The following is a 72,089-nucleotide window of genomic DNA, read 5'->3' as shown; positions in this document are numbered from 1 at the left end:
CGCTCGACTCAATTGTTAAAACCTGAATCCTTAGTTTCAACAATTTCACTAGGAGAAAATTTTTCATCTGAAGCTAATATCGAATGAAGGTGTGGTAAATATTAATGAGACCATAACCGGCAAATCCAAATTAAGTTCGTGAAGTTACAAACAACTTCCACACTTGAAGTACTGGATTCACTACTGACGTAATATTTTAAACTTATAATGCATTAAGAAACTTAATACGATTTTTTGTTATTACGAACCAAAGTATTGAAAATGTGTGTTGAAATTTCTAGGTCTTTGGGGTATTTATTGACTGTTTTTCCTTCTTCAAGGTGTAGACTTGAGAAAAAAATAAGAGAAATTTCACTTTTTCTTTACACGTCCCCATCTCTAATGAACGAAAATTACCATAATTATTACTTATTTATTTATTTTAACATTTCGATGTATTGTTATCCGAAAGAGATTTCTACTTATGTAGCTTTCGTTTTTGACTGGTAACCGATTTAATAGAGTGCAAAATAACATTCCTTATCGCTTGTTATAAATTTATTTCTTCAATGAATACTCATAAAAATATTTGGTTAGATCACAGCTAGATTAATAATATATAATTTAGATCACTAGTGAGTCTACAATATAATAGTTATTACGGTGAGGTTGAATTCCCGAACTTTTGACAGAAAAAAAAAATCTCTGTAGATAAACATTAACTTCAGGTACAGATATGATTTTTTGAAGTGCTTGTGACCATCAACAAAATTTGCGGTCATCCGATGATTAGAACTTCACTACTTTGATTATATATGTTCTTGTCTATACCAGTTTTCAAGAAAAGGTTTCTCTATAGATAAGTTATCAAGATAATAGCCAATAAAACAACATAACTCTGAAAAGCCAAAATTGTCCAAAAAGGACCTTTACTATAGAGTATAATCAGACACATTGTATTTATTTTTTTTAAATCTATCATACATAGTTTCCTGAATAAACGCAAAATATTAAAAGCCGTTGCCGTAAATCTACACTTTGAAAAATTCAAAACACAACTCTCTTTCTGGAAGAGAACAACAGGTCTCAGTAAACAATAAATAAATGCAGTATGTTTAAGTTCATTTAGACACCAATTTGATTGAATTACAGGTATTGTGTGTTCAGGCTTTGCTTATGCCGATCTGAAAACGCTCAATTCAAGACCATTGGGATTCTCTGTTTTTGTCGGATTCATCCACACACCTTCAAAATTATGAAGGCTGAAATTCTATCGGCTTATGTTATTTTAACCAGGACAGAAAGTAAAACGAAGTCTTGTCAGATCCTTGTAACCAAAGGTTAGACAGATGATCTGTACATTATATATTAATCATTTGTTAGACTGTAGTGTGGGTAGGAGCACGTGTATTTTCTTAATGGACTTTAAGTGGAAAACAAATTATTTCGCTTCGCCTCACTTCCCCCACCTCTTCAAACAATAATGAGCGACCTGCCACAAAACCTTTTATATTGCGGGTTACTGCATGTGGTGGTGCTTTCGTAGTAGCATGTTCGCAAAGAGTGGGAGAGGTCATTGGTATGACCCCCGGTCGGGTCATATCCAAAAACTTTCAAATTTATATTTGCTGCTTCCCTGCTATGCACGCGAAATAAGTATAAGAGCAAACGCTGGTCGGCTCGGAATCAGAAGAATTTGTCCGGGTAAGGTGAAATGTCTCCCTTCGAAAAATTACCTTGTGAGCTAGCATGTTAAAAATGTCGGTCTAGTACAAAACAGGGTTAATATTCATATCACATTACAGCTATTTTCCTAAAGCATGTAGTTCAAAGATTGGATTTTCTTTGTTTCTATTACTGTTTGCTCATGCATTCAAATTAAGTTTTACAATTCTTATCAACAGATAGGCTGGGTTTCACTTTTTATGATGTTATTGAATGCTTGAACAAACATTTATACAAACAAAGCAAGCGAGCCAACCAAACCTTTAAACTACATACATTAGGAAAATAGCTGTAACATGTTCTTATACGAATACGCATATCAATTTGCGGCTGCATATCAAGCATCCATAGATATAGGAAGATGTGGTGTGAGTGCCAATGAGACAACTCTCCATCCAAATAACAATTTGAAAATTAAACCATTATAGGTTAAAGTACGGCCTTCAACACGGAGCCTTGGCTCACACCGAACAACAAGCTATAAAGGGCCCCATAGTTATCTATATTGAAGTTGTGAAATATATGCTTGCTGATCGTGTGGTGTGAATAGTCGAACTACTGTATCACTAGTCTGTCGACATTTAGGAGTTTGAGTTGGAATACCGCATGTGGCAGGTAAGCTCGACGCCTATCTTAATTGACCAGAATTGTCAGTTTTCCAAACGAAGGTCGGTGGTCTCTTTGGGAAATTCTGCTTCCCCCACTAATATAAACTCACCGCCACGAAATAGCATGAAACCGTTGAAAGTGGCGTTTAATATTTATCAATCAACAAATTAATCAATCAATCATAATTATGGCCTCTAAATCTATATCTTTATTCTCATAAAGTCAAAGTATGACATCATTACAGAGATAACAATAACTTTACAATATACTAGTATACAAAACAAGAGAGAGAGGTTTCAAAGTCTTTAGGCTGGAGGACAAACGCATGTGTTGATATATATATATTTTTATAAATGAACAAAGCATCTTCAAGACTGGTTTTCGAGTACTCGACACAATATATTAAAAAAAATAAGATATATTTCTAATTCTCTTTCCAGATCTTCTGGTATAGTTCTGTTAAGTCCTGTAATATTTTACTCACTAAGGCATTTTTTTAGTCTATCAAAAGTAAAGAAAATAGAAAAGGTGACAAGTTTTCTCCTTGTCGAACACCATTGTCGCAAGCAAGCAAAGTATTCCGAATTATAGTTACTAGAAGATACCAGCGAAATCGCGGAACAATTGGGCAAGTGTTTAAACAAAGAGTGTGGACACAGTTATAAGAATTACACATTAAGGATTTGGACACGTTTAATGCATTTAATTCTTCTTCGTTAAAGAGACGAAAACGAGGAACATAATGCAAAAGACGGGCATCACCCCATTCATCTCTGTTGAAAAATAAAAATATTAAATACCCTAAATTGATAAAGTGTGGCAAAGTGTGATTTTCAGTGTGTCTTTTCCCCCTTTTAACTAAATAACCGTATGACTACGTAAAATCATTTGACATTACCGAAAACAATCAAAATGAGTACACAATGAAAAAAATCCCATCTATCGGATGAAATATAAAATCCAAAACACTTTACCAGGAATCAACCCCTCTGTATCTCAGAAACCGTTGACGCCACTCCAAATCTGTTGACATACTCAAGCTGCAGAATATTATTAGCAATTAAAAAAATCTTCAGTACAATAAACAATCTGTATATACAATTATGTGAACATTATGTGGATATTTTGGCTTTTTCTGTGGAAAAAAGATTGTTTCAAAGACAAATAAAGGAAGTACAAAACACTACATGTATACGTCATATCACAAATATTTCCGACTTTTTATGGTTTTGGAGGAGTAATACTACATTATATATCTTACCATTTATATTATTCAATAACATTTTATAAAAAAAAAAAACATCTCGCCATATTATGCACGAGTAGATGATTTTAAAGCTATTGTTGTGAAATATTTTTAAAACTGACTCTGCCGAGTGTAATGGTGTATTTTGCAATGAATAGAAATAAGAAGATGTGGTATGAGAGGCAATGAGAAACTCTCTATCCAAGTCATAAAATATGAAGCATGGTAAGAGTAAACAATCATAGGTCAAAGTAAGACCTTCAACACGTAGCCTTTGCTTAAACCAAATAGCAAGCTAAAAAGAGTCTCAAAATTTGCTTTATCATATTTTCGCCACAGCCGCATTTTTTTCCAATTAGCTCCTGTATTAATTAATCTTAATCTCCCTCTGAAATGTTTGAAACGTTGATTTTGTTAAATTGCATTGTCTCATTTTCCCTATTAATTGCACTCTCGCTAGCGATAGACAGTCATATTTGACCCGGGTTAATAGTTTACAGAAGCAGATCGGAATCAGTTATGACGTAGACGGTAATTATTCTTATCGTAATCATGTTCATTGACCATAACGACGATGAAAGCACATCATATAATGACGTTTCGGCGTGACGCTTATACCCAAATGCGACCAACTATTTTACTCTGTTTTGACTCATATTAAGCCCATTATAAATATATTAAAAAAGTAGCGTAGATTTTTTTATCCCTTTTTATCCCGTCTCGTTTCGTTTTTGAGCCATATGTGACAATGAGACAACTCTCCATCCGAGTCACAATTTATAAAAGTAGACCATTATACGTCAAAATACGGTCTTCAACATGGAGTCTTGGCTCACACCGAACAGCAAGTTATAAAGGGCTCCAGTGTAAAACCTTTTAAACGGGAAAACAAAGGTGCAATCTATATCAAGCTGTACGTAATTAGTGGTGAAGTGTCATGGAAATGGATAAAAAAAAATAAGGATAAAGATCCCTATACGCTTTATAAGAAACTAAATCAAATACATTTGAAATAAATGTTATTTCTATTGAATTTCTTAGAGTGTTTTAAAACCAAACTTTCCTCCGTAAGTTAAATTTTATCAAATCTTTCTCTTACTTTATCTATTGTTTGAGCAAGTCGGCTAAATTAAGGCTTTACAGCTAATTTTCTAATGCATGTAAAGCAAAACTTTGGTTGGCTTGCTTACTTTGTTTGTATAATTGTTTATACAAACTTTGTAAATAAGATTGACATTTTTAAACAATATGAATAGGCATAGTTTAACCTGTATTTTTAATATTTGAATTAAATTGGGTGTTATCATAATGGTTATCCAATAAAAAAAAAGCAAACAAATCAACTAAAGTCTTGCTCTACATGCTTAAAGAAATGAGCTGTAATAGATATAAAAAAAAATATACAGTGAAAATGCACCGCATATACAATAATAATGATTCGCTCCACAGTTAAAATGAAAGAATAGTATCATTATTCGACAGTAAACATGACTAGCATTACGAAATCATCATAGAGGAATTTAGTTAAATATGCTGAAACTGAATGACAAAACATATTCTACGTTATACAACTTTAATAATTGTATTAAAATGAATATTTTTTACTGCAACAACATCTAACCTGTTAGATATAAAGCACCTGCACGATCTGTTCGTAAAATGTCCTAAATATTCACCTATTTTGGTATATATTTCACAGCTGAATGGCTTTAGGCGCGATAAAACCCCGCTCGCATCTCTTACTTTGTTTTATTAGTATTATGTATTTCTGAACATATACATTTTAACTAATTTTCTTGATTTTCTTCAAAAATTAAAAAAAGTTCGTCTGTTTATTTATCATTCTACATTAGACATTTATGGCATATACAGTAAAAATGATATTTTAGGATCCGCACTTTACATACACTGAGAATTGAAATTTTGTACGAAACGCGCGCGTTTCATCTACAAAATGTTCATAAGTAACGCTCGAATCAAATAAAGTATGACGTCGAAGATCAAAAGGGAAGTAATTGTAAATACTTGCAGTAAAGTTTGAAACTGTTGAAGTCACTCCTTCAATTTCCTGGAGGTATTTATCCCAATCAGCCATTAAGTATGTCCCAAGGTAGAAATAGACCAATTTTGAGCCAAACATAGACTTGCTAGCAACATTATCTATACATATGGTATATATACCTGCAAAATATATATAAACTTCAGTGGCAAAATACGTATTTGAATATAATTGTAACTTTTTTCGTTCTTTCTTTTCAATTTCTCGTTAAAAGTTTTTGTTTATTTTTTTAAAATATATATCACTATGATATGTCTGCCTGTGTGTAGTGACAACTGAAAATTACACCATGTCCATTGGATTTCTTATCATTATGATACATGTACATTCACAACGGCTGCCACATCCGTAGTTTGTCAACATTTTTAATAGGTTCGTGATGCCCATTTTTGTTTGTTATAGTGTAGTCCGTTTATTTTAGTTTTATGGTTGTGACTCCCCATTTTTTTCAGTGTATTGCAATGAAATCAAAAGTAAAGAAGAACAAAATTAATAGCATGCTTCGCATTTCTGTCCAATTCCACAAGCTGTCTCAAATATTTGTTTTTGTTAGTTGTTGTAGTGTAAATCCCGCAATTGTGTTTCTCTGTTTAAATTTCTTTCACATTTAGTCGTAGCTAATTTTATCTCATTGTTGAAGGTCGTGACATGTAATTTGTCACATCTTTGTTCTTTGGCTGATTGATACTTATCTCAAATGGCAATCATATCACATATTCTTCTTTTTTTTAATCAAAAATGCTGTAAAGAAATTACATACAGTATTTAGAAACTACACTTGGACCTCGTTGTGTCGTAGGGAGCGGAGGGACCGGACCACAGTATTATCGTAGGTTCGACTTATCCTAGTTCGTTGTTGTGGTCATTAAAATATTTGCTGGGCTAGTGTCTCAATGGCGTATAACACGGTGTTTTTATAATACATTTTTTTTAAATCGATTTTTACCTTCAACAGTTAAAACTTTTTCAAATAGACCCTGAGACACGGAGTACTTGGAGTCCAGAATATTTCTGGTGGGTTCCCATATTAAAACATCAACTAGTCTGTCAGATCCACGCAGTACCTGTTAATACAAAAACATTTGATCAAAATACAATGAAAGGTGGTCTTTTATACAGGTTCAATCAATATGAAATGGACTACAGAGGGACTTTTAATTGATGGTATTTTTTGCTAAATACTGGTGGTCTCTTGAGCGGGTTTGTCTGTGTATACTTTTTTATACGAAATAAACTGTATATATTGAATGTATATATGAAGTATAAGTAAGTAAGTAAGGAAAGTAAGGTAAGTAAGAAAGAAAGAAAGGAAGGAAGGAAGGAAGGAAGGAAGGAAGGAAGAGTAAGTAAGTAAGTAAGTAAGTAAGTAAGTAAGTAAGTAAGTCGTACATTTCATGTTGGTAGTAAGTAAGTAGTAAGCAAAAGGCAAATCACTCTTTAAGTTACATGAATTTGTCTTAGTAGATATACTTGACTTTTACGTGATGTCCGCGGTGTACTTTTGAAACACGAAAATTCGATACGTAAAATTCAAACGTATTAAAATTTCGTCTTATATTTGTTTGTGCAAGATAAACATTTGCAACAAATATAAATTTCTTATATAAAATAGTTTACCTTGCCATGTTTTCAAATAAAAACTAAGTATTTTGATAGGCATACTGTGTATAGTTTGAAAACTTCCTGAATATACAAAATATAAGTGAGCACAAGGTAACCTTAAGTAAGTTCTCCCCTTTTGATAAGTAATTAAAGCTGAAGAGAAATTTACATTCTTAGTTTTTATTCGGTTACTATTATATTCCATTTGAAAGAAAACATGTTTTTACACATTAGAATAATTGTAAATACTGTGCAGTAGTTCCAATGTGAATTAAATATGCGAACGGTATTTGTTTACGTGTACTCTATGCCGCATGAAACTTTTGAAAGAGTCAACACTGAAACGTATAGATGTTATCTGCCATGCTTTACCTCAAATGATAGATGCAAAGTCGCTCCACTGGCAATTTTTTGGTAAAAACATTGTTCTCGTCCCGAATAAACTTCTACTTTAAATTCATACGTCACTCCTGGTAGTCCATCAAAGTCAAAATCATCATTTTGTTTGTCTAAAATCTGTTCGGCATCCAAACACACAAGCAACAAGAAAATCAAATAAACAAATAGGACACAATAGATAGGACCCATATTGTACACGTATCATTCGTGTATTTAGTAAGCCTAAAGATAATAATTCATACAAGTATTATAACTAAAATCAATATATGACATTTGTAAAAATTCACATAGAGATATTATAAGCTTAATTTACGACAATTTGTCGCATTAGCCCATAGCTGCTGTACTGATATGTTCGTCGGAAATTTAATTCACTAAACAAATGTATTTTCCATTCTTCAACAGTTACTCAAAACCCTTGAGATACTTCTTGCTCTATAAAAAAGAACTCGAGTTTACTTCTTCAAATTTCCAATTCTTATTGCAGACATTTAAAATTGAATGCTCAAAACTGATTTGGCCAATAGATATAAATAATACAACGTGAAACTTCTTCAGAAGAAAAGACGTAAACCGCGCGTTTTTTACTGTCGTTATTATTTGCTTGATGATACATGTACATGCGGAGACGTCCAGATAACCATATTTCAACACCCCTAAAAATTTTGGGTCGTTCCAGATTGAACGGATTTGACAATTATTTTAGGTACTTATTCGCTATTTTTTACAGATCGTATTTTAATAACTCATGCATTTTTAATATAAACCCTGAATCCATTTTAACCGCGCGTACCATGCACTAGGATCCTAGGTGCGGGCCTTAATCTAGACAATCTAGAAAGTCGCCATGTTTCAATATTAACTTAACGTATCTTGTATTTACACGACATTTGACCCCCTTCCGATACATATATTTCATTTGATCTTTGACGCAATAATTCTAAATAATAAAGGATATTGTTGCACTACATACATTACAACATGTACAAGAAGGTGCCGGATCAGTAACAAGTTAAATCAATCATGATTTAATGGCTTGCATTATAAATCAAAGCATATTTAGCAGCTAAAAATAAAGCAAGTCTGTCCACTTAAAAATATTAAAAGTGCAAAGGTAGACCATACGATCTTGAAAAATTAGAATAACGTTACTTTTTGAATTGAGCTATAACACGGGTTTTCGTCGTTCCTGTTATATTAAGAATTCGGGGTTTAGTCAACAAAACTAAGTGAGGCTTTACGATGATTTATATATAACTTCTTCGATTGTGTAAAACAATTACAATTAAAGTTCAACGGTAAATATTCCGAAAAGATAATACAAATGGTAATTCAAATAAATGTTCTGTACTAAATGCAATAAATATCACTGCAAATGCACGGAATCCGTACAGCTTGATAGCTAATGTTAATACATATGTTTTTTTCCCCAGGGAAATGGTTGTGAATCGTTTTAAACCTGAATACAGATTTTACTAAACCAGATGTGCATTAGTTTTCTCGTTTGAATTGATTTACATTGTCTTATCGGGGCCTTTTATAGCTGACTATGCGGTATGGGCTTTGCTCAATGTTGAAGGCCGTACGGTGACCTATAGTTGTTAATGTTTGGTTCATTTTGGTCTTTTGTGGATAGTTGTCTCATTGGCAATCATACCACATCTTCTTTTTTATATGTTCGATAATTGATGTCTCTTCAGTGATGCTAGAAGATAATATGATTGCAAACGTACTGAGACAGCAAGCCATGCCCATCATCACAAGTAACTTATGAGTACTTGAAATTGTTTTCTATGAGAGTATGGCAAAACAATTAAAAATAACCGACACTTTAGCATATAAGTCTGTTCGGGGATATATTGAGAGTATAACCCATATACCCCCACACACGCACACACTCTCATCCCGATGAAACCAAAAATCTTGGTATTTCATCAGTCCTTTCAACTTTTGACGTTTTAGGTCTTTTAAAGTTGATAACAGAAACGAGTTCTCTACTTCAATAAAAATCAAACTTTATAATTCGGATTTCTCCGAAATGCTTTAATTGATTCCCCTTCATCGTGAACGATCAAACAAAACACTTGAAGGCCCCGTATTCACAAAACTATCGTAACTCTACGACTGTCGTAAGGTAAGGTTTACGATATCGTAAGTTGTAACTTGTATTCATGAAAGAAAATTACGATACGAGATGTTGTAAATATTGTTATAGACTTACGACTGCTCGAGGCCTGTCGTAAGTTGCAAAGTTACTATCGCAAATATGGCGACAGCGCTAATATTGAGAGAAAATGATAGATTTTTTAGACGGGAACGAGTATTTCTAGATATATCTAACCCCCTAAATAGGCCTGATGACTTTTTATTGAGGGCATACAGATTTCCGAGGCATAAAATAATTGAGCCGCCACTGTTCATATGAAAAAAAGGGATATGGATATGCGATTATTTGAAACACTTAGCTTTTGTTAGAGATCTTTCTTTGTAAGAATAATATGTTTAATATAGATTTAATAGGTTAATAAATTGGTTTTTTTTTTTAGATGTAAAACCTTACTGATACCTTCACGGCCGACACTCGGCTAACCGAGAGATTGGTCGGTTAATCTATATTGAGTATGCGGCTATATCGGCGGTTGGTCTGTTTATCGGGTTGGCTAAAGTCTGTTAATCAGGTGTTATCGAGAAAATCATTGCAAGTTCAGTATGTTTCATTGTATAACTTTTTAACTTTTTTTATCATAAAAATATTTCATGTCTAACAAAAAAATTCAACGTACTGAATCCAGTGGTGTAATTATTATTTTTCTAGCTTCGATGTACGATCTATAAAATGAAAAGGCGGGTTACTCATCAATAAATTTATACACATTTTACACACACAAAATGTACACAAAATGACACGTTGGTTGAATTTACTTGCAGGCAATTTTTTGAACATCGAACAAAGACAGGCATTATGCTTGTTAACCATATTGATATCAGTGTGTAAAAAATCTACACGAAAATCTGTCTTTTGGTGACATAAATCAGTCTTTATTTAAAACCTGGTCTGTTAATGAGTCGGATGTATAAAACCCGGTCTGTTAATTGGTCTGTTAGAGTTATGAATGGTAATAAAAGAATAATTTTACTGCTATCGGATCAAATGAGTAGGCTCAAGACGAGCGGCTAAAATATACGGAAACAACACATAAGCAATGAAAGATAAAATATACGGAAACAACACATGAACAATTATGAACAATTTAGACAATGGAAATTGAAAATTATTGATAAAACTTGTTTCAAAAAGTGTATTATTAAATAAAAGTAATATTAATTTCATCCAAGAATTGTGGATTCTGTTTAATTGTCATGAATGACACCAATTTGTCATCTACATTGGTAACCAGGATATAAATCAGAGATAAACGTCGTATTTGGATGCTAAAATATTAAGAATAGAGAAAGAATAATGAGTAAGATAAATTAAAATATAGAGAAAAGTGACATAACCATCTAAAGAATGCAGGAATAAACAACACCCCGAATCCGGACCCTCATGGTATACACGTGAATCTGGCTGGAGACGCAGAATATAGAATAATAGATAAAGACAGTAGAGAGTGATGCATTGCTTAAAAAGAGAGAGAAAAAATAAATGTTTAAGAATACAGACATGAAACATCCCTGGATGTTGAAACAGTAACGGACTGTGGTATACTCATATTGGTGACAAATGCTAGAAGTTTACATGCGGACAACTGCAGTTTTCCTCTGCACTTATGAAGAAAGGAAATAAAAGGAATAAAATGAATTAAAACTTTAGATAACCAAATGTAGCTGCATTCGCTCCTTTCCATTTAGTTCTTTAGAATGATATGTAAAAACATATGATTAAGTAATAGAAGAAAAGAACCAATTGGATGATGCTGACGAAAAAGGGTTTAACGTCCAGTGACAAATATCATGTGTATATGAGCACGCCAACATGTTATGTGTACCCTGTGTTGTATTAGAAAGACACTCTCAGTAGGATTTGAGAACGTGCTACTTTGGACAGACACAAACATTAAGGCTGATTGAAAACTTTAATAATAAATTCATGCGTATTCCAGCGGTCAATCCATTTCACGCTATATTGAAGTGACACATCCTCCAATAAAATGCAGAGAAAGTCAAAATTATAATGCTCTTACTAGAAGGATACTGTTGCACCGTATGTATTGTCATTTTTTACTCAAGAACATCGCATTCTTAACTTTTTCAATGGGAAAATATAAAGGTAGCAAAACTATTGTCGTGGCTAAATAACTCTTAACTGAAACAATTTCAATTGTCCAACCCATTAACAGACTTTATTCCCATAATTTTCACTAAAACTTGGTATTATTCACGTTATATCACAATTATGAAATATTTATTAATGTAAAAACGTTAGGTGGTCATGGTCGTAAAATTTTCAATCCTTCTGGATGCCTCAATAAAGTAAATTACATAAAATGCATCGTTTTACACATTTTATTTAATTTAAGACTTTTCAATCATCGTAAAGTATGTAGTTAAGCTTTGTAAAACAATGTTTTGCAAGATTTAAAAAAAATTTAAATTGATGATAATTAATTTAAATGTCTCTACGTGCAATATGAATGCCCGACCCACCACTATAAAGGACAAAACACAGACTACTGGTCAGCATACCATCATAGTATAATGAAGGGGTTAGTCCTTGGAATTATCATAGTACTGTTTGTCCAAGGTAAGATTAACACTGTTACTTTTGCGTTATTCTACTATACATGGGAATTGCTGATTCATTGTGTTGGTTTTTTAACATCCAGTGGCAAATATATCAGCCATGACTAACGCTCGAAATTGAAGGCATATTTGACAGGGACAGAAACAAAACTTGAATTTACTTTGCGACTAAAATTCTTCATTGAAGCTCATTCTGTTTACATAGATATAAGAAGATGTGGTATGAATGTTAATCAGACAGCTCTCAGGGTGTCTTTGTGTCCTTACAGTCAATTCAGTACCGTTAAGTAAATTTTTAGACAATTTAGTATGCTGTTGATGTGTACAGGGAAATAACAACAACTGCACATAACAGTCTGAACATAAACTGAACTGAACAGATCTTAGATGACTGCAAGCGAAATGTCTGAACATTACCGAATTTACCGCAGTGGATAAGTCAAAACAAAATTACTGAAAGACTTAAAATGACTTAATAATCTATAGTTCAGTCTTTTAAGAGTTGTTCAGATCAAATAACCGTTACATATAAAAAAAAAATTACTTTTGAATTGATGAGAGATCAATTGTCCGTTTATCAATCATACATACAGAATTCTCCTGTTTCTTTGGTAAACTGTTCTTCTCTGCGATATGGAAATCGGTTAATGTACTTTCTTTTGTCTTTAATACTGCTTGTATTAAATTCAGATGATGTGACATGATTGCCATTGAGACCACCATTCACCGGTATTCAACGATTAGCAAAACATATACAGTATAGTTACAGTTTTAGTTGTGAAAGTTTATAATAGGTCAGAATAGGTAAAGCTATAAAAGAACGTTACTTCTTATAAATTGGAATTTTCATAAGATATATGCTTGATCTAGTAACGTTATTTGTAGAAGATTTCTTTAATCATTGTCAATTTGATTACTAATAAACCGTAAAAAAATTTGAAAGAACCGACTTGGAATTACCAACAAGATGGGATTTTGAAAATCGCGAAAATGTTGTCTTTTATTTGATACAAATGGCACAAGAGTGCCAACATAAATTAAAGATTTAACTTATTTCCATCCAGAAGTAAACTTGTCAAACCAAAATAATAACCTTTTGGTAAGTCTTTGGGAACGACCATTTCGCTTTCAGAGCGTTGTGAGGATATGATTTTTTTTCATCTGAAATTGTTTTCCGTACCATATAAGCATCGAACTATTTATTTGCTTGCCTCGAAATATTGTTTAAGAATTAACATTTAATTTATTAGCCAAAATATTCGCATTCTTTTTCATTCTCCTTGATTTGAATATGTATTCTTTTTAGTTTGAAACCAGAACATATTGTTTGGCAATAAAAACCAGAACCACCCTCTTCCTTCCCCTTCAGAGTTAAATGGTTGTTCCCTTACCATTGATCATAGTTAAAAAATAATTAAGTTTTTTTAATTTGAAAATATTACTTTGAAGATTTCGATAAAATAAAACAAATGTTCCTCCATCCAGTGTAGTTACATTCTATGAGTTCACAATTTGTGAGTTAGGTTTATGTAGACGGTTAAATTGTCAAGCATACTTAAAAAAGCATTAGCCAGCTGATGAGGAATGCAGTCATTGTCATATGATTTTTTCACTATTTCTTTTAAGGTATTGCATCTTTAGACAAGGGAACCAGTAAAGCATCGAACAAACAATCCAGGGGAAATATCAAGTTCAGAGCCACTGGATATGAAGATGTAATTAAAAATCATAACCTTCTAGCATCCAGCAAAAGCGGTTCTAAAAAAGACCGGTACAAACCTACTGGATATGAAGATAATAATGTCCAAACTAAAAGATACCAGCCCAATGTTTTAAGCATTACTGGATCTAAAAGTTCTAACAGAATTGGGTATGATAGCTACGAAACGAATAAGTATGACACTAACCAGCAAGGATATGATATCTTAAATTATGGATATGATGACTCTAGCAGTAAAGGATATGAGACATACACACCAGGATATGACGGTTCTAACAATATCAAATATGGGAGAGATAACCAGGGATACGATGTTTCCAATAAGATAAGATATGATACCTACCCGTCAAAACATATCAGTTCAAGCAAGATCGCATATGGAAGCAACACTCAAGGATATGATGATTCCAGTAAGAAAGGGTATGCTACCATGTCTACACCATATGACAGTCCTAGTAAGATCGCTTATGGTAGCAACAGTCAGGAATACGATGTTTCAAGTCAGAAAGGGTATGATACCTACCCGTCAAAACATACCAGTTTAAGCAAGATCGCATATGGAAGCAACACTCAAGGATATGATGATTCCAGTAAGAAAGGGTATGCTACCATGTCTACACCATATGACAGTCCTAGTAAGATCGCTTATGGTAGCAACAGTCAGGAATACGATGTTTCAAGTCAGAAAGGGTATGATACCTACCCGTCAAAACATACCAGTTTAAGCAAGATCGCATATGGAAGCAACACTCAAGGATATGATGATTCCAGTAAGAAAGGGTATGCTACCATGTCTACACCATATGACAGTCCTAGTAAGATCGTGTATGGTAGCAACACTCAGGAATACGATGTTTCCAGTCAGAAAGGGTATAATACATACCCGTCAAAACATATCAGTATAAGCAAGATCGCATATGGAAGCAACACTCAAGGATATGATGATTCCAGTAAGAACAGGTATGAAACCGTTACTAAATCATATGACAGTTCTAGCAAGATCGCATATGGTAGCAACACTCATGAATACGATGTTTCCAGTCAGAAAGGATATAACACCTTCCCTTCATCGTATGTCAGTTCTAGCAAGACAACATATGAGAGTAACAATCAGAGACATGATGATTCCAGTAAGAAAGGATATGGAATTTTCCCTGTGAGCTATAATAATCCCACAAAGAACAAGAAATATGACGCTACTAGAAATAAAGATTATGCCACAAACCCTACACAATATAACAGTCAGAAGGGTTACGACACCTTAAGTAAGGAATATGACAGTTCTAGCAAGATACCATATGTGATCAACAATCAGGGATATGACAAGCCTAGCAAGATTGCATATGGAAGCAGTAATCAGGGATATGATGATTCCAGTAAAAAAGGATATGGTACCAACCCTGTGAGCTATGATAGTTCTATAAATACCGAGAAATATGATGTTTCCAGTAATAAAGGATATGCTACATCCCTTACCCAATATGACAGTCAGAAGGGATATGACACCTTAAGTAAGGGATATGACAGGCCTAGCAAGATTGCATATGGAAGCAACTATCAGGAATATGATGATTCAAGTAAAAAAGGACATGTGACCTACCCTGCCACTAGCTATGCTAAATCTATAAACACCGAGAAATATGATGTTTCCAGTATTAAAGGGTATGACACATACCCTACACAATATGACAGTTCTAGCAAGATAGTATATCTGAGCAACAATCCGGGGTATGATGATTCGAGTAAGAATAGTTATGGTACATACCCTGCGACCTATAGTAATTCTAAAAACACCAAGAACTATGATGTTACCAGTGATAAAGGGTATGACACATACCCTACACAATATGACAGTTCTAGCAAGATAGTGTATCTGAGCAATAATTCGGGGTATGATGATTCGAGTAAGAATAGTTATGGTACATATCCTGCGACATATGATAATTCTAAAAACACCAAGAACTATGATGTTACCAGTGATAAAGGGTATGACACATACCCTACACAATATGACAGTTCTAGCAGGATAGTATATGTGAGCAGCAATCCGGGATATGATGATTCGAGTCGGAAGCTGGGGTATGAAAAATACCCTGCGACCGATGATTATTCAACAAACACTCAGAACTATGATGTTTCCGGTAATAAAGGGTTTGACACATACCCTAAACAACATGACAGTCAGAAGGGATATGTCAGTTCTAGCAAGAAAGTATTTGTGGGCAGCAATCAGGTGTATGATGCTGCCAGTCAGAAGGGATATGATGTTTCCAGTCAGAAGGGATATGATACCTTAAGCCAGGGATATACCAGTTCTGGCAAGAACTCATATGGAAGCAACAACCAGGGATATAATGCGTCTAAAAAGAAAGTGTATGATACCTCAATTCAAAAGTATGACGGTTATAGTAAGAACCAGGGGTACGATATCATGTTTGGGTACGACGGGTCTAGAAAGAAAACTTACGAAAGCAATAGTAAAGGAAACGATGTTTCAAGTAAAAGGTATGATACATATAATCAAGGATATGACGCATATATCAATACCGCATATGAGAGCAATCCAAAGAGATATGATGACGATCATGTCGGATATGACAGCTCTAACCAAACCCAATATAGAAACAACAAACAGGGATATGCTGTATCAAGTAAGAAAGGAATTGATACACCCAGCAAAGAATATGTCGACTCTGGCAAAAACAAACCAACAGGGTACGAAGTTTCTAGTAAAAAAGGATATGTCAGCTCTATCAAAAATAAACCAACAGGATACGTTAGCTCTAGCAAAAACAAACCAACAGGATACGAAGTTTCCAGTAAAAACAAACCAACAGGATACGTCAGCTCTAGCAAAAACAAACCAACAGGATACGTCAGCTCTAGTAAAGACAAACCAACAGGATACGTCAGCTCTAGCAAAAACAAACCAACAGGATACGTTAGCTCTAGCAAAAACAAACCAACAGGATACGAAGTTTCCAGTAAAAAAGGATATGATCCCGTCAGTCAAGGATACAAAAGTCCTAGCAATAACGAATACAACAGTTACAATCAAAAAGTATATGAAAGCAAACCTAAGGGATATGATGACTCCACTAAAAAAGGATACGATAGTTATAGCCTAGAATATGAAAGGTCCAGTCCACAAGTATATGATAGCTTTAAACCGAACTATAAAGGCTCTAATCAGCACGATTATAACAGCTACAGACAGAGAGATGGTGGTTCCACCAAGAAGGGATCTATAAGCTTCAGTCAAGGATATAACTCCAATAAAAAGAAAAATGACGGATATAGCACTGTCATTGACAGTTACAAAGGGAAAGATAAAACAGATTATGATCATGCCACGTATGGAAAAAACGATAATCTGGATTTCGGACTAAACAGTTATGCTATTTATGACATGCGCAGTATTGATAATCAGATCCAAAGCAGTTATGGTAAATACAGCAAAAACAGTTATAACAGGGACGGTGAAAATAACCAGTTTCAAGATACAGGGTACGATACTTATGATAGTTATTTGAACAATGACTATAATAGCTATGGTACCGTTGTAAACGATAAGTATGGGAAAGAAAGTCCGAGGAGATCAGATAGCCGTGATGGCGAATATGACGTAAAACATAATGTACGCCGTGAAAACAGCAATAGAAGATATAGGCCGAGTTCAAGAGGTGCTGAAAGGAAACGAGGATCAACTATCACGAACTATTAGGACTGTGTGTACTAGTTTAACTTAATAAATGGCAAATGTGTGTATATATATGTATGTAAATAAACTAGGCAAACAGATTTTTTATGAGTATCGATATGAGTTTAACATTTCGAAAGTGTGGTCTAAAAAAAACATAGAAACCACATGAAAAATCTTACATATATTCTTATATATAAGCATACAATGTATATACATATAAATATATAGAAATAAGAAAAATTGGCCATAGGGCAACTTTCCACCGAAGACCAAATGACTTAGAAGTTACCAACTATAAGCCACCGCACGGTCTATAACAATGATCAAAAACCATATCGCATATATAGTGAGCTATAAAGACCCTGATATCACAAATGTAAAACAATTCTAACGAAAAAAAGAACGACCTAATTTATTTAAAAACAATAAACTAAATACAATTATGATGTACAACAACAAACTGCAACCACTGAAATACAGGACCCTGACCTGGGATAAACATCTTTAGAATGTGGTGGTGTTTATACACAGTTGCTCGTACCAATGTTACAAGGAGTCAAAAACAATGGCAGCTAAAACAACAAAATTAGGATTCAACAGTTTAGGGTTTCCGACTTATAATAGCTCAACACAAATCATGATAGTCTAACCGTCTTTACTGTTAAACTACAGTTCATAAAATAAAAGAGGCTTCAGAGGTTGCATACGGAAAAAAATCTCCGTCAAACTCAAAGCAACATAATGTTCTATAGGCAAAACATTATTCTGAGAAGAGTATTTTTGTTAATTGGATATAGGAAGATGTGGTGTGAGTGCCAATGAGACAACTCTCCATCCAAATAACAATTTATAAACTGAGTAAACCATTATAGGTCAATGTACGGTCTTCAACACGGAGCCTTGGCTCACACCGATCAACAAGCTATAAAGGGCCCCGAACCATTTAAACGGGAAAACCAATTGACTTTTTAAAAAACCCTGAGGTACTGCAGATTATTCATCTTGTGAAAAGAGTTAGTTTTCATTTTTGATAAAACCGGCTATGCCACTAAGTTACAAAAGAATGCAAGTTTGATTGGATTAAATATCAACATCAAGAAATCAGAAGTCATGCCTCTTTTAAAACACCTCAGAGCTTCCTTTAATAGATTTAAATGGGACACCCCTAGACTGCACTTCATCTTTCACCTACTTGGGCAGCATAGTAACATCTGCAGGAGGAGCAGACAAAGACATCAGAGCCAGAATAGGAAAAACAAGAACTGCATTTTTAAACCTTAGACACATCTGGAAGACAAGCAACATCAGTAAGAACACTAAAATTAGATTATATAACAGTTATGTACTAGCAGTGCTACTATACGGGGCGGAATGCTGGAGAATGACAGAAAAAGACATCAACAAGCTCTCCAGTTTTCACAACGGTTGCTTTAGAAAGATATTAAGGATATTCTGGCCGTGTAACATGTAAGATCTCCAACAAAGACCTCCATGAAACAACAGGACCCAACAACATGGAGACTTTATTGAAGCAGAAAAGATGGAGATGGATTGGCCATGTTCTTAGAAGACCAGCAGAGGACTTGACCAGAGTAGCCCTAAGATGGATCGACACCTTAGGGGAAAAGGAAGAAAGGGCGCCCCAAAACAACTTGGAGAAGAACAGTTGAAGCTGAAATGAAAGAACATGGAATCAGCTGGGATGTAATAGAAAAGAAAGCACAGAACAGAGATGAGTGGAAATAACTAGTCTTTGCCCTATGTGCCCCGAGCATAATAATGACTAGGTAGGTAGGTAGGTGCCATGTGATGCGATGTTTGAGAATGGAATGGTAACCATATCTATGAATATCTGTGAAACAGTGAATCTGACAGGAGACTAATGAGAATATTTTTGAACAAATTGCTGTCTTAATAGACAACAGGTGAATATTTTTTATTGAATATAAATATTTAGTGCAGTTTCAGCCTTTTTTCATATTTTATGCACAACGTGGACAAAACTTATAACTTTTTCTTTACAACAATCAAATGTGTGAATGAAAAATATTAAAGAAGCATTAAAGAAAGTGCTTTAAACGTAAAAAAAATAATGCAAAGGATGGTTCAGAAAACTTGAAACAAAAGATTGAATCCCACCACGTCGTCCATTTAGTACATGTACTAGTCCGTAGTATATATGGTAGTAAAAGTTAAAGGCACGTGATCATGTATGCATGTTAAACCTTAAAATAAGGTAAATATTACAGTAAAACCTGGCTAAACAGAATCATGCATAAACCAAAAACCTGTATAAACCAAACATGTGCATAAGCACCGTCATTTCAAATTGTATGCGTTGTGAACCTGATAAAACCAAACATGCATCTGCAAAAACGGAAAAAAATCTGCAGTCCCAAAGAGGAACGGTTTAGATCGGTTTTAATGTAATTCATTTTGCAAGAGGGTTAAAGGATTTTACGGTCTGTGTTTTTGTTTGATGTCTTCTGCTGTGTATCGATCTGATGGTTTAAGCCTTTTTTCAATTAACTGAGGTTTATATTGTGTTGCTATGTTACACCCCTGTCCCAGGTTAGGGGAAGGCTTATTTAAACATGAATACATAACCCCGCCACATTTTTTATTTTTCTATTCCAATTCAAGAGCCTGTAGTTTAGTGGTAGTCGTTGGTTTATGTCTGTGATATTTGTTTTTGTAAATTGTTTTGTTATAATATAGGCGGTCAGTTTTCTCAATTCAATTGTTTCAATTTTTCATGTCGGGGCCTTTTATCAGTTACAGCCGACTATACGGCTTGTTTATTTTTCTCATTGTTGAAGGCAGAACGGTTGCTTATATTTGCTTATATCGCATCCTTATTTGAACTGTTGTGGATAGTTGTCGTATTGGCAATCAGTAACACATTTCCTCAATTTTCTTTTATATTAACCCAAATACACTGACCGTCACTTAGTCTATAACAATGAAGACTCAAGACAAATTAAAAATGTTCAATGAAATAAAAAAAAAAGAGTTACCATTCAATATAAGAGGGTCTGGATTTGGTTTTCAGAACTGAGAATTATGACAAAAACAGCCTATAAATAGTTTTAAAACCTTAAGATTAGAGAAAAATTTTGTGCAAAAGTATAAATAGTAAAAACATTAAGGTAACATATATATACATTACTGATAACAGAAAAGAACGTGTACAGAATAATTTGACAAATGATATGATTATAGATAAACTGTAAATATCTAAAATCTAACTTGAAAAAAACAACTTGTTACGAATTAACACGATGAACAAGCATGCGCCGACAAATTATCAACATGCTGAATTTTTTCCGTATACACGGACTAAGACGAAACGGGAAATTATTGCAGAAATGTGTGTAGAGAGTTAAAAAAAAAGAAGATTTTTTACATACTGCCACTTCCTGGATAATCTTTGACTTAGTTTTCATATAAGTAAGATTCAATATGTGTATATTAATAAATATGTGCGGTATTTGGTTGCCAATACCCTCAATGGAAGTCAATGTCGTTAAAAATCATTGCCAACCTCGTCGTTTTGTTGCCAATAAAACAACCATCCATCATAATTCAAAGAGAGAATGTAAAAACAAACAACGGGTACCGCGATCGGGGCTGAATGATGAGCAGAAAACTCATGTTCATCTTTAATAAAATTTAAAAAAAAACGTAAATGAGACAGGTATATGCCTGTATAATCACCTTCTGTTGAATTCCCAACATTACTTATATTTCAAAATTGATTTTATTTACATTTACACCCGAACCTCTCTGGTATAATAGATTTATATTGATCGATATTGTTTATTTTTTAATGCTTGTAACAAGCTTAAGCATAGCAAGTTGTAATAAAAAAAAACAGGCATGGAGAGTTGTATCATATGCATTCATACCACATCTTCCTATATCTATAAGATAAGAAAGTCACAATAAAAAAACATCATGTGTCAAAATTACAGACCATGCAGCAAAAAAAAAACACAAAAAAACAAACCAACCACGATGATGAAAAGACAAAAAATATATTGTCTTCATTAAACAACATAGAAAACTATAACAACTGACCATCTCAAAAGTCATACAAAAACTAGTAAACACAGACGATTCATTGGTGGTGGTTTTAAAACAATCAATGTGTGGTCCAATTATGTTCGAAAAGATTTGGAAATTACTTTTGTTCAGGTGAAAATAAGAGACAAAAGTTGTTTACAGACATTTAATACTTGCTATTCCATTTTGAATATATAGATCTAGACCAAGTGTAAAAGATCGAGGGATTGAATGAACTTCGGACATAGCGATACCGTGTTGGCGAAAACTTGGACTGCAATGAAGATATGAAACTTAAAGATATACTTCAAGATTCGGTTGTAATTTTAGTGTCAACGTCAACGAGTTCACTAGAATATATCAGATCAAATTCATAAAATGATGGTAATGATTTATCTAGTGGAAGGACATCATACAATGACTGTGAAGTTACATAACATGCATAACAAGATTGAGAAAAATAAAATTCGATACATTATAAACCTATAATACAAGCTCTGTGTAGCCTTTTTAACAACAAACAAACTAATGGCGTATACAATTCATGTAAGCAATTTAAGACATGCAAATAAAAAATAAATGCATACAAGCAAGATGTCACAGTACCCATGATAGCAACTTTAAAAGTACATTTAAGTTAAGCACAGAGTCAAGATAACTGAAACTAAGCAAAGGATAAAATTATAAAGTACCGATGATAAAAGTACGTATGTAGTATTAGTGGCGCTTCCAGTCATGCCCATTGTAGAATGATAAGATTTTTGCGCAAAAAAAAACATAATCAGTTTAGTTTAAAATAAGCAGTATTATTACCACATACTATAAAGGACTGGAACGTCTTACCACCAGACACCACACAGTCACACTAGGTGCCTTCAAGGCCATAGTGTCAAACCTCTAGAGCCTTGGAGGCTCCTACTGTTTTTAGCCAGTTTTTAAAGTTTAATTCAAATTCACTGTATTTAGTTAGTTCCACGGTTTTACTTAAATAGTTAATTTACTTGGATGTCAGAATGTCTTCTCCGCAAACGGAACTCGTCAGAAACATTTATAGCAGAATCTTCAGTTTGTTGAAGGAGACTATTATCCGACAGAAATAGTGTTTTCACAGGGTTTAGCTGAGACTACTATAACTCTGTGTTATAGTAGTCTCAGGGTTTAGTAATAATTTATTTAGGTTTTTCTTTCAAATAATCATAACAGATATAGGGTTTAAGAATGTTATATTTTACGAACACAGATGTTAAATTATAAAACTGTTTAATAATAATAGTTTCCTCAAATATAAATACCTTCCTCAAAATGGGTATCAAAGGGAGCAACTGGCGTACCTATGTTTATTAAACAAAAACAACCGGAAGTAAGGTTGTTGTCGTGATTTTTCTTCCCAACTCGTCCAAAGTGCAATATTGTTGTGTGATTCTACTTTATTCACGTGCTTTAGATAGATGACAACCCAATTTACTATCAAGATAGATAAACATTAATTATTTTTTAAGTTTCTTCGTGTAATCTTTTACTAGGTTTAACGAGTGTTGACAAGTATATAACTCCATCTGTCAACTCCGTAACACGGATGTTATAGTCGCCGTCAGCTGAAATTCGTAGCGGTTATCAATTAAAATAATCTAAACTATCAACCACTTTCACTCGAGATATAGTTTTTCTCATTCCATTCATAAATCGCAAAAAGAAAAACCACTACTGACCTACCTTTTAAGTGATTGCACTGTGATAATCCTGACCTTCACATTTTCCAAGACTATTTTCAATGGTGGAATCCGCCATTGTTTTTTCCGGAAGTGTTCCCCTGGAGTTCAATTTCATAACATTTGCATAAAGCGCGGGAAACCGTATCACATCAATGAAAAGAACATTTCAGGAAACTGCGTAAATGACGAATTTCACATGTAAACAAATGATCCTCATAGAAACAAAGATGGCGGAATTACAATGGAAAACATTCTGGAAAATGTGAAGGTCAGGATTATTACAGTGCGATCACTTAAAAGGTAGGTCAGTAGTGGTTTTTCTTTTTGCGATTTATGAATGGAATGAGAAAAACTATATCTCGAGAGAACGCGGTTGATAGTTTAGATTATTTTTACCGATAACCGCTACGAATTTTAGCTGACGGCGACTATAGTATACAAACATTTCCAAGAAAAAATAGTTGCAAGAACAAGGTAAAACATAACTGATTGTGATTATTATGTTAAATCAAATTTAATTCATTTACAAAGTATTTATGTAATATGATTATTCTGGCCGAAAGTATACCCACAGAGCATGTAATTCAGTGGTTGTCATTTGTGTTACATATTTGTTTATGTTCATTTTTTGTACATAAATTAGGCGGAACAAATGAATCAGGGTCCGTCTGCCCTGATTCTGGTTCGCCCTAGTTTTCTGTTCGCCCTAATACCTGTTTGCCCCGAGTCCGTTCGCCCTGATTTTATTTTTCAGTATATTGTTCATGTTGTTGCGTTGTGTGTATATAATTGAATGTGTTGAAGTCAGTCTACAATTTTGCCGAATACGACGTATCATGTTAACTTGTCTAAAGCTAGCTGCTATACTATAATTTTTAACAAGCCAGGAAAAATTTTAAAATGCTGTTTACATTTTGGAGGTATAGAGATTGAAAGTGCAAAATTATATAGATACATGTATCTTGGAATCACATTTACATCTAGTGGTATTTTTAAGCAGTGTAAAGATGAATTATACAACAAATCTTTAAAAGCATGTTTCAAGCTACAGAGATGCTTTTTATTTGATGCATTAAATATGTTGTAAACAGTTACATAGCTCTAATGTAAATACATGGTATTCTAGTATCGATTATATTCAGAGAGAGATTGAATTACCAAATTTTGACCAATTTTATTTAATTAATATAAATTTGGCAAATATTCTGTATTTAACTTTTAATAGATAGACATGAATTTTAATATATATATATTTCGTTCATTGATGTAACATATACATATCATAAATGAGAGGGTGAACAAACCCAGGGCGAACAGGCTATCAGGGCAAACAAACTCAGTGCGAACGAACCAAGGTTGGCAAAAAAGCGGTCAATACTAGTATTGACCATGCCAGTGGTAAATACTGGTATTTACCGGGAAATACTGGCAAATACTGGGAAATACCGGCAAATACTGGTCGATTGAAATTTTCAGTGGTCATTACTATAAAAAACACTATCTACTTGGTCAATTATAATTACAATTAATATAATTAATTTATAATATAGAAAGTGTTCAAATCAATTTAAATGCTTTCATTTCTAATTTTATTGTAAATTCAAACAGGGATCTACATTGATTATTAATGTGTACATAATATAATAGTAAAAGAAAAAATGCTTTTTGTCCCTGCTTCAAATTTTCAATTTCAGCATGAAGAAGGTTTTTATCTCAGTTATATAGCTATAGACAGGAAATAATTTATTGTTTAAGGGAGCCTTCATATATCAATTTTATTACCTTCAATCCATGTACTGTCAACTTTTATTGGAGGCTGTTGTTTTAGTAATTAAATTTTCACACCTAGCAATGCCAGGTGATAGGTAAAAAGACCCATGTAACTTCATTTACCTGTAGTTTTATTTACCTTTAATTTTAATTATCTGTTAAATCATACATTTTGAATAAAAATATATTGTCAGATTTAAACATGTTGAAATAAAATATAAATTTGTATATACATGTATATCTTAAGTATGCAATATCATAATTCATAAAAACTAAATCAGTAAGAATAAGTGTTATAAATGAATAAAACCTATCAAATTCATTAATTTTATAAGCTGACACATTATATTTGACTTTTATCAAGATTTTACTTCAATTAATAGTAGAAATAACCATGAAAATTTCAATTGACCAGTATTTGCCAGTATTGACCACTTGGGGAGTACTGTCCGGGGCGGTAAATACCGGTAAATACCACTGGTAAATACCGGTGGTGGTATTTACCGCCCAACCTTGGAACGAACCTAGGGCAAACATGTAATCAGGGCGAACGATCCCCATACCGGAACAAATGACTTGTTATACAATGTTAGTATGGTGCCTATTATAGCTGACTATGCAGTATAGGCTTTGCTCACTGTTGAAGGCCGTACGGTGCCCTATATACTAAGTTGTCAATTTTGTCTTTTTGGTCTCTTGTTGAGAGTTGTTATTCATTGGAAATCATACCTCATCTTTTTTTATATTCACAGCTACTGACAGCTAGTTCAAAGCCAATATAACATTACTAATGACAAAATCATGTACTTTTTTCAAGTACGAAGTACTGTACCAAAAAGACACACTTAACAACTCACTGATATACATATATGTATCATATATTGATTGACCAATCATTAAATATCAACTTGTATTATACAGTAAATTTGAGAATTAAAATCATGTCACAGATCTTATAAACAACGGCCTCCATAATAGACAAATGATAGAAGTTATGATGTGACAAGTATTATAGTAGTTATAGTCCCTTAATATTTACAAAGGAGTAGGTCTGGTAAAAGCTGATTTTAGGCTCAAATTTCAGGTTTCTCTGACGAAAGATTTCAGTCACTTTTTAAACACTTAATTGTCTATTTCAGTTGATACAATTAGTTCATGTGAAAGATTTTATCTGATAAAGTCATTAAAAAACGCTCTGTTTCAAGCTTAAATATAAAAAATCTATCAAATATGCCAAAAAAAGTCACTTTTCAGATGTTTTTTTTTGGGAAAAATGCAAGTGACCGCATATCATCAAAGACAACTTAAATTTTAATATTAAGAATGAACACAAATGAGGCCACTTTCATTTAAGACAGAAATCGTCTAGAATTTAACTAAAATGTTAAAATTGTGAAGATTTCAGTAATTTAGCATGACTCAATGATGCTAGTACCCAATATATGTGCATTGTATTGTAAAAAACAGCCTTTATATATTTTAGTAGCAGAGGCATTATACTTTCCAATAAATATTATATATTGTCATTGAAGTTTGACTATCAAAGTCAGGGCATCATAACTATGCCCCTTTAGAAACGTCTTGACTACGGGCCTGCAAATTTTATATTTCATACCTATAAGGAAATCACTTGAATTTTATCAAGTTTATCTGTTTTTCGTTCAATGAATATTAAAAAAGTACAAAAATGTACCGGTATATGGTAAGATAAGAAGTTGATTTTATGTATGTATCTAACATTTTATTACCTTATCATAATTAGTTTATGATAGTCTTTTATCAGCAAAGTACAAACTTTGCTTTTAATTGAGTAACTGACTAATATACTTAATTCACTTGAGAGACACAAATTATTGAATTATGGATACAATTTTTGTATATTGGTACTATAAACATATTTTATAATATTTTTGCGTTACAAAGTTCTATGATTTTGGATATATAAATATATATGTGTAGCATAATATATATATGTGAAGATTAAAGAATGATTAAAGGTTTGTCAATGTACAATGTACAAAAATGTACATGATGTACCAGTCATGTTAGTAAATTGGACATTTGTGAATATTGTCTTGTGCCAATTATATCTTTATATTTCTGTTTTTGGAGAATGTTTGATGGTCTCTGTTTAATTAGTTCTCAGCTTGTATAGTCTACAGGGAATTAAATCAAAGTATAGTAGCTTTTATTGGCATGTGGTACAAATTGGTACAGGCCAGGTTTAATTTTACAATGAAAACAACAAAAAAACACAAAAAAAACAAAATCAAACTGTGGCAAACAACAAAAAGACTACAGACAAAAATAGAACAGGAAAGGCACAGCAAAGTACCAATCTCAGAGAACTTGTAGGAAAGTGAGATCAAAACCAATAAAATAAATTATGTACAAATGTATCTTAAATAAGACTTAAAAATCAATCAGTGCACATCCAATGGATTTAAGTGAAAATGTTAAAGACGCCATGCATAAACCATCAGAGAAAAAATGCGAGCCTGAAGCCTGGGTTAGCGCCGTGGTGACCAAGGCAAAAAAGAAATTTAATAATGTATCTTATTTAAGACTTAGAAATGAATCAGTACACATCCAATGGATTTAGTTTGAAAATGTTAAAGACGCCATAAACAGTCAGAGAAAAAAATGTGAGCTTGAAGCCTGGGTTAACGTCCTGGTGACAAAGGACAAAGAGTGCAGTCATACAAATGAAAAAGCAAAATAATTACATGAAGATACTTTTTTATTACTTTTGATATAATAACATAACAGTTATCTTTATTTTTCAGCTTTCATAAACACTGATAAAGAAAAATGAGTGGTTTTATTGGAAAACTGGTACGAAAGAAGTACATAGACATATCAACAGTTACAGATACTAAGTTAAACAGAGTTCTAAATACATTTGACTTAACAGCTTTAGGTTAGTATCCTGAAATCAATGAGGCATGACTTGAATTATAGTTTTAATGAGTGCATCTAGTAGAGCAGAAATGCTATACCCTCTTTAACTTCTACAACATAGAAAACCAAAGACTTAGCAACTAAAATTAGAAATTGGGGTGATCTCTGACTCTGGTGCTCCTGAAGGGTAAGTAGATCCTGTTCCTCATATGACAACCAAAAAGATTGTTGAACTGTTTATTTCTTTCGTATTGCTTGTTGTTGTCATTTCAGAAACTTTAATATTTTTATATTTCCCTTTTGTATACTGAAAACCTACTAATTTTTGCAAGCAAAGTATATTTGTGAATTACTCAAATATAGAAAACAAAAATGTTTTAAAAATGTAAATTGATGTCTTCCTTTGAATAATTACATCAATTAAATAATACATATATCTATATGAGAAGATTTCAAAAATAAATCACTGCACAGTCGACTAGAAAGAACTTAACTAATATAAATTAATGTATTCCCAAATTAAAGTTATTTATGTTTTTTAAACCCCATGATTACATACAATAATCGAACTTAACTAACGGATAAAAATGCATTATAAAAATCTTAATAAACTTGTTTCCTTTTTTACATAACATAGGTATTGGGAGTACTTTGGGAGCTGGTATATATGTAGTTGCTGGACAGGTAGCCAAAGAGAAAGCAGGACCTGCTGTTGTCTTGTCATTTTTCATAGCTGCTGTGGCATCAGTTTTGGCAGGTACGTGAAACCATTTTTATTCAAAAAAAGCTTTGTGACAAAGGAGGCTGTCTGTTTTATGTTTTAACGTCAAGTGAAGTTAGCAGTATGAGTAAAAGTTATATTATTTTGATGATGCAAATTAGACCAGTGAAACTATTAATAGTAAAATATTGAACGCAAGAATTTGAAGAAAAAAATATTTCTGTAACATGTTTAAGGAAAAACTGAATAGAACAGATTTTCAAAATATTCAAATTTGGTCAGTCCTATGGAAAAAAAAAATGATGGCTGACTAGTTAAAACTGAAGAGGCTAGCCAGACATGACAGGTTTTTGCTCAAGATAAAACTAACTTTTAGAGAGTCTCCTGCTATGCACACATTATGCAAGCATTAACCCTCAATGTGAATCCACCTCAGTAAAAACATCACAATCGAGAAAGGGACACAATTTCACATTGTTTAAACCATGATATTGAAAACCCTAGTAAATATGTACCTTATTTTTTCCTTTTCAGGGCTTTGCTATGCAGAGTTTGGTGCAAGAGTACCTAAAACAGGATCTGCATATGTATATAGTTATGTTACAGTTGGGGAATTCATAGCTTTTATCATTGGATGGAATCTTATATTAGAATATGTTATAGGTATAGTTTAATTTTATGCCCTGCTTAAAAAAGTAGTTCCATTATGTTTACCTGTTGGTTGAATTGTTGGCAAATCAACTTGAAACTTAATACACATTTTTATTTTGATATTTAAACTTTTAATAATATATAAAATTAGGTTTTGACCTTGATTTCACTGTTCACCAATTAGGTCAAAGATTTTGTGAAAAGAAGTTTACTCTATTGGTTTTATTAAGATAAAGTTTTGGTCACACCAACTTGAACTTGGTGTTCAATATGAAATGAAATTTTCAAAATTTATATCAAACTTATAATGGACCAAGATTTTAAGGTTTACTAAACACAAAGTGTTATAGTGCAAACAGGGCAAGCTTTCCTGTTACTACATACTCTTGCTTTAAATTTTAAAATTTTTAAGCACTTTGATGAAAACTAAATTATAATTGCTACTAAATATCCATTTGACTGCCCTGCCTCTTATCAAAATATGTCTATACTAATCAGGGTTTCCCCTGGGTCAATTATTTTTTTCGCCACCTCTTTCGCCAAAACAATATATTTTTCGCCACTTTAATAATTTTTCGCCAAGTATCACAAATATATATACTTTTTAAATTTTCCCTTTTTTCCAGCCCCCACCCCTAAATAAGAAGGTGTAGGGTGTAGTCATTACATTGAAGGGTAACTCTCATGCCAAACTTTTGAATAGATTTCTTCATAACGACAGTTTTCTTTTCTAGACCATTGTAAATAAGTAAAACTATAAAATTATGCTTAAAACACGTGTGTTACTGAAACGACTTTGAAGTACCCACTCAAATCAATGATCTATATGTAGTTAAATGACAAAGTTTTGCATTAGAGACCTTTCTTGCTTTTGAACATTTTTCGTCATAACAACAATTTTCTTTTCTGGACTATCATTAAAAGAAGGAGAGGAAGCGTAAAGATTTTGCTTCAAACACGTGCGTCGCAAAGTGGTTAATAAATCCCTTTTGTGACATGTGACAGAAGCCATTTAATCATATCATTTTGTCATATCATACAATCAACACCTTTATTAATTAGTCCTTTGATGTCGATAGCTATGAATGCAATCAGCTGATTATTGATTTTCTGTCAAAATCTTAACGAGTTAAAGGTGAATTCCGAGTATTGTCTGATCGGTAAAATCAGAGAAACCCGAAAAAGTAAATAAACAAAATGGCTGAAAATAAATAGTATGTATATTTCTTTCGCCAAATTCTTTCGCCAATGACGAATTCTAATCTCCACAATTATTATTTTTTCGCAAATTGCGAAAATGGCGACCGCCAGCAGAAACCCTGATACTAATTCCACCAAAGAGTTTGTTCAATGTTTAGTCTTTCCATAATTCCAGGAAACATGTATTTTATAGGTACAGCCAGTGTTGCCAGAGCATGGAGTTCTTACTTTGATTCGCTCATCAATAAAACCATCCAGCATTTCTTCGAGGACAACATGCCGATGAATGTTGGAGGGCTGTCACCTTATCCTGATTTCTTTGCTTTTGGTATAACTTTACTGCTAACATGTAGGTACATTATTTCTGTCTTAGTTTGAAATTAAGAATGGAAATCAGAAATATATATCATAGAGACAACAATCTGACCAAAGAGCAAAAAAACAATAGAAGGCCACCATGCAATCAGTCTTCAACACCTCACACCTGAACACATGCTTCAATTGGCCCCTAAACAAAAATGTGTACTAGTTCAATGATAATGGAGTCAGAAGCCATACTATAACTCAAAAACATATAAATGAACTAAAATTGAAATCATACAAGACTACCCCCCTATACGTCTAACCAATGTACCTTTTAATCTCAAGATCTAGATAAAATCCAAATATTTTTTTAATAATATGAATATAATATAAAAAAAAAAGATGTGGTATAATTGTCAATGAGACAACTATCCACAAAAGACCAAAATGACTCAAACATTAACAACTATAGGTCACCGTACGGCCTTCAATAATGAGAAAAGCCCATACCACATAGTCAGCTATAAAAGGCCCCGATAAGACAATGTAAAACAATTCAAACATGAAAACTTACGACCTTATTTATGTAAAAAAAAATGAACGAAAAAAAACAAATATGTAACACATAAACAAAAGACAATAAGGTGATAAAGAGGAAGAAATCAAACCACAATGAACAAAAAATGATCAACCATCATCTAATTATCAAGTATGTTGAGAAAAAAAACACCAAAAGAATTATAGGCATTTTTTTTTTTTTTTGGTTTTCCAGGTATTTTAGCAATTGGTGTTAAAGAATCGTCTACATTCAACAACATATTTACTGGAGTCAATTTATTAGTTGTTATCTATGTCATTGTTTGTGGAGCATTTAAGGCTGATACACATAACTGGAGTCTTACCAGAAATGAGGTATGTTCTTATGTTAAGGCGAAGTGTACGTAATTGCACGCCCCTAGCGGAATACGGGATTAATCACGTTCGACGTTAGTTACGCAAGTTATCTCCCTTACTCCAAGAAAGGACACACGAAAGATAAAATACTTCGTGCGGTCTATCATAAATCCAACAAGCACGCCCGTGCTGTCTTAAAAAACCTAATCATGAGAAATTATCTGAATTACTCCATTTAGAAATCAAAGCATTCTATTGTTTCGTGCAGCCTGACTTTAATACTAGTTGATTTTTTTTTTGTTTCAGACGCATGGGACATGAAAGGCATTTCGTGTAAAAACTTATGATATCAACAGATTGTAAAAAGGCCTCACAACAGAATTATGAATAAATAAACATGTGACCATTCTACTTCTATTATTAATTATTTAATTATTAAAATCAAACCTGAATTAACCCAACAATATCGTTTTAAAAGCCGTAGTTTTGAACAAAAACACACAGTACTCAACATAAAGTTTTAGGTTACCGAACAATTAATGAATGACATGTGAAATTAATTATTAGATTAAAAAAACGTTGACATGTTCGTATTTTGTGCTAAAGAAAATTTTAGGACACTTTTATATTAATTTAGAAAATAGGACGATACCAAGAGAATATAATTTGACGACTAGTCTAGGGCAACACTGTTACAAGTCGGAAGAACAAAGACGAAAGTTAAAAAATTAGACCCCAAAAATATACTCAAAGTAAACTAAAAAGTGATCACTCTAAACATTTATCTTAGAATAAATAAAACTATGTCATTCAACTTCCAGTTTTCAACTTTTTATACATGTGCAGAAAATAAACAGGTGTCTTCTATTCCGTCCGAAATTTATTGGAAAACTGAATCTAAATATAGAACCAAATTGAAATTGAAAGTACAAATACACATGATTCATGTATGATAAAAATATAACACGTCATTTCTTCTTTTTCAAATTCCAATTTCGAAGAGATAGCAAAATTTGTTTTCTTTTATTGTGCCTGTGTGCATCATTTCAAATTAAAGAAAAAAATGTAATTTTGACTGAGTAACGTGTTATTCCTAATAGGTCTCAATTCAAGGTTATGAATGAGTAGAAAATATCATTACGGTTAAAGAAAAGAGGCCAGGAAAGTTTTGTGGCACTTGTAACTGTAATTTGATGTTTAGTGGAATGAGAGGTGAAATAAGTTCAGACTTTTTATACATTTCGATAGCATTTTAAAGATTTTTTTTTAATTCAACGGAAGTCTACTGCAAGGAATGCATATAAACGACCTCAATGATTATCCAGGAAGATCTCGCACTCAGTCAGCTCTATGCTTTCACTAAGTTCATGATAATAGATCATAATACAAGAATTGAGAAGCCCGTGGTGTACTAGCAGGGGCGGATCCAGCCATTCAAAAAGAGGGGTTCCAACTATATGTCCCCATTCAAATGCATTGGTCGGCCCAAAAAGGGGGGTCCAACTCCCGTAGGGATCTGCCAATTACTTGTCCAATAATGTAAGAATTTGGAGTTTCATATCATTTACATTCAACATTTTTTTGTATAGGATATTACTTTTCTTATTATCAACATTGACCCCCCCCCCCCCCAAAAAAAAAAATGTATCCGATAAAAATCGTTGAATATAAATCATTTCAAACTCCAAAGATTTGTATTATTGGACTAATAGTTTACTGGTTGTTATTCACTTTGGTTTAAGTCTTTTACTTCACAACATGGTATTTGTTTTTCGTAACTATTTTTTTCATGAATAAGGCTGTTGATTTTCTCGTTGGATTTTTTTTGCATTTTTCATATCGGGGTTTTTGTGGCCTACACATTATGTTTTTGTCCCTTTAATTGTTGAAAAGAGTTTGGTTGTTAATAGTTATTGCTTACATCGACTTCATTTAACCAGTGGCGGGTAGTTGACTCATTGTATGTCATACCACATCTCCTTATTGTTTTATATGAAATAAATAGGAAAGCCGTGCATTTGCATTATGCAGAGGCTATATTCGTACGGCACTTTGCTAGGTAAACCCGTGTAGCAATACAGTATGAATAATCTCCGTGCATTACACTGAGTACATTCTTGTAACATTTTATTAGGTAAATTTTTAAAGCATCGAACATGATAATTTTCATAAGGTCGCATTCTTATATAATTAATTTTACACCAGTTAATTTAAAGCGTTACTCTATATTCATCGCTATTTAAAGCATTCCCCTACACAAATTGTATTTCATAACACTGCATGGGTATGTTACGGTCGTTATTGCACTGACTAAGTACGTCCATCTCAAAAGAATCACATAAGGTGTAAGGTTTTCATTTTGAATATACATGTATGAAATATCTGCGACTGGTAGTTATTCCAAATACTCTGATCTTTTCTATTTTTTTTAAAATGTATATATAAGCGAGTCCTTCTTTTTAACCTCATTGCGGTCTAAAAAAATCTGAAGATAAAATGAAATGAAGCGCTTTTCTGGATTAACCTAGATAAGGGACACTACAGGCAGAACATTTTAAAGCCACGGATGTATAAGAACTAAAATAGTTGAAGAACCATAGTATGCATTATGCTTATTGTTTAAATCCGTGTTACCCCAAGGGTGACTGCATGGGAAAACGAAATATGGTCGCTTGGTCTTCTCCCGACCGGCAGTAAAACATTTGCCGAAGAGGAGCGTCCGTTTGGCTGTGCAGGATTTATTAAGCTCGAAGTCACGTCCGCGGTCAGAATGGGAACGCTAAATCTGCTGCCTTGTGTAAAGAGAGTGACACACTCTATGCCTGTTAAAAACCATTGCAACAACTATAATTTAAGGGTTGAATATGTGGACTGTTGCACGCGGCAAAATTTCTGTCCCTATCCTATATACATGTACTCTCATTTTCTATTGGCACTCCAAATTTCCCAGACCATCATCCCGGATGGCCTCTGTTATGAACAAAACTTCTTATTGTATTTATTATTAACTTGTTCTCGTCCTGAACATGCATGACATATTTGCCACTGGACGTTAAGCAACCAACAATCAATCAATCAATTTAAATCCTTAAATGTGGATTTTTAACAAATAATGCATGGAACAAACAAATATTTTCTTATGTTACTGAAACTTCATTCAGCAAACACTACATCATTCTTTGTCATTTAGTTAAAGAAAAGGGAAAGTGATCGAGATTGGAAATTTTGTAAAATAATATATGTTTTGGCAGAGATGCGTCTTTAGCATGTGTGTAAACATGACTAATGAAATAGGTTTATGATGTAGACTATATTGTGTGCAAATCCTCAGATTAACAACATGCAGAAATGACGAACATGAAAATATGCAGAAAATAGGTCTACTTTTTTAAATACAAACATACAGAAGTAAGATTGAAAACGAGGTGTATACCCGATCTTAGTATTATAAAGCCGATCAATTCATTCTGACAACACTGTGTTAACCGGGAAAAATTCAAACTCGATATTTGATTCATAAAAGAATTAAACAATCCATGCCAGCATTGAAAAAGGTTCGGAAATCACTCTAATATAGAAAAGATGAAATTAGAGTCTACGGCAAATTTCTTTCATTTGCGGTAAATTAATTTACAAACTTGCAATTTCTTTTGCGACAGAAATATTCTTTTAAAATTAGTTAGTTTATTTCCTTATCAAATTATAGCGTAAGTTATTTGTAATACATAGGAAGATGGGTAATACACACGAACGCCATTGCTACGGCATTGTAAGGTATAATAGAGTTTCGATGTAGAAGCTGGGCAACGTTACTGCAGACAATGACGTCGCCAGATAATTTCAATGTTCCGGCCAAAAACTAAACTTCAACAGAGAGTAGCGTAAAAACTAATACGGTTGCTAAGGACTTTCTTTGCACCGATGGATTCGTCTTTCATTTTAAAATCGTATATCAATTTTAGAAAAAAATCCATTGTCCAACAAAAATGAAAATCTTGATAGTGTAAAAATATCTGCTAATTTTGATGATTTCCCCTATATATCCTTTGTAATTTTGGTGTATCGTGTAGTTAATTTCAACGGCTCGTATCTCAAAAACGAAAACGGTTACCCCCTTTTTTTATTTCATTTTCTGGTGTAATTTTACAAGCAGAATTTGTATGTGAAATTTAAAAAAAATCCATTGTGAAGTTTAATCACGTACACTTCGCCTTAAATGATTTTAATGTGGATTTTAATATCAGGGCTTTCCATAATTAATTGTAAAGGGGTGGAGGAGGTGTCCAAAGGCACTTTTATTAAAATTTGGTGGGTTAATTTGTGGTTATCTTGATTGAATATTCAAAGGAAATGTCTAATGTAAATGATATATGCATGGTTGGGTCATATAAAAATTGCCCCCCAATATTTTGTTTGGGAACAGCCCTTACTAAATAGGGCACCAATTTTCATGGATTTGTAGGGTACAAGCTGACACTGGTAAACCATTATTTAAATTTTCAATGAGGAACTGTTTATTGCTTGGTTTTACAAAATCCTGCAGTTACAAAAAAAAATTGTTCGGAACATTTTTTTGTTTGTTACTGCAGGATTTTGTAAAACCAAGCAATAAAATAAACATGAATATACAATTAAAGTTATTAGCCAAAAAAAATCACCATTATTTGTCATAAAGGTACCCTCTATTATAATTCCCAAAACAAAAATTTATCAAATCTTATACTACTAGATTTTTTAAAATTATCTAATTGACTATACCTATGAGGATCTCACACTGTCAGTAACAGAATTACTATAGACACTAATATAATAATACTGACCAATTAATAAACCTCCTATATGTACAGACTTTCATATTCATTCATCAGGATCTTTTATTAAAATAATTTGCAAAATGAGTTATCTTCCCTGAATTTGTGGATTTTTATAATTTATATATGAATGCAATTGTATATTTTTATAAATGAAAGGTGTATTTGATAGAATTAAAAAAACATATTTTAACAGCTATTTTGGACAGTTTGATATGTTCCAGAAAATGATTACACTGCTTTTGTAAATAGCTTTATAAAATTTAACCAGCCTGTGAGTTTGTGTAGCAATAGTTCTTAAATTTTCAAAATAGGCTTGTTGGTTACAATAAGCAGGCTAGTTAGCCATTTGGCTTTTCTAGCAAAATATTTGGCCTGTCTGTATAGACAGTATATATGAAAATGAGTTATAGGTATGATTAGTGGATTAAATGACCAATGATAAAGTGCTAATTAACCAATGTCTAGTATTGGATGAGATGACCAATGACAATGATAAATTGCTAATTTACCAATGACAAAGGACGCAATCAATTTCATTAGCAACGCTTGGTCTTAGTTTCTAGCTATAATTTTCCATCTCAAGCGAGTAGCTTGATATGAAAAAAATATCACAAAAATGTAGGGAGAATTCCCGCACCCGTAGGTGTCCTTCAGCTGGCCCCTAAAAATATGTATACTAGTACAGTGATAATGGACGTCATAGGAAACTCCGAGTTATACACAAGAAACTAAAATTAAAAGTCATACAAGACTAACAAAGGTCAGAGGCTCCTGACTTGGGACAGGTGCAAAATTGCGGCGGGGTTAAACATGTTTATCCGATCTCAACCCTCCCCAATACCTCTAGCCAGTGAATGCACAAAATAGCGATAATAAATATTACATAGGTCATGTGATGGACATAGATATTGATTAAGGTCTGTAAACACTTCAAAACTCACCATTTTATCATCAATTTCAGAAAAATAACATATCAATGGATTGAAATAGTGACCACTGGAATTTCTTTTGTGATTTGCAAATACATGTTCAAAATTTCACATCTAATTCTCCTTAATCTATATTCAAGAAGATTTTATTTCATAAAAACATCTTTTTAGTTTATTCTTGTCAAACTAATCAAGTCTTGTCTCACAGCTTGTTGAGAAACAACATCCATGATTTAGCTTGCCATTAAAAGTTTTTAAGAATGCCTGATTATTTAAATCATGCCGAATGTCACACAGCAGTAAATGTATTATAACATGTATAATGAGGAGCTGAACAGACAAAAAGTTATAAAGAATTTCCTAATGCATTTTTATGCCCCACCTACGTTAGTAGAGGGTCATTATGTTTTCTGGTCAGTCGGTTGTTCGTTCACTCGTTTGTTTGTCTCGCTTCAGGATAAAGTTTTTGGTCAAGGAAGTTTCTGATGAAGCTGAAGTTCAATCAATTTTGAAACTTAGTACACATGTTCTTTGTGATATGATCTTTCTAATTTTAACGCCAAATTAGACTTTTGACCCAACTTTTACAGTCCACTGAACATGGAGAATGAAAAAGTGAGTTTCAGATTAAAGTTTTTGGTCAATGTAGGTTTTGATGAAGTTGAAGTTCAATCAACTTGAAACTTAGAACACATGTTCCCTATGATATGATCTTTCTAATTATATATGGTAAGTTGTCGTCGTCTGAGTCGTCCTCGTCCAAAGACACATTTTTTTTCCGGATAATGTGTTTAGTTTAAGCGAAAAGATCTTCATGAAATTTTTTCACAAGGTTCAATACCACAAAAGGAATGTAAATGGGATTGATTTTGGGGATGATGGTCCCAACCAATTAGGAATTAGGGGCCCAAAAGAAGCATTTTTCTAGTTACAGGATAATGACTTGGTAGAAGTATTTCAATTGCTCTGAAATCATACCGCAATGTTTAAAACCACAAGTAGAAGGTTTGGATTCATTTTAGGGGTTATGGGGCCAAAGTTTAGGAATGAATGGCCAAAAAAGGGTCAAAACAAGCATTTTTCTAGTTTCAAGGCAATAACTTTATATGTTTAATTGTATTGTTCTCTCTGAAATTGTACCACAATGTACCAAATAACAAAGGGGAGGCTGGGATTAAATTTTGGGTTAATTGCCGAAAATATGAAGGAATTAGGGGCCAAAAAGGGCCTAAAAGAAGCATGTTTCTAGTTTGCAAACAATCATGACAAAAACTGGTGTTTAAATAATGGATCTCTCTGAAATTGTACTTCAATGTTCAATACTGCAATGAAAAGCATGAGATTTAGTTTAAGGGTTATTGCTCCAAGAGGGTTTCAAAAAGTTGGGGGCAGGGGGGAAGTATTTTTTGTTCACCATTTTTTGAAGGGCTTCTTTTTTACAAAATTTTTCAAATTTCGAATTTTGAAAAGTTTCAAAAAGAAATCTTCAATTGCACAGTATTGTGTAATAGATTTGTTAGATCTTTGACCACATTAATTTTGTGACAAAAACCTATATTATGTCAAAAATTTGATCACAATCCAAATTCAGACAGAATCAAGCTTGAATATTGTGACCAAATTTTCCCCAACTGTTCAGGGTTTAACCACTTGGGTCGTATAGAGCTGCATCCTGCAGAGCACCTGGTTTTTAAAAAATTAAAAGAAATTAGGGTATATTTATCGTCATGCACCAAAATTTTTTTAATTTATTTGGCAAGAATATTCACCCTTATTTATGTGACAAGAATATTCACCATTATTCGTCATAAAGTTACCCTCTTTTATAATTCCCAAAACAAAAATTTATCAAATCTTATACTACTAGATTTTTTTGAATTATCTAATTGACTATACCTATGAGGATCTCACACAGTCAGTAACAGGATTACTATAGACACTTATATTATAATATTGACCAATCAATAAACCTCCTTTATGTACAGACTTTCATATTCATTCATCAGGATCTTTTATTGAAATAATTTGCAAAATGAGTTATCTTCCCTGAATTTGTGTATATTTATAATTTATAAATGAATGCAATTGTATATTTTTATAAATGAAAGGTGTATGTTATAGAATTAAAAAACATATTTTAACAGCTATTTTGGACAATTTGATATGTTCCAGAAAATGATTACACTGCTTTTGTAAATAGCTTTATAAAATTTAACCAGCCTGTGAGTTTGTGTACCAATAGATTTTAAATTCTCAAAATAAGCAACCCATTTACAATAAGCGGGCTCGAATAGCCCTTTGGTTTTTCTAAAAAATATTTGGCCTGTCTCTAAAAGACAGTTTTTATCAAACATAATGAGGAACTGATTAGAGGTGTGGATAATCTTAATGAGATACATTTTCATGGTGGGGATGGCGAAAGCAGAAAAGCAATTGAGTTAAGATGACCAATAATAATTTGTCTATTGCTATATATATTACCTATGATGATGTTGTCAATTTCATTAGCAATACCACATGACTTCTTAGTTTCTAGTGATAATTTTCAATATCTATTAAGCATGATATGAAAAATTATCACAAAAAAAGATTAAAGGAAAAATGCACAAATTAACGTTTATAAATATTACTAGGTGAGGGACATAGATATTGTTTAAGGATGTTCGCTGCTCAGTTTCAAAATAAATAACTTTTCATTAAACTGGTATGTATTGATAGGGAATACATTGAGGAACCAAAAAAGCAAAAAAAATATAGGGGTCAATGTGCTTGTTTTTGAGATATCAGCCATTAGAATTTTGGCGGGAAAATTTTCTCTCTTGATTTTTCATAGCTTTATCATTGATCAGTTAAAGTCATAAGAAACCTTAAATCAAAAAAAATAATGCATATGTTTTTTATAACCCAATGGATAGTTTTCATTATAAAACTTATGTACATATACTTTTTTCTGAAGAAAATTCTTTAATTTATTCATATTAAGAAGAAGTTTACTTTATTTTAATTGCTTGCTTCCAGCAACCAATTCCCCGACATATTTTCCGTATGCAAAGTGACCTCAGTGTAACCCATCTCGTAAAACTCCGGTGATCACAATACGCATGGATGTCCTTAAAATAAACTATTATCTGAATACACATGTTAAACACGTGCTCTCTTTCCATGCTTTTTTGTTTATTTTTTGTCGATTGTTGACAAACAGGTGACCATCGTTAAACTTCGGCTTCAAAACACGAACTTTAATTACCTGCCATATTTTCACAACAACACTGACCAATTGAAAAAAAATTGACGATTATACGAAATTTACACGAAAAAAATGATAAATTCGTGCACAGAAGACTAATTTTATGATGTGTGTATGCATTGGTTCAAGAATTGGAAGAACATAATTTTTCACCGGTCACTCGTTTCTTATGACTTTAAACTTATCTAATACTATTGAAAAATAAATAAAATTTTATAAGACTTTTACAAATGACTTATAATCATACAAGTAAAAGATTTATAAAAAGAAAAATGGGGGTTCATGAGGATTTTTTTTAAGGCATTCAAATGGATAAAACCAGAGGATTCCGAAAATCTGACAAATATTCCAAAACATGACAAGCAGACATCCTTAAGGTCAGGCGCAAAATTGCGGCGGGGTTAAACATGTTTATCCGATCTCAACCCTCCCCAATACCTCAAGCCAGTGAATGCACAAAATAAAAAGGTCTGTAAACACTTCAATACTCACCATTTTATCATAAATTTCAGAAAAATAAACAAATTAATGGATTGAAATAGTGACCACATTGGAATTCTGTTGTGATTTGCACATACATGTTCAAAATTTCACATCTAATTCTCCTTAATCTATATTCATGAAGATTTTATTTCATAAAAATATCATTGTAGTTTATTCTTGTCAAACTAATCAAGTTTTGTCTTACAGTTTGTTGAGAAACAACATCCATGATTTAGCTGCCCATTCAAAGTTTTTAAGAATGCCAGTTTATTTAAATCATCCTGAATGTCACACAGCAGTAAATGCATTACAATGAGGAGCTGAACAGACAAAAACTTATAAGGGAATTTACCTAATGCATTTTTCTGTCCTGATTTCATAGAAAAAAATAGTGACCCAAAATTGAATCAACCAAAGATCAGAATAAAAATCAAAATTTTTAATTACTGACTGATAATTTCCTTTCTCAGCACAATAGATCAAGAGATATGAAAAATTATCGCTAGAATCTAAGGGGGCACATGCCATTGTCAATGAAAAAGCGGTAACACAAAGGTTAATCCAGGAAATGATAATACCAGATTTTCAAAACTTTTTGTGAAATAAAATTATTGATCAATACAAATAATTTAGAAATAATTTAATTTTGGATGTAACATGTCTTTTGATTGGCTGACGTCATTTGTTTATCATATAATAGACACAATTTTGTCATGTGTCCATGACGTCAAAACTTTTATTCAGGATTTACACCAGTTTAAAATGGAATTTAGAATTAAATTATAAGAAATAACATGCACAGGCACTTGTCTCAGATTTCCCCCCCCCCCCCCCCCCCCCCCCCCCCTATATACCTTTATATAAAGGAATAAATGAATTTTTTTTTTTAGACGAGTGCCTCTGGAAATAACTAATATTTTTTCAGTCTATTTTCAAAATTACATAAAAAATGTGGTGCACACGTTATTCTGTGTGCCCCACATTTTTAGCTCACCTGGCATAGCCATGTGAGCTTATGCCATCACTTGGCGTCCGGCGTCGTCCGTCGTCCGTCGTCGTCGTAAACTATTTCAAGAATCTTCTCCTCTGAAACTACTAGGCCAAATATTTCCAAACTTAAACACAATGTTCCTTAGTGTATCTAGTTTATAAATTGTATCCAAAGTTTTGATCTATCAACAAACATGGTCGCCATTGCTAAAAATAGAACATAGGGGTCTATTAGCCCTGAAATTTTCAGATGAATCAAACAACCCATTGTTGGATTGCTGCCACTTAATTGGTAATTTTAAGGATATTTTGCAGTTTTTGGTCATTATCTTGAATATTATTATAGATAAAGATAAACTGTAAACAGAAAAAATGATCAGCAAAGTAAGATCTACAAATAAGTTAATATGACCAAAATTGTCAATTGACCCCTTAAGGGGTTATTGTCCTTTAATGACAATTTTTCACAATTTGTTCATCATATTTGCTAACTTTAAAAAATCTTCTCCTCTAAAACTACTCAACCAAATTCAACCAAACTTCAACTGAATGGTCAGTAGGGTGTATAACATAAAGTTTGTGTTTTATTTTCTATTTCGTCAAAAAACATGGCCGTCATGGCTAAAAATAGAACACAAGTTAAAATGCAGTTTTTGGCTTATATCTCAAAAACTCAAGCATTTAGAGCAAATAAGACAAGAAGTTAAAGTATTTATTAGGTCAAGGTCTACCTGTCCTGAAATTTTCAGCTGAATCGGGTAACTGGTTTTGCAGGTATAATGCCCCTGAATTGATGATTTAAAAGAAATTTTGCAGTTTTTGGTTATTATCTTGAATATTATTATAGATACAGATAAACTATTAATAGCAAAAATGTTAAGCAAAGTAAGATCTACAAATAAGTTAATATGACCAAAATTTTCAATTGACCCCTTAAGGAGTTATTGCCCTTTAAAGAATTTTTTCACATTTTGTTCATCATGTTGACTTACTTTAAAAAATCTTCTCCTTTGAAACAGCTGTATCAATTTCAGCCAAACTTAGGCTAAATGAGTTTCAGAGTATCTAGTATAAATTTTATATTTTATTTCCTTGTATGTCAAGAAACATAGAGCTCCTATGGCTAAAATAGAACATAGGAGAAAATGATTTTTTTTTTGCTTTGAAGAAAATAGGACAATTCAAAGAACATTTAAATAAATTGAAAAGCCAAAATAATCATTGATGAGAGATTTAACCAAAAAAATTCAGGTCTTGAGAGCCTCTTGTTTATTTTATTAATCTTCATAGACAGAAAAAATATTACAGTCATTCCTTAATTGAATATTATTTTTTTATGAAAATATATCCTTAAGTGATTCAGTTTGATAACTTTTAAAATTAAACATATTTGATTTTGACATACATTCACAATATAGAATCAAAATATGTATAAAAAGAACTTAAGAATTTTTAATTTTTGCTCTTTTTTTTTCTTTTTTTTTTTTTTTTTTTTAAAGTTATCTGATTTTGCATGCACGTACAGTGCAGCTTATCTAGTTTCCAAAAGACCACTTTCCAGTTTGTCCTTAACTGGAAAAATCTCGTCAATTATGCATGCCTTTTCCTGATAAAGGGGATAGCCTGTTCCCTTGCTCTATTAATGTTCATTAAGCGTCTTAGTGATTGTCATTGTGCAAGATCAACTAGATTAATGGTTGTTCTGTAGGTACTTTTATAATCACAATTTACTAAAGACAGCAGTGCTGGATGTCAATTTTGATAATTCATTTGCCTAATAAGACCTGCATTATAGCATTATAGTTTTCCATAGTTTTCCTACCACTTAATCAACATTTGAATGGAAGTGACGATGCCCCCAATCGACAAATGACACTTTTACTAAAACCTAAAACAAAAACCAAAGTTTTAGAAAATAAAATGCATCAGGTCCATTGGTTGTCTATTACTTATATTTACTTTACATGTGCTGTCTTATATTGACAGGTCAAAAATGTTTCTATTTGGAAAATATCCGCGCGATTTTTGGTCAATCTAAAAAAATTTGGATGTTCAATGTATCCTTTTAAAACCTTGTGTATAATACAACCTGGTTTAATTATATAAAATCCTTTACAAAAGCAGTATATTCTATTATTAAGATATATATCAAACTGTCAACATAGATTTAAAAACATGTTTTCTTTCTCTTTAAAATATTTTTTTTATCAATAAATACAGCATTGCTTCTTTAAAAAAAAAATACAATCTGACTCAAATTCAGGGGAGATAATTCATTATATTTGAAATTGTACTGCAATTATCATCAATAAAGCTGCATTAGGGCTTAAACCTCTTACATTAATTTAACTTATTTGTTTAAAATACAGTAAAAACTTAACTTTTGAGTGAATATTTATTCCAAGATTAAAACAACCTATCAGATAGGTCTATCATAAAATTTTACGGTCAACTCGACTTTTAGAAATAGATGAGCCATGTCGTTTAAATTCTTGTTGATTTCATATCTTCATATTAATATTGTTTATGATGTTTAAATGATTATTATGTATTTCATTTTTGTTCGGTTATTTATTATTTGTATGTAAAGGAGAAGACATTCTAAGTTGCAAATCTTGTGTCTATAATCCTATTGTCAATGTTTTTGGACAATAAAATATGTTTAAACTAATACATTCTAATGATTGCTTTTACATATTACCAAGAACTTATATATGTTAGTCTGTTTGTCTTCTCATTTTTAGCCATGGCATTGTCAGTTTATTTTCTATGAGTTTGTCCTCTCCCTCAGGTATCTTTCGTCCCCCTTTAAGTGATACCTACTAGATATTACTAAACATTTTAAAGTCATAACTCTTAGTCCAATGATTTCAAAACTACAAAAAAGAGTAAAAACAACTAAATAAACAACAACAAATGTATGCTGCTATAAATGTAGGTATACTGGATGTATAAGTTTAAATAAATGTTTCATTTACTGTTCATCAAAAGTAACTGAAAAATATAGACATATTTATACCACAAAAGTTACTCTTACTACATACAAACCAATGCATTATGGAAAGTTTTAAGGACTCAGCCCAGCCTGTCTGGACAATGAGTTGTATAAAATTAAGTTATTATAATATATGCACTAGTTTAATTATGTTCCAGAATATGAAAAAAAAATGCCTAGATTTTGATTTGCTGTATTAAATACAACTGTATATGCTAAGGACCTTAATCAGTGTATTGAAAGTTTAAAAGAAAAATGTTTACTTCATAAAGTAGAAAGTATATCAAAATTTAGGGGGGGAGGGATAATTTATTAATTTAGAATAAAGGATTTGTTAGGGAGAAATAAGGTTTATTCATTTTGTACTTAGCCCTTAATTTTATAACAATAGGTTTTTGGTGGGGTTCATGTTGCTGAACTTTAAGTTTAAACAGGGACTTTCTATACTATACTATGCTACCTGATATTAATTTGCAGATTTGGAGCTTAACAGTTTAAGGGAAATGAGAATTTAAGCTTTATTGATTCTCTAAATTTAATAATACTTTTAGATATTTGGATGATATTTTGGCTCTCAATAATGACAACTTCAGTATGTATACTAAAGAAATTTATCCTGTTGAACTTACCTTAAATAAAGCTTAAACTAACAATGACCACTGCCCTTTCCTCGATCTTGATATCTGTATCATTAACGGAAAGCTTAATACTAAAATTTATGATAAAAGATATGATTTCTCATTTCCTATTGTTAATTATCCATTTTTCCCCTTGTCACCATCTTACGGTATTTACATATCTCAACTTGTATGATTTGCTTGTGTATGTAACAATGTTTTAGATTTTAACGAGAGAAATTTATGTATTACGGAAAAATTATTACAGCAGGTTTTTCGATATCACAACTAGCTATAGTCAAAACATTTACTAAATTTTATCATTGGTATAAGGACGTCATTCTTAGATATAGCACAACATGCAGACTTCTTATACGTTCAGGTATTTCACATCCAATATTTTATGGAAATATTCTTTATAAAGCACAAAGTTGTCAGTATTCACCTCAGAAGCTAACAAAACCTTAAAATAGACTTATTAAGAAGGGATATAGTTGCGATACTGTTGTCAGGTCAATAAAGATTGCATATTTTGGTGTTAATATTGATTCACTTATAGGGTCTTTGCATCGGAACTAACAACATTTATTTAAAAACCAGTTGTTGGCATGACAAGGGTTATGTTCTTCTCATATATGTTATGATGGTATAATACTAAACCCCTCACAGGGAGGATTGTGCCTGATGTTCATATAATGAAGACATAATTTTTCAATCAGTTCAATTGAAGTATGGAGCTGGCATGTCAGTTAACTACTAGTAGTTTAATGTTATTTATGTATTATTGTCATTTTGTTTATTTTCTTTGGTTACATCTTCTGACGTCAGACTCAGACTTTTTTTGAACTGTATTTTGATGTGTGTATTGCTATGCGTTTACTTTTCTACATTGGCTAGAGGTATAGGGGGAGGGTTGAGATCTCACAAACATGTTTAACCACGCCTCAAGGTGCAGGAATTTTTCGCTGCATTGAAGACCTGTTGGTGACCTTCTGCTGTTGTCTGCTCTATGGTTGGGTTGTTGTCTCTTTGACGCATTCCCCATTTACATTCTCAATTTTATCTTGAATGGCTTTAATTTTTAAGACAACTTTTAATTATATTATATCCCTGTTTTGCCCTACCTTTGCAGATTGGTAACTCAACAGTTTATGGGAAAGGGTAATGTTTAAAGCTTTTTTGATTCTCTATTAGATATTTCTTGCTATTGCACAATACTGTGCAATTGAAAATACTTGCTATTGCACAATACTGTGCAATTGAAGATTTCTTGCTATTGTGCAATACTGTGCAATTGAAAATTTTGTACTATTGCATTATATTATTAAATATATCCTTGTTTTTGCTCTATCTTTGTAGATTGGTAACACTACAGTTTATGGGAAAGGAGGATTTATGCCTTATGGGTTCTCTGGTATGATGGCAGGGGCGGCTACCTGTTTTTATGCCTTTGTAGGGTTTGATTGTATAGCAACAACAGGTTAGTTTAAAAGGAGGAATTTTCAATTTGACATCGACACACAAGACATTTGAAATCTCAATGTTAAGTATAGACTGTTCCCAATGAATTTGGTTGAATAAGTTATACTTTTGAATGACTGATATATTGTGTTTGCACTATGTTTTACTGTTCATTTAAACGCAAAGATTGATTGCCACTTAAAAAGCATGATCTGCTTTTCCCCACTTCATGAATTTAGAATAATAATAAAAAACTTATATTGAATAAATCAGAAGTCAAGGTAAAACAATGCCATAAGTTTTTGCCAAAAAGAATAAAATTACAGCCTTCAATAAGACAAACACAAATAAAATTGAGAATGGAAATGGGAAATGTGTCAAAGAGACAACAACCCAACCATAGAGCAGAAAACATGTCTACAAAACTAAAAACTAAGAACCCCAGGGATATTTTTAGGTGTTCTGGAAGGTAAAACAGATTATGCTTTTCTAGGGGCATCGCAATCAACAATAAAGCCAATGTAACAATTTAATAATACCACATCTTCTTATTTTATATTGAGAGTAATTTTTAATTTACAGGAGAGGAAGCCAAGAATCCACAGAAAGCTATACCAATCAGTATTGTTGTGTCTTTATTTACTATATTCCTGGCATATACTGGAATGTCTATAATATTGACCTTGATGTGGCCCTATTATGACCTTGACAGTGATGCACCATTACCGGAGGTGTTCCATAATGTAGGATGGGATGTGGCTAAATATGTCATTGCTGTTGGTGCTGTCTGTGGACTTTCTACAAGGTTAGTGTGAAGATATTAGATGTGTTATGTTTATCTTTTTAATACTGGTTAATGAAATCATCACAGTGTGTACTGTCTGGTCATTATCGCGTATGATACGATTTTGACACGCCTACATTAAGCTAATGAATATGCATGAATATAGATAAGAACAGCACGTGTAGCCATAAACTAGGAGAACTTTGTAGATTTGTAGCATAACTGTACATATGTAGTTTTAAAGAATATAGAATAGATACATTTGTTTAGGGGCCAGCTGTAGTACGCCTCCAGCTGTGGGAATTTCTCGCTACATTGAAGACCTGTTGGTGACCTTCTGCTGTTGTTTTTTTATTTGGTCGGGTTTTGTCTCTTTGACACATTCCCCATTTCCATTCTCAATTTTAAAAATATGTGTTTTTAATATTAGTATCTGAGCAAGTAAAACACGGATCTATCAAATCACAATAGGTAAATAAGAAGATGTGGTATGATTACCAGTAACTTTCCATCAGAGACCAAATATGATTTACAGGCTGAGGACCAACTCTGGGTGCAGTATTTTCTCACTGTGTTGAAGACACGTTGATGGCCTCTGGCTGTTTTTTGCTCAGGTTGTTGTCTCTCTGACATATTCCTCATTTCTATTCTCAATTTCAACTATAGGTAAACATTTCCTTCAACAATGAGCAAAACCCATACTGCATAGAAAGCTATAAAAAAAACATATGACAAATGTCAAACAATTCAAACAAGAAAAGTACCTGTCTGATTTATGTACGAAACAATATTGAATAATGAAAAAAATATTTATAAATGACGACCACTGAATTACAGGCTTCTGACTTGGGACAGGTACATACAGAATGTGATGGGGTTACTGCAATTGGCCTATTTACAGTGAAATCTAACCATTTTATATCATGTCACATATTACCAAATAATACTGTAAATTCAGATATTATTGCATTCATTTTATTATTGCAATAATTTGTCATTTTACTTTTTAGACTAAAATGCAGTTTAAAAATTGCAATGTTAAGAAAAATCCTGTTGAATTCATATACTTTTTTTTTAAATGAGAGTTAAAATTATTCCAATTTTAACCCTGTTGCATTTTTCGCAATAATAAAAAAATTGCAATTATTTCTGAATTTACAATACACATTTCCAATTGAACAAAATTTGATACGCTACATCAATCTATTTTGTAGTTTACTTGGAGCCATGTTTCCGTTGCCGAGAGTTATATATGCCATGGCATCAGATGGATTAGTATTTAGATTTTTATCTAATGTCAACAAGAGATTTCAGACGCCATTAATAGCAACGTTCATCTCAGGATTACTGGCAGGTACGATGTAATATAAAAGGAAGAAATGGTATGATAGGCAAAGAGACAACTCTCAACAATAGACCAAATGACACAGAAATTTGGTTACTGTACGGCCTTCAACAATGAGCAACTGTACAGCTTCCAACAATGAACATAGCCCATACCGCATAGCCAGCTATAAAAATCCTGAAATGTTGGATGTAAAACAATTCAAACTAGAAAACTTATGGCCTAATTTATTTACAAAATAATGAATGAAAACCAAATATGTAACACAGCAACAAAGGACAACCTCTGAATTACAGGTTCTTGACTTAGGACAGGCACATACATAATGTGGTCGGGTTAATTCTGTTTGATATTATATGACATTATAAATTCCATCTTAGTGTTCTCATCGAAAGGTGATTAAATGAATAAATATTTATGCAAGTTATGCATTCAAACCCAGACGGGGTCAAACCTAAAACTTTAAAATTGGTATTTATGCTTCCCTGCCTGAGTAGAGTGATTATAATGTCTTCCTATGAACGGTCAGGAAATAGCATGTTATAAATCAAACTCAGTATTTTGGTCTAGTGCAAAACAGGGTTCCTATTTCTGTCGTACTTATATGGTCTAGGCCTGAAAATTCATTCAATAAAATGCTACATGTACAAAAATGTTCATAGCCATCAACCCTCATTAAAGTTTTCATTAGTGGCTTTTGACTGTTTAATGCTCTTTGTTAGCTAGGGTTTTTGTTTCTTTGACACATTCCCTGTTTCCACTTTAATTTCATTGTTATGCCTGTTGATGTAAAGCTGTGTTTTAGCTTTTAGCTTGTACAATTGTGTTTATACATATAGAATCTTAATATTTTTTTGTTTTGATGCCTTTCTTTGTATTGACTAGTTTAAAAATTGTAATGTCTCATCTATTTTGCAAATTTATTTTCTTTTTCGCTGTAATCATACGAACATAAAAATTGTCTTAATTATACATAAATAAAATAAAAAGCAATTTGGGATGAGAAATTGTACTGATCAGTTTAATAGAAATAAATTGTGACAACTCTGGTCATGTTTATCGTGGTCTCTGGATCTCCGAATAATGGTAGGAAATCTACAAGTATAAAAATGTTAAATCAGAAAAAGAGATAACTGCAATTACATATCATGAATGCAAAATATACGTGTCGATCTGATCAGTAAAATCTAGAAAATCAGGCGCGAAATCTAGATATATATGTGTGAAACCGAATTACTGCGGATTTAAGCGTATGCTAATATTTATACGCCAAATTAAGAAATGAATTTATTTTCAGGTATTATGGCAATGTTATTTGACTTACAAGAGCTGGTAGATATGATGTCTATAGGAACCCTACTGGCTTATACACTAGTAGCTGTTTGTGTGCTAATTTTAAGGTATGCACTGGTCTGTTTAATGTTTTTTTATTGTTTAAGAATCAATTCACATTTTATTCAATAATGAGATTTATTGTACGTGTATATAGCAATATGATATTTCCTACAGAAAGTAACCAAAAGTTAGAGTGCAATAAATTCTTTTATTGTATAGCAATATAATATTCCCCACAGAAAGTAAACAAAAGTTAGCGTGCAATAAATTCTATTATTGCACTAGTGCAATAAATCTTCAAAATTCATGACGTCATCAACGACAAAACCTCAGTTTAAACCATGATTTACTTTCAAATATTATATTGCTATACAATAAAAGGGTTATTGCATGAATATTGGGGAATATTGTCCCTCGTAGAACATATATTGCACTCGCTAGCTCGTGCAATATAAAATTCTACTCGGGACAATATTCCCCAATATTCATGCAATAACCCTATAATATTGCACTAGTGCAATAAATCTTCAAAATTCATGACGTCATCAACAACAAAATCTTAATTTAACCAATTTTTACTTTCAAATATTATATTGCTATACAATAAAAGGGTTATTGCATGAATATGGGGAATCCCATATTGTCCTTTGTAGAATATATATTGCACTCGCAAGCTCGTGCAATATAAAATTCTACTTGGGACAATATTCCTCAACATTTATGCAATAACCCTATAATATAAAGATAATCTCTTGAATAAAATCGTTTGTTTATTTCTTATTGGTTGATTAGCTTCCCTTTATTATTACAAATAGGGCAGAATTTTAATCAAATGAAACCATTATAGAGTATGTGATACTTTAAACATGGATTGGAAACATAAAAGATTGCTTATACAATGTATCATTTAGAAATAAAACAAGCTCAGTTTAACATGTTTAACAAAATAAATTGTACTAGCTGTTAAAAAATTGTCAGTACGGGTATATGCTTTTCAACATGTTCAATATGAATATTTGAAATAAAAATTAACTTCTCAAATCTTTTATTATATGTTAATATTTAAAGTAGCCTTGTGTGAACAAGCCATACAACAAATGTTTTTTCTCCTTTCTCTACTTATTTTATTTACAAATGGTTTACTGGAAATAAATCTCTATAATAAATGCTTTTTTGAATAGGGGAGACAAATCATAATGCATCAGTAATTTGCGTGAAATTTAGAAAGAGTAAATTTATTAAAAAAAAAAACTAATTATGCAAAACTACAAGAAAAAGGTAATGCAAAAACGGGATAAGAATCTAACAGAGGCATATTCTTATATAAATTCATTTTTTTTAATAATAAAATTACAAAATTATATGTACATTCAGATAGGCAAACAAATATAAATGAATCAAAAACACAAACATGAATACAATAAACTAAAGAGACATCTTTTTTTTTAAAAATAATAATAAAAAATAAAATGATAAAAATACTGAAAAAATAATATAAAACTAATAATAAAAAACAAAGATAGACCTTTTTCGGAAAATGTAGTACAATATGTTAAAGATACATATTTTAATCATTTATGATAATCTTTATATTTATCATTTTGTTTTTTATATGTTTCAGATATAAAGTCAAGTGTTTTGCATTCAAACATAAAGTTGAAGTTTATATTGAAGATGGAGAGGTGTAAGTCATATTTAATGTATAATGTATAAAGAGGGGGGATAGGACCTTTATCGGGACTCTAGGATCAGGTATTTTTAAGCTCAGGATTTCGAGATTGACCCTTTCGGGATCCGGGAATTTTGTATTCGAATTTTGGGACCTCTAAATTATGTTGTTTTTAATCCCAGGATTTCGGGATTTTGTGTTTTTAAGGCAGGGATTTTGGGATCAGGACCCCTCCTTACCTCCCTCTATAAAGGAGGTCACTTTAGAAAGGGCTATAATTTTTTTGTAATGTTTGCAAAAGTAAAACATCATCATATGAGCTGCGTCGGATAGAAATTGACCTTATGCAAGTGCATGTATGCATGTACATGTGTAAGCCTTTCAACAATTTTGGAACATTCAAATATGAAATGAAAGATTAATTTTGGTTTGATTTGCAGGGGTCGTTATTTAACAATTTAGTTTTCAAACAGTTACAGACTTTTGATTGCTCTCTGAAGATATTAAATCCACCTGAAATAGACTAAGGTAAACAGATGAATTGATAGATATTTGCATAAGGTAGATTTCTATCTGGCTCAGCTCATATCACAGACTCATTTGGTGGTGTTTCATCTAACAAAGTCTATCCAAATTATTCTTTTGCAAAGGATTCCCTTCAAGCTGGTGCTAGTGGCAGTCTTGAACTTGCATTTAAGCAAGAGTTTTATGGCTCCATTTTGAATGCCTCACTGTGACTTTGAGATGAAGAACGTTATTGCTGTTCCTTTGCTTTTTGTGTATTTTTTTGCTGCATGATACACCATATCCATTGTTTTTCTAGTGCAACTATTTGAGTTTCATTGGGAACAAAAATTTGACTTTTCATACTGAGAAGCTATATCATAAATGACTTTTTGGGGATTTACATAAAAATAAAAAAATTAATCTCATACATACATCGTTGTATGATACTTAGAAAATTGAACCTCATATGTGAAAATGTCTATGCTTTGAAATGAGCCATCTGTTTTTTAAAAGTGATAAATAAATATTTAACATCAGATCTAACATTTAAAAAAATTGTCATCGTAATTTAATAATGCAGCTGTGACATAAAGATCAGTATATCTTAAATGTTACTTTTGAGTTTGACATTTATGTCTACTGAATATAAAAAAAGAAGATGTGGTATGATACACCTAATTGCTATTTATTCCATTCTGAATAAGTACTAAAATTACACAACTTTTTCATCCAGTTGAAACTATCTGGGACCCTGTTTAAACAATTCACCATGCACAATATTTTTTAATGAGGCCTGTTTAAATTACCGTTAACATTTCAAACAAAATATTTTTTACTTCAATTTTAATTTCGAAAAAAGTGGATCATACTCTTTTTAAGTTTCTTGATGATTACTTTCTTCTTAAGTTTTTCCTCCCTCAGCTCTCTACTGAAAAAACTCTTTTTTAGGCCGCTGGACCCAAACAGGAAGTTGTTTAAATGACTGTTTTTCCCTGATTGGACCAAGTAGCTATAAGGTGTATTGCCAATGAGACAACTGTCCACAAGAGACCAAAATGACACAGTCTATTAACTATAGGTCACTGTACGGCCTTCAAAAATTAGCATAGTCAGCTATAAAAGGCCCTGATATGACAATGTAAAACAATTCACACGAGAAAACTAACTGCCTTATTTATATAAAAAACTGAAGTCTTTTTTTCTGGAAAGATAAAATGGCAAGATATATTTTTGTGTCCACATATTTTTTATGTTTGTACATTTTGTGATATAATTTCAGTCAACATGATTCTTCCTCCAAAAGCCATTTATTAGGGAACACAAGTAAGAAGAAAGAGAACAATACAAGCAGTTATCTAAGAAAGATGTTTATCAGAGATAAAAATCAGAAGACTCCTACAATAGAAACAGAAAAAATCACAGAGTATAATATAGCAATTATAGGTAATTATTTATAATGAATGTAAAAGATTTGGTAGAAATTATGTCATGTATGTAGTTCATCATACCTGCCAACTGTCCATGCGGTAGTTTTCCTCTACAGTGGTTTCAAAACGAATTTTTTTTAAGACCAATTTTGTCCACAATTTTAAATTATACATTCCTATCGAATTTTAAAAGTTTGAAGAAGCAAAAAAAAAAAGCAACATTAGAATAATTTTAAAGGTTCCTTTAAAGGTTAAGTTGGATTATAAGATCCATCTTGCACACAAAACCCCAATTGACTTTTTGTAAATTTGGCAGGTATGAGTGAATGTGAACCATAAGGTATTATACAGTCTAATCTGCTAAAAAGAGGGAAAATAAAATGGCAATGCCAAACACATAGAAAACTAAAGGTTGAGCAACACGAAATTCACCCAAAACTGAGGGTGATCTCAGGTGCTCTGGAAGGGTAAACAAATCCTGCTCTACCTTTTTTATTTATCAAAAACTGTCTTGGAATTACCTCTCCTTGTTAAATTATTGTAGTATTGTAATTTAGGAATAGTTACGTGCAACAGCTAATTTGCATTTTATTTAAGAAGGAGCAAAAAAACAAGATAATTTATTGCAGTTTCAAGGAAAGCTGCATGGAGATAAATGTTTCAGATATCATAATACATGTAATATCACTTCTTTCTAATGTGAAAATCACCAAGTCACATTATTAACATAAATAAAAACCTCCAATAATTCTTGAATTTTCAACAACCCAAAATTTTATTTAGAAATGTAATCTTCATTTTTTTATAATAATTTATGATTGACTTTATTTTCATGATTTTTTTCACAGTTATATTTTACCAATAGGTAAAGACTTATAATTACTTTTTCTAAACTTTTCCTTCAGACAGTCGGTAGAATTTTTGCTATCAAGAAAAAAAAATGGTTTTCTTAAGCCTCACTTTGCTAACTAGTTTTTTTTTCTTTCAGTTTTACTGGTAGTAATTTTAAGCCTCATTTTGGTAGTAGCAGAGGAGAGTATATCAGACAGTAAGCCATGGGCTATTGTTTTAGCTGCAATATTTGCTATCGCTATATTTGTAATGGTGTATTCTATATGGGTTCAGCCAGAAAATCAGGATCCTATACATTTTAAGGTAAGTTAATTGTCAAAAAGTCTATAATTAAGAAATTAATGGTACATATATTATTTGGATTTCTAAATATAATTGAGAAAGTAAAGGGAAATGAGTTAAAAACAACATCCAAACTGAGGAGTAGGAAACAGCCCAAGGCCACCAATAGGTCTTTAACACATCTTGCAAAAAAAACTTTGAACACAGAGGTGGGTTTTAGGTGACCCCTTAACAGTAATGTATACTAGTTCATGGCAAATGGGTTTCAACCTAAACTCTAAAGCACTTAAATGAACCAGAAATTGAAGAAAAAACAAGAATACACGGATCCATTGTATGTTCAGTGGACCGTGAAAGTGGGGTAAAAAATCTTAATTTGGCATTAAAAATGGGACATACTAAAAATACATGACTTACAAAGGCCAGAGGTTGTTGACTTAGAACAGGTGCAAAAAAGACTGGACAAAAACATTGGTTTATTAAGATTTTATGAAAATCTGCATACAGATATATATAATTTTTTTGCCACATTTATGGGCATTATGTTTTCTGGTCTGTGCATCAGTTCATTTGTCAGTTTGTCTGTCCGTTCGTTCGTTCATTTGTCCGTTTGTCTGGTTGTCCAGCTTCAGGTTTAAGTTTTTGGGGAGGTAGTTTTTGAAGAAGTTGAAGTCCAATCAACTTGAAACTAAGTACACATGTTCCCTATGATGTGATCTTTCTAATTTTAATGCCAAATGAGAGATTTTAACCCATTTTCACGGTCCACTGAACATTGAAAATGATAGTGCAGATGGGGCATTGATGTACTGGGAACACATTCTTGTTATTTATGGGTATCAATTTTCATGGTTTGTCAGCAAAAGATACATGTTCATGGGTTCTTACATTCATGGATTTTAGCTTCCTGTTAAAACTAATTGAGTAAAAAATCAGTTGTTTCAATAAGGCATTCTTTGTTCTTTCTTTCTGCAATCTAAAAAAAATATCTTTTTGTGCAGGTTCCATTATTGCCATTTTTACCTGTGATTAGTATTTTTATAAACATCTACTTGATGATGAAATTATCAACAGCAACATGGATCAGATTTGCCATATGGATGGCAGTAGGTGAGTTTTTCATTTGACTATAAGATTCGCATTTGCCATTTAAGACTGGGTTTGTTAAAAAAAGTAGAAGTCGAAAAAAAAATATTTATACTGTGGATTCAATATTATTCATTGGATACCAACTTTCGTTGAATTCTTGTGTGCAGATGAACCACAAATTCAATTGTGTAACAAATTAAAAAAAACAACATTTTTTAGCAGACTATAAAAGGCAAAACCATGAGATCCAATATCCAGCCTTCTAAAATGCACAGAATTATTTTTACAAAAGTAGATGCTGTTTAACCTTTGGTTGCACAGTTTCTATTATTCAGCCTTTTAAGGGCATCCGATACAGTTTCAAGGGAGTTAACTCTTGGCGCGACGTTAAGCGTTTGAATTCCCGCAAAACGTCACTTTTTGCGGGACGTAATGCGTGTAATTTTCCGTAATAAGAAACGTATTGTGAATTTTTCTATGCTCCAATTTCTGTTTCTCCCGCATGCTAACTTCTACAACATTAATATTAGTTGATTCTAACAGGATAACAGGCTAATCAAACACATTACTGTTTCTGTGAGATCTTTAACAAAATATCGTATAGTAAAGCAATCCCAAGATGACTGACCCTTTTGGTGTTACTAGTAATATAATGCATGTCAATTATCATTTTTGATATGGGGAAGGCGCTACCTTAAATGCCAGCTATATACCAAGACTATGTTCTATGTATTGATTGATTTTTGATTGCTTAACGTCCAGTGGCAAATATATCATTATCCTTCATAAACCATGATTTAGTCCGGGTCCGATTTCCTGTCAATTTATTACAGCACAGAAAACCAACAATGCTATTTTAAAACTGATACCAAGTATTTTACACGAAGAAGTAAACATCATTACTGAACAATTTATTCAATTTATTTATGTTAGATAAATAATGGTATTCCGCAAATATCAACAATGATACAACTTTAATAAAAGAACAAAGTTTATATTACCTCCACGTAGCACGTATTCTATCAAACAAAAAGTAACATCACAAAAATACCGAACTCCGAGGAAATTTCTAAAGGCAATAGCCAACAATATTTTCATACGCCCATAAACATTTTGATTGGACGTAGTATGGTATACAAATGTCCGGCGTCCGGCTGTCCGTCGTAAATATGGTACAGTATATCATATTATCCTAATGTCATTAAACTTAACATGGTTCTTTTTTCATGATGGTTAAACGATCTGTATTCAAATTTTATTTATAAGGATAAGGAATGAGTCAGGATATACTTCCAATAACTTCCTGTACCACCCCGTGTTATTTTAAAAACCTGCATTATGAGTTTTTTCATTAGACTACGGGCGTACCATGAGCTTGTAGCGCAGATGTTTATTCTTGACTTTTTTTTTACAAATACACTATAGAAATGACGGAATGACAGCAAATACAATGCGATTTCCGATATAGTTAATATTTCCGAATGGCATACTGACTCTTTTAACGAATAGTTGATATGCAGTGATTTTCGAACGTGTCCATACGATATCAGTTTCATAGAAATTTGGCAAGAATTGTACACTTGAAAAATCTTATTAACCATAAGGACCGGGGGCCTGTTTATCGAAACTGTCCTAAGATCGGTCATAAGAATTTCTTAGGACAGAAGTTAGGATAATGTTAGGACCGACTTACGACACGTCTCAGCATGCACATCGAAGCTATCTTATGAATATCTTAGCTAGGACGTCCTAACTGATGTCCTAAGTATTAGCGGAAAAGAAAATACAAACCAAATATGAAAAAAACTGATTATGATATAAAAGATGTATTTTATCAATAATTTTATTTTAAATATGGTTAATTAGAATCTAATAACTAATATCATGTAGTTTTAAATTAAAGGTAATAAATATTTTTTGTAAAATAATTGTACAGTTAAACTGTGTGAAACAAAACATGACACAAAAATAAAAAAATAACAAACTAACTGTAAACAAGATATATAATACGTAAAAATCATAACATGTTTTTGAGTGAGTTGAATTCGAAATGTCACATTATTTAAAACAGTTCAAAGGCAAATCTCGTGCATTATTCATATCATTACGGAGAATTTCAACTATTTTTATTACTGCTTTAAAAATAATACGCGTGAAAATGAACAAAAGACTAAATTTGAATGTATCCTAAAGTAAGGACCATCTTAAGACACCTAAATTGGTATCCTAAAGTAAGGACCATCCTAAGACCATCTTAAGACACCTAAATTGGTATCCTAAAGTTAGGACAATTCCTAGGATTTTCTTAAGTTGCGACATGTTTGATAAACCCATTTAGGACTAAGATCTGTCCTAAGTTGGTCTTAGGACACGTCCTAATCCTAAGAGAGCTTCGATAAACAGGCCCCGGAAGGACAGACAGATGCAAAGCATGTGCGATATTGTATGTACCCCGCAATGTGTAGCACTGTGGTGAAAAAAAATATATAGTAAATTACCAATGAAATTACCCATAGGTAATAGGACCCTTTGTCCAGTCCTCTCGCTATTAATTCAATCGTTTTCTCCGAATAAAAAAAATGAAATAATTATTGTATAATTTCTCTCTCTGGACAAAAGCATCTTTTAGCATATATATATATTGAAGAATCTCCTTTATAAGATTTTGTTTTTGTTTTCTCACAACATAAAACACAAGATATGGCATAACTGTAAATGAGATAACTCTCCACAAGAAACAAACAGGACACAGAAATTAACAAAGTTATCTATAGGACACCATATGGTCTTCAACAATGAACAAAGCCCATACCGCATAGTCTTTGAGCTATACAAACTGTGAATTCTAAACTGTTTAGGAGCCTCTCAATTTTATTCAAATGTAATCAATGACCCGAAAAAAAGTTAGATTTTATGAATAAATGTTAAATTATAAAAAGTGATTAAAACGTGAATAGAGGGATGTAAAGGAGTATTGTAATGAAACAGCAGCACATCAAACAAAATAAAAAACAACATCTAGAGGTCAACATATTTTATAGATTAATACATCAAATTAATACATGAGTAAGTACAGTACATGTAACTGTATGTCAAGTTCTAAATTGCCGCGTCTTTAATTTCAAAAGCCGTAAAAATTATCAACAGTCCGTAATAACTTTAAAAAAAAAAGTTTTTCTTGAGATGTTTCTCACTTAGACCACAAACAGAGAGAGGTATTTATCATTCACATGCTTTTTTTCCCGGAAACAATATTACCAATTTAGAGTTAGTACTTTACAAGCAATATTTATACATCTGAAAAATGTCGCCGGTAATTTGCAGAGATAACGTCGGAATTGTCTGCCAGCGACGTGCACTTTGGCGCTAACGTTGAGGTTACAAAGGGGTGACGCAATTTTTAGGATAAATTGCGTTTATCATGGAATCAAGCACGGTGACCTATATTTTTTATTTGAGATTTGGAGAAAGCATGACAAAATGCAGTTTATGCAGAAAAATGATAAAAATGACATTTTCAGAAACAGTTTATTTTCATTTTTTTAGGTTTAAAAAAATACCACTTTGAGCATCTGGTCTGCAATGTCAAGCAAGGCTTGAATAATTGCATAGTTATTCGTGTAGTGATTTATTTTTTTCCTTTTTGTCATTTATCACAGCTTCAGATTGAAACCAATCTTAATAATTTACGACGAAAAATATCTGCACCAAAAAAATTATAACATTGCCAATTTTTTTACAAAATTGCACAAATCCCCAATTTTCAGCCTCAATTTTCTCGAAAACAAGCACGGTGACCTATGTTTTATTTTGTGTTTTATTTTAAAACTCGCCAAGGCCTACAACATATTACAAAATTATAAAAATGACATTTAATCGAGAAACTGTATCGGATGCCCTTAAAATGAGCTAAACCCGTACTTCTTAGTCTGGCACAAAATACCCTTATTTAATGAAATAAACCAAAAAGGACTGAGTTACAGGCTCCTGACTTGTGATAGGCACATATAGAATGTTGTGGAGTCAAAATATGTTTGTGAGTGGTCAAACCTCCCATATTGATAGATATTGTTTTATCATCTTTTATGCATATTATCTTGTTTTATTACAGGTTTTGCTATATATTTTGGTTATGGAATAAGAAACAGTTCAGAAGGTAAAAGTGGGCAGAGTGTTCCATTATTAGAAGAAACATCTGATCATGAGGATTAAAATCATTTACAGTATAAAAGTTGTGCCAAAATTGTATATTTTTTATACAGATTTAAAAATTGTATTTTTTATAGCATCATGATCATCTCTTTGAATATAAGATTTGATAAATTAAAAATATTGACTGTTATTCCATATTGATAAAATATTAGAAGGTTTTTCTATATAAATGGGATTTTGAAAAAAATAAGAATATTCAGCTGCAGAAAAAGGATATTCACTGTGCAAAACGTTGTGTGCTTTTACTTTTTTTTAAATTTTGGTGAAAATGTATGATGTAAAATTGGTTTTGGTAAATCTTTTCAATTACATTCATTTCTCTCTCTTATGAAATGAAACATTTACTGTCTTTTGTTTCGATAGATATGTGGTTTAATAGTCCATTTGCCAATTACTGATTTGATTCTATTATTACACACTTTTTAAACAAATTACTTCCCTTTGTCAATCGTAGACTGATTCCATACCAGACAAGAATCCCTTTTGCCAATGCAAAGCATGATGAATTGAAATTAATGTACGTATCGGCGGTTTAACTAATTTTTCATGAAAAATAATTTCTGATGTCAAAAGTATTTAGCTAAACAACAAATTAATGTAATTAAAAGATTTAAAAACCTTATAGATTACTCACATAACTCACAGGTAGATTTGCTCTGCCTGCTAGCTCTCCGTTGTAAATAAAAAATAATGTCGGTCATAAGGGAGACAACCAAATTAGGGATCTCTAATTACAGGGTCAATTACAGGAATTGGCAAATAGCCTATTGACTTTTGTAATTCTGATATTCACTGAGGTTTCAAAAGTCAATAAAACTGCACATTTACCTCATCGACAGACAGTAATTGTTACGTATATAATTAATTTTCTGAAGAAATTACAATTATGATGCCAAATTTTATTGTAGATTTTATTTATACTAAATGATTTTTGTTCTTGATGCCAAATAATGTCAAAATATTTTAACTAATAGAACAAATGTTTATGTTTGTTTAGATTGGAAAAAAAATAATCTTTCATCAAACAATAAATATCTGAAAAGTGTTTGAATGATACTTGTGAACATCAATCATAAATTTTACAGCAACGAATCTAAATTTGTGATTTAAATCAGATTGCAAAATTAAATGCATTAATTGATGTCATCAAATATTCCCAATCATATATGTACAATTATTTCTTCATTTTATTTGATGTCAGTTGTGTATAAAACCTTTCTTAGTGTATGTCTAGTCATAGATTATAATGTTAAATGATATTTTTTAATACTCTTAAGAGCTTTAATAGTAGTTTCTACTTAATTTCATACCTGTTAATTAACTATTCATATATTTGCATAAGAATTCGAAACACATATCCTTTTCCTTAATACTCTTGCATATCATGTTATTTTATTGTATGAGATTTTTTCTTTCATTTGCATAAATCATTTATTATGTTAACTATATAATACTAACCATTAGTGAGTTAACAATCAGCATCAACCCCCAGCCCCTAACATACTGTGGAATCATTATTAATCATAAAGTACCAATTTTGATGAATTCATTGGTAAAAGTTAGCCCCAAAACTAATTTTCAACACTGAGAACTAGCAAAAAGCAATTTTTAGTCAATCCAAGACATTTGATTCCCATCAAAATAAATAAATCCACTGTATTTCATATAATCTAGTAAATAGAAAATTTTGAAATACTATCTGTTCCAAAAATATTTAGCATCATATCAAAAATGCTTTCCCATAAGCAACCAAAAATCAATCAATCAATCATAACGCTAAAAGAACATTTTAGGTAACATTAAATTCAACCAATACAGCATCACATTACCATGATGCTGAAAAGCTATGGGGACCACACTAAGCTTGCCAAATTGTGTTTTCACAAGATTTTATTTTTATATTGCTGGTATTAAATTTAGTACCTGATTGTTCTGTAATAGCCTTATCTTTCAATTATGTCTCAAAAGTTTACATATTTAAACAATATACTGTAGATTTATTATTGTTCGCGGGATACCAATTTCAGTGGATTTTATAGGTGTAAGAAACCAACCATACATTTTAATGTTGGGTGAGGGTCAAATTTTGCCTTTGCCAAAACCACAAAATTGAATATCATCAAGAATTCAATTTTTTTCTCAATCAATGATATTTGGTTCACAAATCCACGAATCTTGTAAACAAAAGGTAGACTACTTTTATATTTCATTTTATCCATCTTTTCTGTTTATACTAATATTTGCATATTTCCTCTGAGATTTTATCTATGCATAAATATTCACTGTATTAATGACCTGAGAGTTTTAATTCAGGAACATTGGATGAGGGCTGTTGTGTATTTATTCTCCCCAAAAAACAAGTTGATTAAATCTCAATGAACCAGAGATTGTCATAATTTGAAATTTAATTCCTTAGTTCTAGGACTTAAATAGATAAATGCAAGAGTCTCAGCAGTGAGATTAATTGATAGCTATTATAATCTACTGGATAAAATGGAAGATTTTTTCCCCTTATGAATAGGGAACAATTAATTTTATTTTCTCATACTATTTTTCAAATGAAGATGATATTAGAAAGTTATACCTTAAGTTAATAGATATTTAATTTTAGTGTTTGAAATACTCCTTTTACCCATACATACTTTTTAACATAATTTCAAATTGAGACTCTAAGAACCAGAGAATAATATTATGTAAAAAATTTACAATTTGGAAGTACAAACAATATTATGTGTGATCCTTTTGTCATTGTATATCAATTTTTATTGTAAAACTTTGGACTAATCATGTAGTATTGAACTTGGTGCTATTATTGTTGATTTATTATTATTATTTGGACACCTTATTTCTGTGAATTTTGTGGGTGCAATGTTCAACAAATTACAAGTTTTTCATAAAGTTGTATGCAGTCTTAGACAAAAGAATGAAATTAAATATCCATGAAAATTGGTTCCCACAAAAATAAATAAACACAGTACTGTGAATTCAGAAACTTTTGCTATTATTTTATTATAACAAAAATTGCCACAGGATAGTTTTCAGAAAAATATTTAAAGAACTCTCATTATAAATTTTAAAAGCACTATTTGTGTGAAATATTTCCTAAAACTACAATATTAAATTTGTCTAATGGTCAGTTGATCAACAATCATATTAATAAATAATTATTAAAAGTTTCTGATTTGACTGTTTATCCTGACAGTTTTGTTTTTTTAATTATTCAGTTTTTTAATTGTATTGTTCATATTGTAAGGCCATGTGCATTAATAGAAAACTTTGTTATTCATACTATTGTTAAGATTGAAAACAAATTGATTTAAAAGGAAGGTGCTCTTTTTTGGTCCATGTGGTCTTTTATTTAGACAAGTAACCAACTTGAAATAAAAAAAAAAATCTAAATAAAACACCAAACCCTTACACTTTATAGTCATTTTAACAATTCCATAATTGACTATAATTAGAAATATATTTTAGAGTTGCTTCCCTTGGGAGGGACATAGATTTTTGATGACAATGAAATTGGCAAAAGGGAAACAATTTGTGCTAAAAAATTCAGTAATTGAATATGCAAAGACTTTTTTTTACAAACATATAAGATTTAAGGTTAACTTTATGAATTTTATGCATGTATACCAATAGTGCACCAGAGAGTATCTTCCTTTTAAAGTCTATTTTAAATATTTTATTTATTTAAGAATATCTGTGATGAGAACATTGTTAAATAAATCTTTTTAAATTGCTATTTAGTTCTTCCATTATAATGAGAGAAAGTTGTTGAATAAACATGTATTCAAGATATTACAGAATACAGGTTTGAAAAAAATAAATCTATAAAGTGGAGAAAGAAAATGGGGAATGTGTCAAAGCTACAACAACCAGACCATAGAGCAGACAACAGTGGAAGGCCACCAATGGGCCTTCAATGTAGCCAGAATTCCCCCACCAGGAGGTGTCCTTCAGCTGGACCCTAAAAATATGTATACTAGTCCAGTGATAATGGATGTCATATCAAACTCCGAATTAAACACAAGAAACTAAAATTAACCAGATGCTCCGTAGGGCGTAGCTTTATACGACCGCAGAGGTTGAACCCTGAACGGTTGGGGCAAGTATGGACACAACATTCAAGCTGGATTCAGCTCTAAATTTGGATTGTGATTTAATAGTTGACACAGCATGGGTTTCTGACACAGAATGAATGTGTTCTAATGAACTTAAAATTTTTGTTTTCTCTTAGAGCAATTCACTATGCTGTTGAATATTAATCCTCTCGAAAAAATGTTTGAAGAAATTTTCTTTTTATCTATGAAATTTCAAATGAGAAAAATTGAACCCAATTTTTTAATCACATCCCCCTTTCCCTTATTCCAAAAATCTATGCTGTTGAATATTAATCCTCTCGAAAAAATGTTTGAAGAAATTTTCTTTTTATCTATGAAATTTCAAATGAGAAAAATTGAACCCAATTTTTTAATCACATCCCCCTTTCCCTTATTCCAAAAATCTATGCTGTTGAATATTAATCCTCTCGAAAAAATGTTTGAAGAAATTTTCTTTTTATCTATGAAATTTCAAATGAGAAAAATTGAACCCAATTTTTTAATCACATCCCCCTTTCCCTTATTCCAAAACTAATCTCAATTAAAATATTCTAATGGAGTTTGCAACAATAACTACTCATTTAAATACATCATAAAATATTAAGATGTAAAACAAGAGGCTCTCAAGAGCCTGAATCACTCACCTGAATTTTTAGTTTAATCTCTCATCAATGATTATTTTGGCTTTTTCAATTTATTTAAATGCTCTTTGAATTGTCCTATTTTCTTCAAAAGCAAAAAAAAAATCATTTTCTCCTATGTTCTATTTTAGCCATAGGAGCTATGTTTCTTGACATACAAGGAAATGAAATATAAAATTTATACTAGATATTCTGAAACCCTGAAACTCATTTAGCCTAAGTTTGGCTGAAATTGATACAGCAGTTTCAAAGGAGAAGATTTTTTAAAGTAAGTCAACATGATGAACAAATTGTGAAAAAAGTCTTTAAAGGGCAATTACTCCTTAAGAGGTTAACTGACAATTTTGGTCAAATTGACTTACTTGTAGATCTTACTTTGCTTAACATTTTTGCTATTAACAGCTTAATTGTATCTATAATAATATTCAAGATAATGACCAAAAAATGCAAAATTTCCTTTAAATTACCAATTAAGTGGCAGCAACCCAACAATGGGTTGTTTGATTCATCTGAAAATTTAAGAGGTGATAGATATTGACCTAATGAACATTTTTACCCTGTCAGATTTGCTCTAAATGCTTTCGTTTTTGAGATATAAGCCCAAAACTGCATTTGACCCCTATGTTCTATTTTAAGTAACCACGGCCATGTTTTTTGACGGATCAAAAATCGAAGCGCACACTTTGTGCAGGATATACTAAGGAACAATCATGCTAAGTTTCATTCAAATCCATTCAGTAGTTTCAGAGAAGAATATTTTTTAAAGTTAGCAAATATGATGAACAAATTGTGAAAAATTGTCATTAAAGGACAATAACCCCTTAAGGGGTCAATTGACAATTTTGGTCATATTGACTTATTTGTAGATCTTACTTTGCTGATCATTTTTGCTGTTTACAGTTTATCTTTATCTATAATAATATTCAAGATAATGATCAAAAACTGCAAAATTTCCTTAAAATTACCAATTAAGTGGCAGCAACCCAACAATGGGTTGTTTGATTCATCTGAAAATTTCAGGGCTGATAGATCTTGATCTTATGAACATTTTAACCCCATGTCAGATTTGCTCTAAATGCTTTCGTTTTTGAGATATAAGCCAAAAACTGCATTTGACCCCTATGTTCTATTTTAAGTAACGGCGGCCATGTTTTTTGACAGATCAAAAATCTAAGCGCACACTTTGTGCAGGATATACTAAGGAACAATCATGCTAAGTTTCATTCAAATCCATTAAGTAGTTTCAGAGGAGAAGATGTTTGAAAAATTGTTAACGACGACAGACGACGACGACGGACGCCAAGTGATGAGAAAAGCTCACATGGCCTTTTAGGCCAGGTGAGCTAAAAACTGAATATACATTGTATATTGTATATAACAAAGATTTAAGTTGATTCTGGACAAAGAAAGATAACTCCAATTAAAAAAAAAATCTTGCAATAAGATATTTCTTGCCTACTTTTCTGGACAAAGAAAGATAACTCTAATTAAAAAAAAAATTTGCTATTTCACAATTTTATGAAATTAGATATTTCTTGCCATTGCACAATACTGTGCAATTGAAAAGACTTTCTATTGCACAATACTTAATATAATAATTTTAGATCCTGATTTGGACCAACTTGAAAACTGGGCCCATAATCAAAAATCTAAGTACATGTTTAGATTCAGCATATCAAAGAGGCCCACGAATTTAATTTTTGTTAAAATCAAACTTAGTTTAATTTTGGACCCTTTTGACCTTAATGTAGGCCAATTTAAAAACGGGACCAAAAATGAAGAATCTACATACACAGTTAGATTTGGCATATCAAAGAACCCCATTTATTCAAATTTTGATGAAATCAAATAAAGTTTAATTTTGGACCCAGATTTGGACCAACTTGAAAACTGGGCCTATAATCAAGAATCTAAGTACATTTTTAGATTCAACATATCAAAGAACCCAACCGATTCATTTTTTGTCAAAATCAAACTAAGTTTAATTTTGGACCCTTTGGACCTTAATGTAGACCAATTTGAAAACATGACCAAAAGTTAAGAATCTACATACACAGTTAGATTCGGCATATCAAAGAACCCCAATTATTCAATTTTGATGAAATCAAACAAAGTTTAATTTTGGACCCTTTGAGCCCCTTTTTCCTAAACTGTTGGGACCAAAACTCCCAAAATCAATACCAACCTTCCTTTTATGGTCATAAACCTTGTGTTTAAATTTCATAGATTTCTATTTACTTATACTAACGTTATGGTGCGAAAACCAAGAAAAATGCTTATTTGGGTCCCTTGTTGGCCTCTAATTCCTAAACTGTTGGGACCTTAACTCCCAAAATCAATACCAATCTTCCTTTTGTGGTCATAAACATTGTGTTTAAATTTCATTGATTTCTATTTACTAAAACTGAAGTTATTGTGCAAAAACCAAGAATAATGCTTATTTGGGCCCTTTTTTGGCCCCTAATTCCTAAACTGTTGAAACCAAAACTCCCAAAATCAATCCCAACCTTTCTTTTGTGGTCATAAACCTTGTGTCAAAATTTCATAGATTTCTATTAACTTAAACTAAAGTTATAGTGCAAAAACCAAGAAAATGCTTATTTGGGCCCTTTTTGGCCCCTAATTCCTAAAATATTGGGGGCAAAACTCCCAAAATCAATACCAACCTTCCTTTTATGGTCATAAACCTTGTGTTAAAATTTCATAGATTTCTATTCACTTTTACTAAAGTTAGAGTGCGAAAACTAAAAGTATTCGGACGACGACAACTACGTAGACGACGACAACGACGTAGACGACGACGCCAACATGATAGCAATATACGACGAAATTTTTTTCAAAATTAGCGGTCGTATAAAAATCATACAAGACTAACAAAGGCCAGAGGCTCCTGACTTGGGACAGGCACAAAATTGCGGCGGGGTTAAACATGTTAATGAGATCTCAACCCTCCCCCTATACCTCTAACCAATACATGTATATAGAATATAGGGATAGGTTCAAATGAGAAAATGTAAACAAATGTAAAGAGGATAAATTGCAAAAGAGAGGTTAAAGATACCAAAAGGACTGACAAACTCATAAGCTAACAATAAACTTAATGTAAAAAAAATATTGACAAAAAAAACAACAATCAGTACACATCCGTACAAAATACATCATTAAACACTTGAGACTGAGTTACACAAACTTGACCAATAACCAGGGGTGCTCCAGAAGGGTAAATAAACTCATATATATTCCAGGATTGAAATTTTGTATTTTTGCCAGATGTGCCGTGCCTTTGGTCTACAAAAGACTCAACAGCGACTCTCGAATGAAAAAATTTAAAAAGGCCAAATAAAGTACAAAAATGATGAGCATTGAGGACCGATAACTCCTAAAAGTTTGGCCAAATACAGCTAAGGTTATCTATTCCTATTGTAGAAAAGCCTTAGTATTTCAAAAATTCAAAGTTTTGTAAACATATCCTGCTCCACATGTTGCCATCATCAAGGTACAAGCTAAGGAACCTTCCATAAGGTAACTCTCATGTCTTACAGTAAGCCAATATGAGATAACTGTAATCAACTCATGATATCTACCATACCACTATCCACTGAATGCAGTTCTATTTGAAATACACAGAAAGTACATATATAGTGGTGTCAACATATATTTGTTCTGCCTAACAGGAATTCCAATGGAAACTTTGTTATTAACATTGTCATAATATCTATTCCTATCGCAACAAATATTCTATACCATTTATTCCATTAGGAACATCTACTGTAATATTTATTCCTGTGGAAATAATATTCCAGAATATATTTTCCTTTTGGAACTTAAACTGGGATTCAGGTGTATACTGTGAAAGTACTTTTATTTGTGGTTTGAGCAGAAGTTGCATGTTAGAGGGCCTTTTTATGCCTGCATCCACATCATCTGGACAACTTAGATACTGGTCCCTTCCACAATCATACCACATCTCCTTATTTTTATCAAATTAGTTATAGAAGTAGGTATATTCTACCTAGCCTCTTTTTCAAATTTCCACTAGACACGAATTATTTAATTGTTGCCCTTTATGAAACAGTATCATCACTTCATATTTTTCTGTATTGACTAAGTAATATATACGTACCTTGGTAATGATATAAATGCTTTGTAAATTATGTATGATCCATTTAAAATCATTCTCAATTTTTATTAAATATACATTTTATATACAATGTAGAGACTAAGAGTCTTCCAAAGAACAATTTGAACACAACTTGGGTTCCAATTTGTTCAAAAGTTCATAAATTATTTGTATAATCATTATTACACTTATTGTTTTTTTCATGATCTACAAAATTAAGAAATAAAAACAAGCACTGTATCAAGAACTTTAAATTGCTGGTCACAAGAGAACTACTAAAGAACTTTTCGTATCATTTTCTAATGTTTTGTATGATTTATGATTTGTTCTTAGAATTTGAGAGCAAATCCAGGTCCCACCGCTGACACACCACTAGAAGCATTGGTTAAATGGAATCCTATATTGTCGTCATCGTCACCCTGAAAAAAAAACAAACAATTATTTGATACTGTTGACATTGCAAGAACGTTTGTTTATTCAAATGATGCAATTGAGCAATTAAAATTACAGATTTTCTCACTTCAATACAGAGACCTTTTTTTCTAAAATTAAACGAAAACAACATGTTTTAAATTTCACACATCTGAAATGCTTTGCAGAATTTACCTTCTGACATCAGGAATGCTTAGGGTCAAATATTTGAAAGCCAAGATAAATCCCAAATGTATACAATGTTTATATTATTTTCGAAGCAGGTTTTGCCAAAAAAAATCTAAATATTTGTTCCAGATATCAAAATAACTATACATCTTTAATACCATAAGGTGTTGAATTATCAACTTATATTTATTAAATTTGCAACCAACAGTATTAAAGTTGAAGTATAATAATTACCAATAATTTGTTGTAAGCTTTGCCACCAGATGGCGGTTTAGGTGAGTTCTGATGTTTCCTTGGCTGTTCACTCTTAGCAGGCCACGTTGGGAACATTGAAGGATCTATAGGTTCTGGGGATTCTTTGAAGTATTCCACCTTCATTGCTTCCTCTGCTGTTATTCGTTTTGTTGGACTGTATGTCAGAAATCTGTAATGATAAATATAAATTTTATTTATTGTTTAAATCTTAAGATATCATCATCGCATGGGTTTTCATACTATTAAGAACGCATTGTGACGTCACAATTTCCATTGAAAAAGCATGCATAGTAAGAATTCATATGACATATGGAAACATATGATCTGATCATACTACATGGATTCATTATTAAGGTGGATACCAATTTTAGGGGGTCAAGGTGAACCATGAATTGATATGTTCATTAAATTAAAATTTTTTTTTTATCAGGTTGTCAAATATCCAAGAATAGGCTTTTTTTCTGCAATCCACAAACATTGGTACCCAGGGAAAAAAAAAAATCTATAGTAATTTTTATGGCGGAGAGTTGTCTTATTGGCAATCATACCACATTCTCTTCTTTTAATACCAACAAAAATAAGAGAATCCATAGGAATTTTCTGGTGGAGAGTTGTTTTATTGGCAATCATACCACATCCTCTTCTTTTTATACCAACAAAAATCAGAGAATTCATAGTAATTTGATAAATTCAGTACATCTTTATTTCCCACAACTTTATAATTATACAGTTTTATTATTCATTTGGTACAGCCATTAGCAATAAAAGACTGTACACTTGAGGAATATACTTACCTATTAAGTAAATTAAAACCAGCATCAGAGAGGTAAGATCCAAATTTCTGTCGTAACGTATTATACGGATGGTCAGCAAAACTACCAAATGACAACTTCTTTATTGCAGGAAGTTCATTGTAACCTGGCCATATCTTCTCACTAGGTGTCCCCAAATCCTAAAAATTAATACTCATTGTAAATTGACAAGGCTCCGTGTTGAAGGCCGTACTTTAGCCTATTATTGTTTACTTTTTAAATTGTTATTTGGATGGAGAGTTGTCTCATTGGCACTCACACCACATCTATATCTATTGAATCTATAATTATCTTTTAGGTCTAAGCTTTTGTCCAAATTTTTTGTCATGAAAAGTTGTATAAGTGCTTACTGTAGATTGTTTTATGAATAATGGATAATAATACAAAAGGTTGCAAGTTTCTGTATTTGATCAGATGATTTTAGGGCCGAGATGTTGGGTCAATATGGATTGGATAAGGTTATCAAGGACATGCTACCACAATGCTAGCTATATATAAAAGATACTGTTTAACAAATTTTC

General features: G+C 32.0%; 3 protein-coding genes across 3 annotated transcripts in view; 2 read left to right on the top strand and 1 right to left on the bottom strand.

Moving 5' to 3' along the window:
* The window catches only part of LOC134693141 (transmembrane emp24 domain-containing protein 6-like), an 11,280-nt gene extending 3,410 nt beyond the window's left edge, over positions 1-7,870 (bottom strand). Inside the window, exons 1-3 of the mRNA XM_063553847.1 lie at positions 7,593-7,870; positions 6,565-6,682; positions 5,589-5,740 (exon numbers count right to left, since the gene is read on the bottom strand). Coding sequence (XP_063409917.1) covers positions 5,589-5,740; positions 6,565-6,682; positions 7,593-7,808 — 486 coding nt within the window. The 5' untranslated portion in view covers positions 7,809-7,870. The remainder of the gene's footprint in view (positions 1-5,588; positions 5,741-6,564; positions 6,683-7,592) is intronic.
* A 4,442-nt stretch (positions 7,871-12,312) lies between these two features.
* LOC134693785 (ice nucleation protein-like) lies at positions 12,313-17,883 on the top strand. Its single transcript, XM_063554693.1, has 2 exons — positions 12,313-12,363; positions 13,989-17,883. The coding sequence occupies exons 1-2, from the start codon at positions 12,318-12,320 to the stop codon at positions 17,804-17,806; spliced, it is 3,864 nt and encodes a 1,287-aa protein (XP_063410763.1). The 5' UTR covers positions 12,313-12,317; the 3' UTR covers positions 17,807-17,883.
* A 5,318-nt stretch (positions 17,884-23,201) lies between these two features.
* On the top strand, positions 23,202-64,779 carry LOC134693784 (cationic amino acid transporter 2-like). The gene is made up of 16 exons (XM_063554692.1): positions 23,202-23,432; positions 23,996-24,036; positions 28,119-28,252; positions 28,871-28,990; positions 29,489-29,617; positions 30,999-31,154; positions 31,881-32,020; positions 47,437-47,557; positions 48,121-48,343; positions 49,537-49,676; positions 50,965-51,067; positions 52,624-52,686; positions 54,458-54,621; positions 55,594-55,760; positions 56,741-56,849; positions 60,940-64,779. The coding sequence occupies exons 3-16, from the start codon at positions 28,144-28,146 to the stop codon at positions 61,038-61,040; spliced, it is 1,845 nt and encodes a 614-aa protein (XP_063410762.1). The 5' UTR covers positions 23,202-23,432; positions 23,996-24,036; positions 28,119-28,143; the 3' UTR covers positions 61,041-64,779.
* The last annotated feature ends 7,310 nt before the right edge of the window (positions 64,780-72,089 follow it).

The sequence above is a fragment of the Mytilus trossulus genome, chromosome 12, assembly GCF_036588685.1.
Source record: "Mytilus trossulus isolate FHL-02 chromosome 12, PNRI_Mtr1.1.1.hap1, whole genome shotgun sequence".
Lineage (NCBI taxonomy): Eukaryota > Metazoa > Mollusca > Bivalvia > Mytilida > Mytilidae > Mytilus > Mytilus trossulus.
Note: the sequence above shows the minus strand (reverse complement) of the source record. Positions and strands in the feature narration are given on the sequence as shown.

Excerpts from the sequence above, each read along its gene's own strand:
- LOC134693785 (XM_063554693.1), top strand. The coding sequence starts at position 12,318 with ATGAAGGGGTTAGTCCTTGGAATTATCATAGTACTGTTTGTCCAAG. Across the intron at positions 12,364-13,988 it reads CATAGTACTGTTTGTCCAAG|GTATTGCATCTTTAGACAAG; the intron begins GTAAGATTAACA and ends ATTTCTTTTAAG.
- LOC134693784 (XM_063554692.1), top strand. The coding sequence starts at position 28,144 with ATGAGTGGTTTTATTGGAAAACTGGTACGAAAGAAGTACATAGACATA. Across the intron at positions 32,021-47,436 it reads GGAGTCTTACCAGAAATGAG|ATTGGTAACACTACAGTTTA; the intron begins GTATGTTCTTAT and ends CTATCTTTGTAG. Across the intron at positions 51,068-52,623 it reads GTTTGTGTGCTAATTTTAAG|ATATAAAGTCAAGTGTTTTG; the intron begins GTATGCACTGGT and ends TATATGTTTCAG.